This window comes from Gadus chalcogrammus, chromosome 16, assembly GCF_026213295.1.
Source record: "Gadus chalcogrammus isolate NIFS_2021 chromosome 16, NIFS_Gcha_1.0, whole genome shotgun sequence".
Classification (NCBI taxonomy): Eukaryota; Metazoa; Chordata; class Actinopteri; order Gadiformes; family Gadidae; genus Gadus; species Gadus chalcogrammus.
This window is the reverse complement of record NC_079427.1, coordinates 31653382-31724725: the sequence shown is the minus strand read 5'-3', so window position 1 is coordinate 31724725 and position 71344 is coordinate 31653382. Positions and strand designations below refer to the sequence as shown.

The following is a 71344-nucleotide window of genomic DNA, read 5'->3' as shown; positions in this document are numbered from 1 at the left end:
TGGTCAGTAGCGCAATGGTATTCAGAGACGACAAAATACCGTTTGCGCCAGAACACGCCTCCTCCTTCCGCCGAACCGCCCCTTGGGGCGCATGATCAATCCCTAATTTACCGGCGAGTGGCGCTGGTGGGAAAAGAACGCTCTGCGGCAGTTGTAAACTAGCAACGACACATGCGCCAGTGACTAAGTCACTTGCGCCGGATGCAAGATAGGGCCCCTTATGTGTTATGTTTGGAATAAGTGTGCCTTTTTGGCTTTTTCCCTTGAAATCGTGTGTCCTGTTTTGGAGGAGGCGGTTCGTTCACCATGCCATAAGATGTACAGTTCCCAGATGACTAGGATGTCTTCATCAGCTGATCAAGTCCAACTTGTTGGCAACAGTCCACCAATGAGTTAATGCAACCATGAGACGCCATGAGACACCTGACACTCGTGTCTTAGTACATCTCCTCCGTTGCCCTCGGAACATCATCACTTGGTTAGGTGTATACTGGAGACACGGCTGTGATTGTAATCCTTCTGAGTCACACTGATCACATCAAGGCTGTGAATGTGACTGCAGAAATCTGGATCTCCTTTAAGCTGGAAAGACAACCAGAATGATATCCCTCAACACAATCGCCACAAACCTCGGCATGACTACATGCAAAATCCTTGGCTGTATTCCATGCATTTGCTGGATCAGAGAGCACATCTTCCTTTAAGTTCAAGGCTGAGCAATCCTGCTGCAAGTTGATGCACAAAATTACATTCTTCATAAAGGAATTTGCAATCATCGTCTCCGCTCTATTCCAAACATCACCAGATGAAAAAGGTGGTGCCAGTATTCCAATGACTCAAATTAGATTGTTATTCTTCTCCGAATGAGGCCATTCTCACAGAAGACTAGGGATGTGGAGAGAATTCCCCTAACGAGTGATCATTTTGGATCAACATTACAAAACGAGTGGCTTCCAAGCAAGCATCTGGACGACAGCCCAACGGTATGTATCTGTATTTGTGTATTGTGTAAATATATTGTGTGAACATTTCTAATAAATTAATACATTATTAATCAATTAATTGCATTTTTAATTCAGGTCCCTGATCCCTGCTCCGAACCCCACTGATCATGGATGGAAGGAAGAGGACGGCAAGCTGCTTTCATTTGGACCGCGCTGCCCCTCGCCAAAGATGTATTGAATCCAGATGTGAAGTGCAGTTGTAAATGCATTTGTTCAATTAGGTCTACAAGCTATCGGTGCAAGTGCATGAAAGAAACGCTGAGGTATACACGTCTGTGCAAGTGTAAGTGTGTGAAATAACTGGAACAGAGTTATTATCTAGACTGTGTGTGTAACTGTTTATGATTGATTATTAAATAGAAACGCCTGCTTTACATCCCCAGGCCTATGATTTGCCTATTTTTGAAGTGATACTGGACAAAATATGGGTTACATTGGTCATATGATATATCAGAAATCAGGCGGTACTCCTGATCCTGGATCAATACATACTTAGTATGATCAAATCAGATAATCAGATTAAGTGTAATAACAGCTACCATATTATATCACGGCTGGTGGTGGGTTTGGAGCCATCAATCAATTCTTTTACCGGCCCGTCTGGCCCTCTGACCAAAATTGTTCTATAGACCCTTACAAGCAACTTTGAAGCGTCTTTTGACCGTGCGTAAGACGTGCATTATACCGTTTGAAGACGGGTATTTTATTTTGAAGACTTTCAAGTAAACATTTTAAAAATGTAGGAACATTGTCTTTTCGCTCGCGTTGCAAACACTGTTAGTTGACTCCAACAAGTGGTACAGAGGATTAAGAATGAGATGGATTGCCACTACATGTCAGGCGGGCTCTAGAAAGAGGACTCGGATGCAGAAAGGCGAACGGTCCAAACAATGGTTATTATGGTCTGCCTGTCCTCTCGTCAAAACAAGTGATCAAACCATTGCTATGAAACCCTCAAAAGGCAGGTGAGGAAAACTTAACAAAACACAAGAAACAAAAATCACACTTGCGTGGAAAAACAAGAAACTAAACTCTACTCTGATCCGTCAAATAAGGTGGGAGGAAAAGTACAACAGTAAATCGCTCACAAGGAGGAGAAAAAAAAGGGAAAAAAGGGAACAAAAAAGTGCTCCAAATGGAGGAAAAGGGCTAAGGAAAATAACTCTGGCGCTGCAAACAGGCTGACCAAAAAGACCACGAACAAAAGATCACTCTTTCTCAGAGGAAACAGAAAGTAAAAAATACAAACTTTAGTTCAGGACGTGGCAAAGACAAGGCTGTGAGTCAAGAGCTGGAGGGGGAGCGTGTCTATGTTCCCCGGGTCCTATGTTCCCCGGGTCCTATGTTCCCCTCTTTGTATGAGACTGGGGAACATAGGACCCTTTTTAAAAAAAAAGGGTCCTATGTTCCCCGCTTTTCCCAAAAAGGGTCCTATGTTCGCCGATATGTATGTGACCGGGGAACATAGGACCCTTTTTCAAAAAAAGGGTTCTATGTTCCCCCCCCTGTTACTTTTTCCACCATTACTGCCAAATTCCGGCCGAGATAACTACCATTGCTTGTCTTTACCTTTTGTGGAAGAGGGAGAGACGTCGGAGAACCTGACGCAGTCTATTCAAACGCCGGTAAACAAACCCCGAGAAGCCCAATCCCTATGAGAGCTCCCCGCGCTACGGCCATCCGGAGGCGCACAGAGCTTTTGGCCGTGATATTATTATACAATTATATTATATTATATACTATTATATAAAGAGCTCCGGGGGTCACAAACAGCAACAATCACTTTCCCCTCAATGCTGCAGTTCACCCCGGACTGCACTGAGTTGGCTGGTTGAACGCTGATTGGCTGTTACGTTACACATGTCACTCAGGGGCCACACCAATTGGATGTCATCACGCGAATGTCACGTCAAAGTTTAAATATTTTTGAAGATTGATAGATTGCGGGGAACATAGGACCCTTTTCCCAGAAAAGGGTCCTATGTTCCCCGCTTTTCCCAAAAAGGGTCCTATGCTCCCCGGTATGTATGGCTACAGGGGAACATAGGACCCTTTTTGGGAAAACGGGGAACATAGGACCTTTCTTTAACAAAAGGGTCCTATGTTCCCCGAGCGGGGAACATAGGACCCGGGGAACATAGGGATGACCCCGCTGGAGGTACTCGGACAGTGACGAACGAAATACTCTGGCGACAAGGACAAGGGAAGACAAAGACTATTGGTGCGTTTTAGTATTCTCTGCGAACCGACTCGGATCTCGGATCTGACGCCACGCCCACACTTCAAGCGTTTTATTATTTCGCTCGGTCGTTGGAGGAAAACATGGACGCCACCCGGAAAGCTGTTGTCGCGGTAGCATTGGCAGAGTACCAGGCGCTCCAAAATAGGTAGGCTATAGGCCATAGGCAGAGATACGGACGCAGTAAGGTATTGCAGTAATACGAGTGATTAGAATTGCCATTTAAACCACCGTTACTTTTTCCACCATTACTGCCAAATTCCGGCCGAGATAACTACCATTGCTTGTCTTTACCTTTTGTGGAAGAGGGAGAGACGTCGGAGAACCTGACGCAGTCTATTCAAATGCCGGTAAACAAACCCCGAGAAGCCCAATCCCTATGAGAGCTCCCCGCGCTACGGCCATCCGGAGGCGCACAGAGCTTTTGGCCGTGATATTATTATACAATTATATTATATTATATACTATTATATAAAGAGCTCCGGGGGTCACAAACAGCAACAATCACTTTCCCCTCAATGCTGCAGTTCACCCCGGACTGCACTGAGTTGGCTGGTTGAACGCTGATTGGCTGTTACGTTACACATGTCACTCAGGGGCCACACCAATTGGATGTCATCACGCGAATGTCACGTCAAAGTTTAAATATTTTTGAAGATTGATAGATTGCGGGGAACATAGGACCCTTTTCCCAGAAAAGGGTCCTATGTTCCCCGCTTTTCCCAAAAAGGGTCCTATGCTCCCCGGTATGTATGGCTACAGGGGAACATAGGACCCTTTTTGGGAAAACGGGGAACATAGGACCTTTCTTTAACAAAAGGGTCCTATGTTCCCCGAGCGGGGAACATAGGACCCGGGGAACATAGGACCCGGGGAACATAGGGATGACCCCGCTGGAGGTACTCGGACAGTGACGAACGAAATACTCTGGCGACAAGGACAAGGGAAGACAAAGACTATTGGTGCGTTTTAGTATTCTCTGCGAACCGACTCGGATCTCGGATCTGACGCCACGCCCACACTTCAAGCGTTTTATTATTTCGCTCGGTCGTTGGAGGAAAACATGGACGCCACCCGGAAAGCTGTTGTCGCGGTAGCATTGGCAGAGTACCAGGCGCTCCAAAATAGGTAGGCTATAGGCCATAGGCAGAGATACGGACGCAGTAAGGTATTGCAGTAATACGAGTGATTGGAATTGCCATTTAAACCACCAAAGCGGTCCAAGCACAATGAAAACAGTTCATGCTTCAAGTCACACTGGGCGCAGCCATCTTGAATTCTGTCTCGGAATTTTGCTCGGTCACCACTGTGTTCAACCGAGATGGCGAGTTCGCCGTCCGAGGAAAAGGGGCGTGTTTGTGCGTGTCGCTAGGCAACGTCCTCGGGCCTCCGAGATGGATGGATAATAAAACGCAGCATATATACACATGAGGAGGGGAGACACAGGTGGAAACAATCCGGGATTAGGGGAGACAACAGACCGGTGACACAGGAGGAAGGGCAAGTGACCTGTAACGAGAGGGAAGTTACTTTTCAAAAATAAAACCAGAAATTGACAAGACAAAAAACCCAAGACATGACATCCCTCACCGCGGTGTGACACTACACAGGTTATACCATCCATCTCCACAAATACTCAGGGCGATCTCCTGCAGTGCAAAATGGAGCACCATTTTCATGTTAATTTGCTGCAACTTTGACAATAAATCGGCTTCAAAACCACCACCCTGCGTCCTTGTCTGGAGGAGGCCAATCCAAGTCACCTAGGTGGGGTGTGGCAGACTCCAAGGTGGCTATATATGAATAAGACTACATTTAATCGGTTTGACTCATGGGAAATAGGATAGTGAATAACAGTTTGCGGATGAGGGGGATAATGATGGAATGATAATGATAGCTAGATGCTACTTAATTCTAAACACCAAACCTTTAATTGTTCATAATTTCAAAGGGTGCGGCTGGCACAAGCTAATGTGGCTGTGGAAAGTATTATCACTTATTAAATCATCTTTTGCGATCTTGCGATTTGCAACTTCAACGCAACATCAACCAATCACCGCAAATTGATGGCGGTGTCGCAAATTTAACCAACCACCGCAACTTTACCGCAAATTTGACCAATCAGTGGCTTTGTCTTGAACTGACGTCGACAAACTACCTTCCGCCTTACTTCCGTGTTTATTACTTCAAGCGATTCAAGCATTCATGCAGCATGTGCGCGTCCAACGTTTCACACTTGCCGACGAAATAACTGCGAAAGATTGCGAAAAGCAGTATCCTGGTATTCTACATGAAAGCGGGGGGAAATTATTATGCACTGCATGCAACATTGTGGTGGAACATAAGCGGAAATCTTCCACTGATAAGCATTTTGCCACCGCGAAACATAACTAAAGAACTGCAGAACTGCAGGCAGGACGTCAGTCGACGAGACAGTTAATGCTTAACTGTTATATGTTAAGCATTAATAACTTAAAATATAACAGGAAAATCAGAACTTTTATCGCAACTTTCACTTCCTCTCGCACTGTAATCACAACAAAAAAATACTTGATATGCGTGGAACCGTCGAGGGAGGCTGCCTGTTGCAGTAGCTCTTGCAGTTTTGCAACTTTTTCTTCTACTTGCTACTATTATTTCAACTTTTCATCTTTCTGGTATTCGCTAGAAGGTGCCTTTTATCTTTTAAACACATTTGATCATTAGTTTAAGTTTGTGTTAGTGTCGTTTTTAGCGTAGTTTGTGATACTTATGGACCAAACAATGATTACCTACACGAGGGGAGGGCTGATGATGTACCGGGCCGGTGGAGCCCCACCCGCGGGCATATCTGTGGAGCTAAGGAGACACCGGAGGGGAACGAGAGCCGGAACGAAGGCAAGGTTGAGACGGGAGACGCACAGGAGATTTAAACCTTGCCTTCCATCTATCGTGATGGGGAACGTGAGATCGTTGGTCAACAAAACAGACAAACTAACAGCCTTGGCGAGCGGTCAGTATGTGTACCGGGAGTGTATTTTGTTCTGCTTCACGGAGACATGGCTACATAGGAATATACCGGACTGTGCTATCGAGTTAGCTGGCTTCACGCTAGCGAGAGCGGACAGGGGACAACAGAGCGCTAAGAAGAAAGGAGGGGGTCTAGCCGTCTTTGTGAACACAAAATGGTGTAACCCTGGAAATGTTACCGTGAGGAGAGCATCTGTACTCCAGATATAGAACTGTTAGCTGTGGGAGTGAGGCCATACTATCTGCGCGCTTATGACGTCATCTACTCTACCGTTGCGAGACTACAGACTCGGCACCCCAAAGCTCTCATGATAATCAACGGAGACTTCAATCATGTCTCTCTCTCCAAAACTCTGACCAGCTTCACACATTATGTGAAATGTAAAACCAGAGGAAATAAAATCCTGGACTTGCTTTATGCCAATGTGAGGGAGGCATACAGCTCCTCTCCCCTCCCACCCCTCGGCCAGTCTGACCACAACCTGATACACCTTACACCTGTGTACAAGCCTGCAGTAAACAAGCAGCCGGCTACCACCAGGACTGTGAAGGTGTGGTCAAGAGAGGCTGAGGAGGCCCTGCAGAACTGCTTCCAGAGAACAGACTGGGATCTGTTCCTGGAAGACCACGCAGAGGATATTGAGGGACTCTCCCATTGCATTACAGATTACATCAGGTTTTGTGAGGACAGCGTCGTACCCATCAAGAAGGTCCGCTGTTTTCCTAACAACAAACCCTGGATTAATGAGAACATTAAGAACCTACTCAACAGGAAGAAGAGGGCTTTCATGGCAGGAGACAGAGAGGGGGTAAAATCGGTTCAGAAGGAGCTGAGAAGGGAACTAAGGGCGGCCAAAAAACGCTATAAGGAGAGGCTGGAGGGCAAGCTCAAAATGAACAGTGCCAAGGAGGTGTGGGATGGGATGAAGAAGATTACGGGACACAGACTGCCAGGTCCAGCTGTGGGGGGCGGGCACGAACGTGCTAATGAGCTGAACCTAATCTTCAACAGGTTCGACTCAACCCCTGCCCCAGTGAGCTCAGCGAGTCAGTCTGTGCCCCCCTCCTCCACCACCCCTACCCCCAATCCAGTCACCTCCCCTCCCTCCCCCCCCCCCTCCCTTTCCCCCTCCACTCCCCCTTGCTACCAGTCTTTTCATCACATCAAGCCAGGAGAGGCGGGAGCTATCTAAGCTCCAGAGGAATAAGGCAATGGTCCGGACAACATCAATCCCAAGGTGCATAAAGCGTGTGCCGGACAGCTTGCTGGAGTGTTCCTCCAACACCTCTTCAACCTCTCCCTGAGGCTGAAGAAGGTGCCCCAGTTGTGGAAGACCTCCTGCATTGTTCCGGTGCCTAAGATAGCTCGTTCCAGCTCTCCCAACGACTACAGGCCAGTTGTGCTGATCTCGCACATCATGACGACCTTCGAAAGACTGGTTCTACAGCACCTCAGGCCCCAGGTGTGTGACTCCATGGACCAGGCACGTGCAGAGGGGGGGGCTATGGGTGCCCGAGCCCCTGCCCTTTTCCCTCTGAAGGACCAAAGTGCCCTTTTGAGTGGTCATTTAAATGTTCAATGCTTTGTAAAATTACACATGAACAATTAAACATTAACATGTGAATAAATTATTCGAGAATAAAAATGTCTAAAAGTAATAATCGAGAAGTAAAGTTTGTACTTTGTAGCCTCGTTTACCGGCGCTCAGTGCGCAGCTGCCGCTGGGTGACGTCATAGGCTATCAACGTGACTTTTTCACCTTTGCCTGCCTGGGCGATGCGCTTGTTGTTTTAAGAGACGGTACAATGCAGGGTAAGATCACTACAGAGTCAGACACAGACAGTTGTTTCCAAAACCATTAAGTTGATAATGCTAAATAAACTGTAACAGTTATCTCGTTTTGTAGCGTCATTTTGAAGTATAGGCCTATGTTTGCCAGCAAAAGCTTTTCAACAAGCATCGTTTTAACTGACTGTGAAAGTGGCTACCACTCGGTTTATTTTCTATAGCCTACCAGCAAACCTATCTGGGAAACCTTTTGAAATTGCAAAGGGAAAGCATACATTGTTATATTGAATCTGTATAGGCTACTCTGTAGTAACTACGTGGCCACATGACATGGCCAGTGGCGGTGGGTCAATAGAGGGCGCCAGGGCGCTGTCACACCATATTTGTACCGGGTGCCAAATTTGTACCGGGCACGTCATCCCGGTACAGACCCCCCACAGTAACAGACCCCCAGTCTATTACTGTGCCAAACCAAAAATTTTGATCACCAGCCGCCACTGGACATGACAAATCCGTTTCATGTCTACTCTGTCTCAGTGTCTCTGACAATAGTGGTTTTTGCATGTGCCCTTTTTTGAATTTGAGCCCCTGCCCCTCAAAGGGTCGCTGCACGGCCCTGCCATGGACCCACTGCAGTTCACGTACTAGGCCCAACTCAGCGTGGACGACGCCATCATTTACCTGCTGCACAGGGCTTACTCACACCTGGAGAAGCCAGGAAGCTCAGTGAGAGTCATGTTCTTCGACTTCTCCAGTGCGTTCAATACAATCCAGCCTCCCCTGTTTGAGAAGAAGCTCTCAGCAATGCAGGTACACCCCGACATGGTGGCCTGGATTGGTGACTACCTTTCCAGCAGGCCACAATACGTGCGGCTGCAGAGCAGCCTGTCAGATGTGGTGATGAGCAACACTGGCGCACCCCAAGGAACAGTACTTTCACCCTTCCTCTTTACCATCTACACCTCTGACTTCAGCTTCAACTCTGGAGCCTGCCATCTCCAGAAATTCTCAGATGACTCCTCCATCGTGGGCTGCATCAGTGAGGACAGGGAGGACGAGTACTAGGTGTGGTGGAGGACTTCGTCAGATGGTCTGAGGAGAACCACCTCCAACTCAACATCGGCAAGACCAAGGAGCTGGTGGTGGTCTTCCGCCGGAAGAGGAATCCCCCAACCTCTATTACCATCCAGGGGGTTGAAATTGAGACGGTGGACTCGTATAAGTTCCTTGGTGGCGCGTCGTTAGACCTGGGCATTCGGGGCTATAGCCCCGGATCTTTTGGGATCAGCCCCGGATCTCTGCCGTAAAAAAAAAAAAAAAAAGTATATATATACATATATATATATATATATATATATAGCGGCTTTCATACACGTAAGTACTGGCTGCTCTTCTGAATATATGCTGCATCGTTGCAGCAACATTGAAGACGATCGCGTTGACTTCTGCGGTCTGTTCTGCCTCCATGCTGTCTGCTCAAACCAAAACAAACCTGAGTGACAGCCAGGCCCGGCGTCATGGGCGGGCCTTAGGGGGCCTGGCCCGCCCTCGGAGTCAGTTGGGCCAGCCCTGGACGGACGAGCCTGTCAGTCTCCCGCCAACCAAAAAAAAAAAAAAAAGATCGCAGGTCGCAATATTTCAGATTTGTACTAGTTTGAAAGAAATATGGATATACAGCGTTTTTTTAATCAAGGAGCACGGAGGGTCATAGACAGTGAAATTCATGGTGAAAGTCAGGAGTGTTCTGAGGAGTCACGGTCACCTGAGGTTGACACTCTGCTGAAGCCGAAGCTAACCGGGCTACAGACGTTGGGGTCATCCCTATGTTCCCCGGGTCCTATGTTCCCCGGGTTCTACGTTCCCCGTTTTTCCAAAAAAAGGGTCCTATGTTCCCCTGTAGCCATACATACCGGGGAGCATAGGACCCTTTTTGGGAAAAGCGGGGAACATAGGACCCTTTTCCCAGAAAAGGGTTCCCAGCAATCTATCAATCTTTAAAAATATTTAGACTTTTATGCGACATTCGCGTGATGACAGCCAATCGGCGTTCAACAGCGTGGCCACTGAGTGACATGTGTAACGTAACAGCCAATCAGCGTTCAACCGGCCAACTCAGTGCAGTGCAGTCCGGGGTGAGCTGCAGCATGGAGGAGAAAGTGCGCGGGGAGCTCTCGTAGGGATTGGGCTTCTCTGGGTTTGTTTACCGGCGTATGAATAGACTGCCTCAGGTTCTCCGACGTCTCTCCCTCTTCCACAAAAGGTAAAGACATGCAATGGTAGTTATCTCGGCCGGAATTTGGCAGTAATGGTGGAAAAAGTAACAGACCGGGGAACATAGGACCCTTTTTTTGAAAAAGGGACCCGGGGAACCTAGGACCCGGGGAACATAGACACGCTCCCTATATGTATATCACGGGGGAGAACCCCCCGATTAAATCGACCTATGACTTCACATTTCTGGCCTAAAAAAATTTGCCCCCCCGCAAATCTGTGTCTGGCGCCGGGTCTGGTGACAGCGGCCGCACTTATCCCGCCTCCTGCAAATGTACGTAATATCCCTCCCCTTGCAATGCCGGCGCTGGCACTGGGAGCAAGATGTTATTAAAAAAAAAATGCATCAATCATTGTTTTATTCTTTCATTACACAATTTCTTTCATTCTTATAAATAAAAAAATAATATAAATACATATATAAATCTAGCCAACTTGTCAATCAAAATTAGTCTTGTCTTGTCTCTCTAGTGGTTGTTCATTCTAAAACACCACAATCTTTTGAGAAGCAAATGGTTGCAGCCTCTATAGGCTTACTGTGGCGCTGATGTGAGTACTGTATGCATGCAATACTACTACTCATAGAGAGGGTTGAGAAACAGTGGGTTGACAATCCATTCTGGTACCTCATTTTGAAAATCCCCAAAAAAGAAACTTCACATAGGACTGTCTTTCAATTTTTAATACATTGCTTTGGAGGTTTTCAATCTAACATCCCACTGGTTTGATTTTACCTAAGAGAAAAATGTTTATTTTTTAAAGCATCCACAGCAGCCATAATAATGAGATTATGAGACAATGAGAATGAAGCGGCAACAGTGTGACCGTACAGAGTGAGAGAGATGGCTTCAATGGATGACCAGGGATTGGTGGTGGCGTTACCCAGGAAGGGCGGCTGTAGTTAACTGCAAGCAACAGAACATGAATAGTGAAGTGGAGGAAGGAGTCGAAATGAGACTTCATTAACAGATTCATGTACAGCTCAGATTTATATGGAGATAAGCTTCTTAAACAACTTGCATACAGCATAAGCAAGTAACAGAAACAGTCTGGGAAGATTATTTTTTCATTATTTAAATCGACATCCTGGTTACACGTCGCGCGATAGCGCATATCATTTCATGCAAGCGAGTGTTTACTTCCTGGTTACAGGTCGCGCGATAGCACATATCATCTCATGCGATCTTAAAGAGAACTTGACGTGAACAGTTTAGGAATGCATATTCCGGGAAAACATTAGAACTCTGAAATGCTGACTAAATATAAAGCATGTTTTTATCTGTAACATTAAACCTACACTGACAATAAGTAATAACTTAAAAATGAAACATAAAAGCAGACCACTACTTGCCGTTGCCTGGCTGGGGGAGAAAGGTCCGTCGGAGCAGCGATGGCTTCTTGACATCGGGTAGGTGCACGCAGGCTATATAGGCTATTCTAATGTCTTATTTTTGCCCTGGCGCTCGGCATAGGCGACCTATGTGTTGGGGACGTCCTTAATTAATTAATCGATACATTAATTAATTAATTATTACATTTATTAAGATACCGTAGCACGCAGGAGTCAGGACGGTGCTCCCCCCCGGGCTAAAGCCCCGGATGTTTTAAATTGCTAACGACGCGCCTGCACACACGTCAACAATAAACTGGACTGGTCTGACAACACAGAGGCCCTCTACCGGAAGAGTCAGAGCAGACTCTTCTTCCTCAGGAGGCTCAGGTCGTTTGATGTGTGTGGCAGGCTGCTAAGGACATTTTATCTGTCTGTGGTAGCCAGCACACGGTTCTTCGCTGGGGCATGCTGGGGAGGAGGCATCAAGGCTGGGGAGTCAAACAGACTCAAAAAGCTGTATGGGAAAGCCAGCTCTGTGGTGGAACTTGAGCTGGACAGTCTGGAGGTGGTGGTGGAGAGGAGGATGAGAGACAAATTCAAGTCCATCCTGGGCAACCCCTCCCACCCCTACCATGCTGAGCTGCTCCTTTGTGCCGGCAGCCATTAGGCTGTTCAACAGTGCCTGATGATTGTGTTTGTGTATGCCTATGTGTTTGCATATGCATGTGTGTGTGTTTAGGTATGCGTATATATGTGTATATGCATCACCCATCATGATGTTGGTTCTGTTTGTCTTGTTTTTTTGCCCTATTTTAACTATATGCGTCTACTTATGCATTAGCACTTTGTATTTATTGCATTGTCATTTTATCCTGTGTCCTTCCACTGCTGCTGGGCTGTTTTTGCAACAAACAAATTTCTCCTACGGGGGATTAATAAAGTTGTATCTTATCTTATCTTAAAAACCTAAAAAACACTGCAACTTTCATCGCAACTTTTTTGGAAAAGCACACGCAACATCAGGCATTTTAGGCCGCAAGAATCTCAAAAAAGGCCTGCGAAAACCTGGAGGGACTGATTAACTGCGCTAATCCCAAGAGCTAGGGATAGGAAGGGATGGGCAAAATGATTCTTTTCCGGGAACTAGTTCTTTCAGTTCAGTTCACTATAACGATTCGTTTATTTGATTCGGTCGTTTTGATTCGTTCGTTACGTCAGATTACATATTAAAAAAAAATAAAAAAAAAAAAACTTTTTTTCATAATTTCCTATTTTTTTTTAAATGGTCATGGGTCCGGATAGGACCGTCAAGACCGCAGTCCGCCGTTTGGAGATACCTGCTATACAATAAATCGAACGTCCCACCAATATTTATACCACTTGCTTACTCTCTATATTTACTTCATGGTTTTACATTTATCATTTTATTTTACTTTACATTTAATTCTTCATTGTTCAGGCATTACAGAACTTGCATGGTCATAAATAAAAAATACGAACTGCAGTTTAATTTCTTTGTTTGTTCTTAAATTGACGTAGAATGGAGCAAAGACTCCTGGGATTGGGAAATGCGTTTATCCAATAAACAGATGGAGGTCAAGTCTATTTTCGAAAAGATGTAGGGGGATATATGAGTGGCCCCACGTCGAATGGTATGACCCAAGATACGTCAGACAGAGAAAGCGCGCATATTCGACGGTACCGCCTTGTCATTGGTTTACTCAGGTGCCATTCCAACACCATTGCTACCTCTCATTGGCTGAATCTTTGAGGAAGTTGTAGACTCAATCAATATGAGTCGCGGGGAGACGGAGCTCTGTTCGTTTGTATATTTTATTTACGTGACCATATGTTTGGTTTATGTTAAATAAAAATAATCAAAGAACCAGTTCTTCTTGTTTTGGGGAACCAGTTCTTGTCGTTCACGTTCGGGATTCGTTCGTTGTAACGAATCAGTCGCGACCGACACATCCCTATTAGGAACACATTTACATCTTCTGTAATCGTAATCGTGTAGATGGACGCTTCCAATTTATGTGACGTCCCCTGCCAAATCGAGCAACATATCATCCACTCCCACTAGGGTCATTATCGTTAATTTAAGATTTAGTTATTATTTTGAGTTATTCAAATTGTTAAAAATATTGTTAAAACGATTTAACAATAAATTAAGTTGACAACTGGAACAACTGAAACATGAAAGAAAATAGCAAAGTTTGTAAATCCTAAAGGATTTCTTTTTACTAGAGAAATGACAAGTTTGCCAATTATGTAGTTTATTTAAGGCTTAAACATTCAAATTATATTCTTTGGGCTCAATGGGCTGTAACATTAGAATGACACTACAAACCAGAATGAGCTATTTCACATTAATATGCAAAGGAAAGACAAACAAACCCATTCACCGACCTCTGGAAATAGGGCTTGATTGTTACATCACCAGGCTTAAGGCTTAAGTGATGCAGTAAGACTCGTGTGGTCTCTAATGGGACCACACTACTTGTGTCAGAAAAAGGTTTTGTTGTCCACATTACCTTTTTAACACCACTCAATCCATGTACAACTGTAAGAATACGGGGAGCATATTTCGATACAGTATAAAGTCTTTATTGGAGATTCCAGGGGTACATTAGGGAGCAGAGATTGGCAGAACACCGGGTTGCCGAGGGGACCCGAGTCGAACCGGGTGGACCCGATCCGAGCCGAGGGGACCCGATTCGAGCCGAGAGGACCCGAGTCAAACCGAGGGGACCCGAGTCGAGCAAGGCCAGTATACGCAAAATAACAACGCAAAGGTTTGCGTGGATTTGATCCCTCCCACTCCAACCCCCCGGATGAAGCTTTCTGAACGTTCCAGCCAAGACCTCGTTACAGTACACGGAGCTGCAGCTATGCTTTGTTTTTTGTGAACTTAAATGTCAGGACGGTTTTTCGGGAATGGATGGGTAAAGGGTGAGTTCACAATTGAACAATCCTCTCTCCTTTCAGCATGGCGTTGGCCCAGAATCAAGTGCATTGAAAAGTTTGTTTTGCAGTGTATCATCTAAGTCAAATTGCGTCTTTTTAATATGGACCCCTCCTTGACTTATCTGTGTGATTTCCAAATATTCCGAACTGGTATTGGAAAGTAGTTGCAGAGATGGCGATGAGGTCCCCGGCGGCGGTGCCCCTTGGAGCAGGATGCGGGGCGCAGGGACCCTTAGGCTGGGTAGGGAGCTACGGGAGGACCCTACGCAGGGCTTTGATTAGGTGGAACTCTGTTTGGAAATAATATTGGGAAAAGAAGGGTCGAGCTATTATCAAATCACTGGATTAGGTTTTATGTTAAACAAAGATGTGTCCATGAGTGGCGGGTGGTTGTTTAGGATCAGAGGATGCGGCCTTGTGTTCAGCCATCCACTCAATGTACTCCGCTGCTCAGGGACTGTGGGAGCTTGATGTTGGCTTTTATCAAGAGAAGCTCTATATGGATCCTGTCCGTGTAACCTAGTGAACGGATGGTGTGGCCTTGGTTTAAAACACAGGTCAACATGCATGCGGCCAGCTGTTTCATGGTGGGCTGCTGTGACCAAACAGTGGGACCAGCAGATGCGGTGTGGCCTGTCATTGTATCCAGCCGTAGCCTGCACATGTATTTAGCTATTGAGGAATTGGCTTGAATCAATTTGGGTAACGTGGCGCTGCCGACGTGTCATATAAAAAATATGTAGGTATATATATATATATATATATGTAGGTATATATATATATATATATAAAAAAAAATAGGATTGTTTCAGGTATTGGAAAGTGACTGTAAAGTCAGGCATCCCACTAATGGGCGATTATTGTATTTAAGTTCTTCAGAAAAACCGATGTAAACATAAGTGCCTGTGGAATAATTTGAAAAGCATTCAGTGAACAATAACCAAAAAGAAATGGCGTTTTACAACGCCAAATGTCTTTCGATAAAGGGTTAGTAAACCCACAATATTCTTTTTTATTATAATGTTGGCTATATGTCTTATGATCGTCAACATGACCTATGCCTTTTTGCCACTGTTACTAATTTATATCTTTGCCTGTCTCTCAGCAGACCAGTTTTGAACGTCCCACTCTGAGCCCGGTGACGTCGGAGACCTCATGACGTTGAAGTTCTTTAAGAGTGTGCTCTTTAACGTCACAAGAAAGGGACATTGTAATGTGAAAAAATTATATTTTCACATTCTGTTTCTGCACCTGCCATTTGTTGATTTTGCCTTTTCGCTGACATCCGTGGGGTGGTCAAGGGTCAAAGGGTCCAACTGAGAAGTTGGACTATGAGACCCCACATGAAAATGGTCAATCAAATCAAATAATGTTTACCTGAGTAAAAAGGTTCCTGTATTCTCATCAAGGAGAAGAATGCATAAGGGGTCTCTGCTCCATCATGCCCGGTGTCTGTTCCTAGATAAATCTAGGAACAGGCAGAGTGGCTAGACAATTCAATAAATATAAGACGGCTTGCATGATGAAGGGGAAACAACATTATAGATTTTTCCATCACACATCATGTGTGAAGCAGAGCTGATCTTGGCATTTCTAAAACCTGTGCCACAGTATAATAAGTCCTCGCATTAGACAATGCGTCTGACTTAAGTTTGCGAAGCTCTTTCAGCGACACAGATTGATTTCCCATGCAAGGGACTTCTCCTTTGCCGACCTCTTGGAGAGACAGGGAACTCCCATCTTGGGGCGCCGATCATTGTTTATTTGTTTTATGGATTATTCTATTGTATGTTGTATGGTTATTGTTTGTATCATTGTTTGTATGTTATTGCACCGTTATTCCAGCGTTATTACTCAAATATATGACCATAATTGTTAGAAGTTCGGCTGACTTTTTATTCTAGCCAGTTTGGTCAGTTTATGATGGACATGGGCCCGGGAATTCCCACCACAACATCATCGTGACGTTTGCGTCCAAAGGAGTGCAAGGCTTCTCGGACACTTAAACTTTACACCACAGAGAGGGCAATTTTTCATAACATTGCTCATTTTAAAGCTCATACACAACGACTGTACCTAGAACTATTAGCCCAAAAGATTTTCTTTACTTCGTCATCTCAATGTTTGATTTAATCTGACTGGGGTTAATTTACACTTTAAGATTTAAATCAGTTCAGTTTCCGTTCTGATGCTGCGATAGCATGTGGGAAAAACCAGGGTTAACCATCCATGAGAACTACTGCATGAAATCAAACAGTTGTCATGGCCCCAGCCATCCTGGTCCTCTGTCCCTCTGTAACAGCAGAGTATCCTTCACATGTTCCCTTTCCCTGTCTGTTCAAGGCAGCTGTGCCTTCAGTGTCTGACTTTGTTCAGACCATGGCCGGGGGTTGTGTGTGGAGGCTGCTCAGGTGCAGCAACAGGCGACAGTGACCCATTCTCTTCTAGGTACCTTATATTAGTTGTTTAGCTTCTCTGGATTGAGGATCATCTTTTGCGTTCTCCCTGATCATTTCCAAGTCTGTTTTTCTACATTGATCCTTGCTGGCGTTAGTTACTTTGTTTTCCGTTGGCTCGTTGCTGTTGTTTACTTTTGACTTGCAACACTGGCGTGAAGCTGCCTGAAGTCTTTAATTATGTTCTTTAACTGAAGACAGTATAATCAGCCATATATATTGTACTAAGATTCAAAAGTTTGAGTTTATGCCATTTTCTCTTATCTGTTCAGCTCTAGCCGAGTAATTGTAATTATCTTTCACCTAGAAACATAATTTCAAATTTGAATTGCTTCAGTGAACCCTTCTGTCGTTTTAATATACAAGTTGTTTAAGGGTTTCATGCTTATCAAAGCTCTTCCATGTCTAATGAAATCCATTGGTGTCTCCCCTCACATACTTTTAAGAGTCCAACCAACAAATGGTTGTCTGCTTCCGTTAGCAGATGCTCACCAAAGCTCTTATCTTTTATACTGTCAAACAATGCAGGGCCCAAACGCGGCCTGTATGGCGGCGCCGGAGAGGTGGTGGGTTGGCTCACTTAAAGCTATGGACTATGAGTCAGCTGTAGCCCCCTGTGGCCCCCTGTTGCTCAGGTCACAACAATTCCGCCTTGAAGTCCCAATACATTATCTGTCAATTTTAAGATTACAATTCCATGGATGGACTGAATCTATGATAGGCGCTTTTAGCTTTATTCTTGCCCAAAATGAGTCAAGAATAAAATAACCCATTGTTATAGAAGGTGCTGAGAGTCGTTGAGTCTCTCAGGTATTAAGTGTCCCAACCATTCTGACCCTTTTGTTGGTCAAAATATATAAAATGTTAAAATATTAAATAATCAACATCAACTTTTGAATTTCTGAAACACAACTGATAAGAACAAACGCCATTGGAACCATGTGCCGTGGTGTCTAAATACATATTATTGTCCTACCTTTTGCTAACAGTTATCGTCTCTTTTCTCTTCCTCAGGTGTTGATCTGATGCAGCTATGAGGGCCAACAGTTTGGAATCATCTTTAAACAGCTCATTGTGAGAGCTGCCTTGGGATTAACCACACACAGAGGTTAACCAGCACAAAGAGTGGACATTTCTGTACGTGCTTGGATGGCAACGTGAATTGGATTCATTCAACCAACATATTGTGCTTCTTGAGATAGAAAAGCCATGTTTGATTAGTAAACTGATAGGATACCCGCAACTGCAAGGAAAATCCAGAAGAGTGGAACAGTCCAGTCAACGGTAGAGGAAGAGCTGCTGAGGACCCGGAAATGACCAGCTTGTTCAGACGCAACAGCAATGGAGGCTCCAGGAATGGAGGACCTGATGGAGGCGGCGGCCCGACCTCAGGACAGCTCAACAACAGCAGGCCCAACCGGCAAATCCGCCGGCTGGAATTCAACCAGGCCATGATGGATTTCAAGACCATGTTCCCTACCATGGAATACGAGGTCATTGAGTGTGTGCTACGTTCTAACAATGGGGCAGTGGATGCCACCATTGACCAGCTTCTCCAAATGAGCATTGATGGGAACTGTTCAGATGACAGCTCCGACTCAGAGGACAGCATTTCTCCTGAGGTCAGTGGAATATCTCCTGTCTTCCTCTCATACTGTACTGGAACCTAGGGCTGCACAATTATAACAACAATTATAATTGTGATTATTTGGCCTAATAATGCGATTGAAATCATTCATTGCGATTAACGGATGATGGATAATTTTTTTCTGGACCATCATAGAAACATTCCTTTGTGGCATGGACAGACAAGATCCTAGCACCCTTAACCCAATGCCTGTGATTCATTGGAGTGCTTTTTGAAGAGTTGTAGCGGTATCTAATTCGATTTGAACGTAATGGGTGCACAAAATCTGATTCGTGTCAAGCACTGAAGTTGCTAGGCACCTTTTGTTGTTGCCAGTTTCATCATTATTATTCCGCCACACAGTCCCCAACAGCCAAATCTGAGAGAGAAACCAATTAGCCCAATTCTCTTGTGCCACCAATGGGTCAAAGTTGCAACATCTCTATAATTAAAATAATCACCTATAATATGGTGTCAAATGATGCATCTTCTCAAGCACACAAAGACTTATCCAAGAACAGCTTTTCACATCTCCTCCCAGCCAATTGCATAATTAAAACCAGTACAACTCGAGTAGATTCCCAATCTCATCATGAATAAACGGTATCAAAACAGTTCTGAAACTCCAACTGTATGGCCTCAAGGACGGATTAACATGACCACGGGCCATGGACACAAACCAGCCATGGACAACACGCAAATACACACACTAGCACATCAAATTTGGTCGCGAGAGAGAGAGAGAGATCCCGCATAGTGCCAGCCGCTCGTCTTAACGACAGAACATGGAATCTGTCAGGTTAATATCATGACTTTAAAAGCAGACTTCCTTTAACGAGTTAAAAAATGGACAGTATTTGAAGAGCAAAAGCCTCTAAACGCCAACTCTGTTCCTGGTCTGAAATCTCCATTTGTAGGCATAACCCTCTAAACATCAGTTCCCTTTGTCAACAAAAGCCTCTACGTTCCGAGAACCAATCACAGCACAACATGGAATCATGTGACTTCAAAATGGCGGCGCGCTGAGGATTTTTTGACATCTGTCTATATCAACAACAAAGTACTTTTAAATATATATTCTTTAGCGATTAGATTTGGATTTTGATGGTCATGGATTTCGACGAAATGGACAAACCTGTCCTTGTGACAGCTAACGGCTGAAAAAAGCGACGTCTTCCCGTTAGTTCTGCTCGTTCTATGGCGAAGAAAAGCCGTTATAGTGGGGAGGGCTCCGTTGCCAGCATAGCTTGCAGCCATAAGAATGCGTCATGCGCTGCTGTAACATTGACCCCAACAGACTTGGCCCACATCAAGGGACAGCTGTATTCGACCGATGACAAAGTGACACAAGACTCCATAATTCTTTCGCATATGGATGCGACGCCGTGCAAACGGAGGAGACCTCAAGTCGAGGATGAACAGAAGAGAAGGCAGAGGGATGTTTCCATCAAGTTCTCGGTTTTGAAGGAAAATAAAACCAAAGTTCCCGTCTGCCAGGCTTCCTTCCTGAGCATTTTCTGTAAGTACAACGATTTTCTATTAAAATCGTTATAAGTATATAATAATAATAATTCTAGTAATAACTATGAAATCGTTATTACATTACATCGTTTAACATCGTTATTATTATTGAGTCAGTCCAGTTACTTCAGAGAATTACTCCAATGGGAATTTATCTTGTACTTCATCACAACATAACAATGTTCCAAGTGCATGGTATTTGTGCATGATTCTCATTTAAGATATTTTACTGCAGAGAGAGAGAGAGAGAGAGAGAGAGAGAATACATAATGTAAAGAATCATGCTTGGAATTAAAAATGTGTTATCTTTTTTTAATTCCAAGCATGATTCTTTCCCAGCTCTGTGTCAGACATTTACATTCTCCTTTTTATTTTCATTTCAGGTGTGAAGAAGGATAGAGTCCAGAATGTTGCCAAGTACTGGCTTGAGCACGGCAAAGCGCGCTCAGAGAATCGTGGTGGTTCCAGGGAAAAGAAGCAAGTGATAGGAGACCACATCCAATCATTCAGTTGCAGAGCCAGTCTCTATGCTCGACGTGGTGCACCTGGGAGGAAGTTCTTAGAACAGAATCACTGTGAATATCAAGTGTCTTATTCTCTGTACTATTCCATCTTCATGTACGATTTCAACCTGGCTTTTGGCCAGCCTGCCAAGGATGTCTGTTCGATCTGTGTGAAACACAGGATTGCCATCAACAACCCTGACTCCAGTCCAGAAGAGAAACGAGACAAGCTGTTCATGTACACACTCCACCATCGCCTTGCACGTCAAGTTTATCATTCTTTAAATGATGTGGCAGACTCGTTCACCATCTGTTTTGATGTGATGGAGAACCTGCTGCTTCCCAAGTCTGCCATCGGGCAGACATACTACTCCTGGCATCTATATTTGTATGTGTTCGGGGTAGTTTGTCACCGTGGCCGCGGAGAACCGCAGAGCCGGCATGATATCAATCTTTACACCTGGATGGAATCTGAGAATTCAAAAGACAGCAACACCTTCGCTTTAGCCTTGCAGCATTTCCTCACCAAAGTGGCCCAAGAAGATCTGTGCCAGTTTCAGAGCCTCCGACTTTTCTCTGAATCCTGCTATGTTAAGAACAAAAACATCAATGTTCTTGCAATATTGTTTGCGCTGAGATCCCAGCTTTACCCTCAGCTTGACATTCAATATTTTTTTCCGATAAGAGGGCACAGTTTTCTTCCAGCAGACCGGGTTTTTGGAAGAGTGGAGCAGGACATCAGAAAGCAACCAACTATTCTGTTGCCAGAGGAATATGTCAGCATTCTGCGGAAGCATGGCAATGTCCATCAATATGGAAAAGATTGGCAGTGCTACGATTAAAGAAAAAAAAGAAGCAGCCACATTTACAGCATCGCAGAGATCTTTCAAGATTAAGTGCTGAAAATCTGTGGTGACAAACTTGGATTCAAGCCTTTGTTTGCTGGAGAATTTTTTTCAGCACTCTGTCCTGAAGCGAGGTAAGAAGTGGTCTCAGTTCAAGCCGGCTCCTCTTCCTGATTTGAACTGCGTCAAGGAAGCCAAAAAGACTGATGTTTTGAAGCTGCTGCGTGAGTTGGGAGTGCCAAGAGCCGTTCAGGACTTCTATGACAATGTCCTGTCAAGTGCTGGTGAGAAGGACATAGAACAAGACCTTGAGGATGAATGAATGCCTTCTTAAAGGTCCCATGACATGCCACCAGGTGTGGTGTGATTAGCTGTTACAAGCTGTTTGGGAAATCTGACCCTTATGACATCAGAGGTGGGCATGTCCACCTAGATGTGTGCTGGATAGATCAGTTTACCAGCCTACACAGTGGACTGTAGCAAACATTGCTCATCTATCCGTCATACATCTAGGTGGACACGCCAGCTGTGATGTCATATGGGGCAGATTTCCAAAACGACTTTTAACGGCTTATAACACCACACCTAGTGCATGGCATGCAACCTTTTTATTGTATTTATCAGAAAATAAGTTTTCATCTGTTTTTATCAGAACATTTTGCACTGTTCTTACATACTTGATTTGTCACTATACTATTTTAATCTTGTATTGTTTTTGTACAAGAGTTTATAATATCAGAACAATTTGCACGTTCTCGCATACTTGATTTTACTACTATATTAATCTGATATTGTGTTTGCACAAGAGTTTATATCAGAACATTTTGCACTGTTCTTTCAATCTTTATTCTATAATATTTGAATCTAATGTGTGTTTTATACTTGAGTTTTTATCAGAAAATGTTGCACTGTTCACACACTACACTGAATCTAATGGTCATTTTATGACAGATGAGTTCCACGTTACATTACCTCTTGTCAGCCTCTTGTAACGTAATTAGCTTTTTTACAGTTTAATCTAATGCCCAAACATCAGAAATTAATCTATTTGACCACTTTTCACTTTTTTCCATTATTTTTTTTATATTGTTCGAATTTTTATTTTTTAAATTTAGCATTTATATTCATTTCTACCTCATATCATAATTTAGTATATTTTTGTGTACTGCAGATATTTTGAATGTATTTGACTTCTCTTATGTTAAAATAAATGTGTTGGCATTTTGTGCCATTGAAGTTATGCTTTGTGACTTTCGTTATTATTATTAGAAGAGGTAGTGGTAGTATTATATATTTGGGCCTTTTGCCTTTTTTAGTGTCTGCAGAGGAATGGGACTAGTACATGACTGCAGGTTTCATTCGAAAATTAGTCTGGAACATGGATATTTACCCCCCCCTCCCCATCTACACATCCCAAACCCCCTTAAGGCCTGATTCCACCGGCAGCGTTACGGCTGTGGCACGTCTTGGCCGCGGTCACCGCAGTAGATGGGTTCCACTCTAATCAATGAGACCATTTCCACCGGGCGCGGCTGCGGAACGTCTCAGCAGCGTCCCAGGAGCGGCTCGCGGTGACGCAGCGCTATCATTCCGTAGCATTTCTATTTTTGCCGCAAGCTGTTGCTGAACCGCGTCAATTTCAACAGAGCAGATCGAGCAGGGCAGGAAGTGAAAAAGTAAAAGCCATAGAGCATCCGGTCAATTTTCTAAATAAAACACAATACTCATGCTCATGTAGCCTATCACAACTTCACATCAACATTATTACGTCATGACCGGTGGCACCAGGTCAGCAGTCAATCAATCAAAGGGTCACAGAGGGTCGGCAACATGGACGATGAGAGACTCATTGTCGAAGTTCAGCAACATGAAGTCATTTATGTACCAAATCATCCTTTTTTTAAGGGCAATGGCCGGAAGGACAAAGCGTGGCATTTAATTGCAGTTGTTTTGGGAGTGGAAGTTCAGTACATTAGGTTTAGGATTATCGCGTGATCTCGTGATCTTGCGTGAACACGGCTGGCTCGCAAGGCAGCGTTGCGCTGCCGTAACGCACCTGGTGGAAATGCAAGCAGGGCAGAGTCAAAGCTGTAACGCGGTGGAATCCGGGCGTTAGAAATGTATAATTTATTATTGATTGTGTTAGCTTTCCCCTTTTTAAAAAAAGTGTCATTTCTGAAATTATTTTAATTTTATTCATTAAATAATAACCTTATGATTGCCTTTAAAATTAAATGACAGAACTTGAGCATAAAAGCCTGATAAAAAAGGTGGTTTAGAAAAAAAGTAGTCGGACAGACTTGGAGGCTTTTGCATCTAAACTCTTCATTTGTTGTACCAGGGCAGTACTTCAGTGTAGGGCTGGGCGATATATCGAATACATGTGATATATCGCGAGATGTTCTCCAGATGTTCTCTGTATAAAATGCCCCTGTCACGAACAAGATCTCATACAAAGTGAATGTAGGGACGCGTATCGGGCGAAATAAATGTATTCGCGCCACACTTTCGCCGTGCACAGGCGAGCGCGTTCACGAGGATTTGTGGCGCGACAAATTCGCTCAAGTTAAAATATTTCAACTTTGATGCGAATTTCGCGTGATGACAGGCAATCAGCGTTCAACAGCGTGGTCACTGAGTGACATGTGTAACGTTACAGCCAACCAGCGTTCAACCGTCAAACTCGGTGCAGTCCGGGGTGAACTGCAGCATGGAGGAGCGGCTTCAATGAACGACAGAAATAAACAAATGCTGAGTGTTGATCAAGAGTTTTGCGAGAGCAAAACGAACAGTCGAACAGGGTTCCCTGTTACCAGGGAACCCGTAGCAGGGAACTAAATGGCAGCTGCACGGCCGAATTAGCCCAATAAAAGTGTAGTAACCGAGAACCAGCTACAACATAGTTTTCATCCAAACGAGCCGTCTTTAGCGAACGGTGAATTGCATTGGCTTCTACGAGCAGTCGGCTTTCAGCCGCGAGCTTAGGGACCGTCTGCAAAGTGCAAAACTGAATTGCATTGGCTTCTACGAGCAGTCGGCTTTCAGCCGCGAGCTTAGGGACCGTCTGCAAAGTGCAAAACTGAAAACGTCAACAATAGTAACATTTCTATAGCGTCGCCATTATTGACTCTAGAGCCCCAAAACTTGTTCCATAGAGGCATGGCACAGGAGGTCTACCATGACTAACGCTACCCTGAACCACCTCCTCAGGATCAGTATTGAGGGGCCTGCAATTGATCAATTTGATTTTGACAAGGCAGTGAGCCGTTGGGGCAGTCTCAGGAACAGACGGCTGCTGTTGTGATTTGTCCTACTTAATAAAAGTTTAGCCAATATTTTTGAAATTTGTCGTGTTTATTTACAGGGTAAAGTTGTACAAGTCTACCAAAAGTTGATAGTATTTTAGTTTTTCAGGATGACCACAAGAGCTAGAATTTCTCTCTAAGATAGCCTCAGAATGTACCATTTAATCATTATTTTTTCAAAGGCTTCGCGCCGTGGAAGGGGGATACCCCCCTTCCATACCATCCCCCGCCTCGGTCGCGTTGCTCCCTCGGCTTTGCGCAGGGGTCTACTCCCTGCTACTTTTTTTTTCTAGAAAAAACCCTGTATATAATATAATATAATTGTTTACATAATATCACGGCCAAAAGCTTCCGGATGGCCGTAGCGTGGGGAGCTCATAGGGATTGGGCTTCTCGGGGTTTGTTTAACTTCTCTCGCTCTTACCTGTGGCTCTCTAAACACACTCACTCCCCCCGCCCATTGCGAGTCCACGAGATGGACTCATGGACGCGCATGTGTGACGTAGTCTGGAAGGCGCGCTGCTATAGGTGTGTGTACCTCCGACCGGTGAGTGAGAACAGCCAGAGAGAGAAAAAAGGATGGAAACGGAGGATTTGGTTTGGAAAAAGAATAGCACTGGATCCTTCGTCTGGCAGTGTATATATAATAATTATTATTCAAACTGTTAATAAATAATTAACGGTTTGAATAAATGCTGTGTTGGTAAATCTAACTTGCTGTGATTTTCCTTTTCTTATGTGCAAGTTCTAAATTGTTCCAATAGAAAGCACTAATGAGTTTAAACAATATGTTGTTTCATGTAATCTACATGCAGACTTATGTTTCAGTAATACTAGAATTATTACTGACGTAACATTATGCCAGACATGGTTGACTCGAGCATTTATGATGTGCTCTAGAGGAGATTCAAAATATATCGAGATATATATCGTGCATCGAGATATAGTAAAAAAAATATCGAGATATTCATTTTGGCCCATATCGCCCAGCCCTACTTCAGTGTATTTTTCTTTCTTTCGTTTACGCTATGCAGACCCGCTTAGCACACGTTTTTCCATTGTGACTGGGAAATTGAACGTTGACCAAGCACTACGACATTGACGTCACGTCCCGTTATTCATCTTTTTTAATGATGTATTTATTTTGCAAATCAAAGACATTCCAATCTTTTTATGACGAAAGTCTTGGCCATTGGATTTTTTTTTTTATAAAAAAAATAAATTAGAAAATAATTAAATATATATATCAAGGGCCCCCCACTTGGCCAGGGCCCTGAACATGTGCCCACTTTGCCCATGCGGTAATCCGTCATTGTAGAGCCTCCAGGGACGCAAACGCCACTTGGAAAGGAAAATAGGCATGTTAGCTTGAATAGGAAAAATGTATCAAGAGTTTCTAAACGGTCTGGCGGCTACAAAGATATTATGCCGCCGTGTTGGATGAAGAAGCCATATCTCCCAAACGCTCCTCCTAATTTGAACCCTTCTTTAGTCATGTTCTCCTGGCTCACTTCTTGCCAAAATGTCCAGCTTGATTGAGATCAGCCCAAAATGTAAAAATCTGAAAATGGGGACCAATCAAGCCGTCTCTAGTGCAACCAACGGGTCCAGGTTTTTAGTTTAAAAGGCTAATTCCCAGGTCCCGTTTAACGCATCCTCACACAACCTTAGTTTCAAATGATGCAGCTTCTCATGGCCTACCACCTCTCCATGGGGACCATTGTCCTCTTCCTCACTACATATTCCGCAGTTTTTATATAACTGAAGACATTTAAATGTTCATCTCCTCCCAGGCCAATAAACCAGTTCTAACCAAACTAAGTCTAATTGAACTAGTCCCTCTATTTTCCACACAATTCCATGAACCCTGTTTTCTACTTGGATTATGTGGCCCATTGGTCAGCATAATGTGTAAGTGCCAGGGACAACCTGAAACATGTCATATCCTACCATGCAGGTCTCAACTTTCTTTTGTGATTCTTTATTACATTGTTGCTTCAAACATTTATATTAGTTAGTGATGGTGAATGTTTTGGGATATTCTTCTAAAATATGTTTTCATCTCCCCTATTGAAAAAAGTCTCTCTGTACTCAAATGGTAGAGCGTTGCCTGAGGTTATGGAGGCAAATGGTTCAAATCCCCAATTAATAATAGATTTTTTTCCCAATGGTATTCCATGAAAGATTGTTTGATGCATTCTAGGATATATAGTGGATATTAAATTCTATGAAGATGTAGAACACACATGATGATGTATATGAGTTATTTTACTCAAAGGTTACAAGTGGACTAATGAGATAAGTTAACTCAACAGGGACGTTTAACTTGACCTTTTTTAGTTGGAGCCCTGAATACTGTTGGGGAATTTGAATTAACGTACTTGTGACAAATGTTAAGTATTGTAATGATGTGCTCTATCTAGATTCTGGAGAGAACTTTGGAGCCTGACAGTTCAGACGAGGAACCGCCCCCCGGCTACTCTCCTCCAACATACGACCTGCACGCACATGACAGGAAGTATCCACAGGCTCCTCCCCCAAGGTATACACTTTTGGAGTGGCATATAGCTTTTTTTTCCTTTTTTTTTTAATACAGCTTTTTAATGCTTTTTATTTACCGTTGTGTGTGAGCGTGAAAATGAAAATTATGTATTTTAGTTTGCATTAATTTGATTTTTGGTTCAACCTACCGGTTAACAGGATTGTATCCATAGCTTATAACCCGAATGGATGAGGTTTGACCTCCTGGGCCCAGCTACCCATGTCAATGACAGTGACATAGTAAATGTTCAGGACAGTTACATGGCACATGTAACATGTCACTGTCCTGAACTTGTACTGTGGTAGATTTTAACCGAGATATAAAACACTTCGACTAATTTAAGAGAGAGTAAAAGAAACCGAGGGGTCCGGAGCAAGTATTGACAATAGACTTTATCGTTTTTAAAAACAACAACAACGATAACAGCCGAGTGGGTTTGCAAAGTCACTGGCGGTTCACAAACTCCAGCGTCTTTTTTTACACACAAACAGAGCAGTTTCTCCTTGAGGTGTCCGCCTCCATTCAGTCATAAATCCGTCTTAACCTGAATGGTCAGCAAATGGTCAACAAAGATAGCCCAAGATACTAGGCTGAGGTCAGCACGCCTTAACCCCGACTCCCAGGCTCCAAGCTCTGGATCAGAATCCAGAGACACCTTAAATGTTTTCTACCATTAGATATACAGGCCTAATAATAATCATAGTTTACCATAGAATATAATCATTCATTTCTACCACAGTACCATGTCACTGTCCTGAAGGTGTACCATGTCACTGTCTTTAACGGGTACCATGTCACTGTCTTTAACGGGTACCATGTCACTGTCCTCCACGTGTACCATGTCACTGTCCTGAAGGTGTGCCATGTCACTGTCCTCCACGTGTAACATGTCACTGTCCTCCACGTGTACCATGTCACTGTCCTCAACGTGTACCAAGTCACTGTCCTCAACGTTTAACTTGTCACTGTCCTGAACGTGTACCATGTCACTGTGCTGAACGTGTACAATGTCACTCTCCTTGGCATGTACCATGTCACTGTCCTAAACATGTAACGTGCACCATATCCCTGTCCTGAACATGTAACGTGTACCATGTCACTGTCCTGAACGTGTAACATGTACCATCTCACTGTCCTGAGCATGTACCATGTCACAGTCCTTCCTCTGGCCATCTCATCATAAAATGAATGGATGGGGGTTTGGCTATTGGTTTCATTTATGGTATAGCTGTATCCCTTCTCCTCATGTGATTGTTGGGTTGTTTGGCTATTGGCTTCAAACATGATATGGCTGTATCCCTTCTCCTCGTATGATTTGTAGGTTTGAAGCCCAGCCGTCTACTCTTTGCCAGGTGGGAAGCTACCGGCACTGGAATCCTCCGCTTTTAGGGAACCTCCCAGAAGACTTCCTACGCATCTTGCCCCAACAACTAGAACACATTAAAGTAAGCAGGGATCTCTTTCCAGCTTGATCTTAAGTGAACAAGTTGTTAAAGAAATGTGATGGTACTCTGATGCGAGCCATGAGGTGTATTTCTATATTTCTCCATGACCGTTTAACCTCTGGCCATCCCAGCCGAACCCCGTCATCTCTGAGAGCCAACAGACGACCCGGGCCCGCTCCGCGCCGGCCACTGGGGGAACCGGCAGTGCCTCAGGGTCAAGAGGGGCAGCTACTGAACCGGAGGGGAAGCTGAAACAGTACCTGGAAGATGAGCGCATTGCCATGTTCCTGCAGAATGAGGAATTCATGAGGGAGTTGCAGCGAAACCACGATTTCCTTATTGCTCTGGAAAGAGGTATGTTTTCAACAGGGTGAATCTGGATTATTTTTCCTACTAGCCAGGCTAGTAGAGAAACAGTAAACCTAACTGACTTTACTATTGCCTCTACTGCTTTGGCCTTTTAACGTCCCTACCTCTGTTTTATAGAGTTAAAAACTACAGCTGAGTGGAAGCTAGTGGGGTGCACAGTTATCTAACATTTTTAAACTGCCAAATATGCCCGTCTATGCCGGCTTTTCCCCGGCATGGTCCGCGCGTTTGATTTCGCACCCCAATTTACCCCCTCGGACCCTACACATATTGGGGGGGGTTTAATTTTCATGTAAATCCGATTAGACGGCTTTGTGGTTCCAGGGCCGGGACTTGGATAGATGTGTTGCTGCCTTGTCTCTACAAAAGAAACAACGCAGCGATATCAACATGATTAGTTCTAACTGGAGAGACGGTAAAATCCGCAAACTGTGGACCATCATGGGAGAGAAGGTGATGCAGTCGTATTTAACAAACACGTTGAAAGCTGGTGTTATCTACGAGAAAGACGTAGAGGATCTTTCCTTACGAGGCTTTTGTCACGATAAACATGTGGCCAGCAAAATAAAGAATATGTTGGAGTTTTTGCACAAAATAGCCTACACTTAGATGTCGTCTACTGATTAGTGCATGTGAGTGGCTTGAATAAATAGAAAAACATTCAGAGTAAGCATATTATTCAAAAGAGGTCTACTCTCGGTGCGTAGTCCCACCTACTCCAATGAACCAAGAAAGCCAGCTCCTTGACGAAGGCGGATTTTCCTCGGTTGTACACAGGCAAGACAGTAAGATTTCAGGGTGTGCCAAGTTGCGACCGTACCTGCTTGGCAGTGTAAAAATGCCTATTGTTAATGACAATTTTAGATCCTGTTGGCCATCCCTTTGGTCTGTGAGTCCTCCTATTTAACTCAATTATACAAGAATCGAATAGCGCTACTATTGAAAAATATTGTATAACACTTATAATTAGAAATACACTTTGAATATCGGATCGGGTTCAGGATGTATCTGGAGCAGGTATCTCCATGAAGGTTTCCTTGAGTTGTATCTTCTGGCTCTGCGGTGAATCCCATGCCGTGGGGGTCGATGCTTTGCTGTGTTGGTTGTTGGTTAGTTAGTGTGTTGGTTAGGGGTCGGCTTAGCTCAGGAGGTAGAGCAGGTTAACTCCGTTTGTCGAGGTGTCCCTGAGCAAGACACTTAAGCCTAACTACTCCTGACGAGCTTGCTGTCCCCGTGCGTGGTTGACTCCACCGTCGGTGTGTCAATGTGTGTATTAACCGTTCGGTCCTTTAAGTCACTTTGGTTAACAGTGTCTGCTAAATGCCCTAAATGTAAATGTATTGTGTGACTTTCTCTCCTCACCACTGGTAAACAGTGTTCCTAACACCTCTTCTGTTTTTGTAGATCGCTTGAAGTATGAATCAAAGAAGTTGAAGTCCAATCATTCATCTAGCCTGGAGAATTCTGCAGGTAGATCTTAATCAAGCTTTCTGGGAAACCGTGAACCGTGACAGGTTGAGGGACTTCCTCACAACATGTTCATTCTTTTTACCCAGGGGAGCATTGTCCTTCCAACCCCGGGGAATCGGATGAGGCCCTGTTCCAGGACAAACTCAAACACATGGGCAAATGTAATGCGCCTCAACTTTTTATGATGACTTTGGACCGTTTACATTTTGAAATGTGCTGACCGTTGTCCTCTTTTCTCTTGTGTAGCCACAAGAAAGAAGCTGTTTGAAATTGCCAGAACCTTCTCAGAAAAGACTAAGCGGAAAAAGTCTAAACGGAGGACACTGCTGAAACACCATTCGTATCCTTCAAGTCGAATCATATGAACGTGTTTTATTATAATTAATAATATCAACATACAAGCCCAGCACCACTTGGGTCCCGGTGTCTGCAGGGGTCAGGGGGGTCTTGGTGTCCTTCCTGCATAAAGCTGGACATGACTCTTCTGGTTCTCATTTCTGTCTGTAAATATATTTACGCAATAATTATGTAGAGAATAAACTATTATTTATATCAAAAAACAATAGATAATCAAAACGTTTTCACCATTGGCCACTATACTGCTCCAAGCGCATTGGCTCTTACATATTAAACTATTTACGTAATCATTTTTGTAGTACAAATGTACTCCTAAACATTAATCCAAACAATAACGTGGAAGTTAAGCCTAGCGGCTCCTGCACTGAGACCATTATGTAAAATGGTTAATGCTGGAATGTAGTGACGACATAAATGCTTTAATTTACTTCCAATATTTGAAACATCACATGAGTGTTGTTAAATATGATGATTCCCATGTTAGTTAGAAAGCGTTGTCTTTCTTAGCATGTTTCCAGTCTTGTCACAGCGAACTCAACGGCCAATCTCCTGGATGCTGTGGAGGGAAACCCCTGTGGTAAGGTTCAGCGTTTACAAGATCTTCTATTTGTAATGAGAACACCACAAGAACAAGCACAACTATAGTAGACGAAGTGGAATAGCCCTTTGGCTTTTCTCAATCTAGTGGTTGGCAAAACATGATGGCGGAGGATATATCTTACAATTGTGAGGGTTAAGTCTACCGCTGGATGCCCTGCTCTCAGACCTGCCAGTCGGAGGCTGCCGTTGTCCTTGAAGGGGGTGTAGTTGATAATGCAATAAAGACAGGAAAGGTGCAAAATCAAGATTGTTTCAGAGTTGCTGTGGAGCCTTGTCTTTAAACCACAAGCACACATATAGTAATAAATAAAGGAATGCTCCTTTTAACAAAAATCTGATCAGCAATGTGCCAATTCTAGCATAATTATAGTCCAGAGAGGAGCTGACCCTGGACACACGCATGGTTGGGTAAAGACTATCAAACTGGTGCTTTGCAAGCCATTCCTTTCGTTTTTTTGTGGTTGGGGTGAAACAGAAAATACATCACAGTAGAGGGGTGCCGTTGTTAGGGCAGCGTTTCAGAACAACGTCCGGCTCACTAAGCCGGCTTATCGATGAAGCCACAGATTATTTTAATCAGAAATGGATGTGAAACATAACGTATATAAAGGTGCACTTTTGGATTGATTCAAAGAAAAGGATGTGTGCTGTTCTTCAGACTGGATATATCAGACTGTTATTGCTTAAAGAGCCCATGCCATTAAAATCACATTTTTCCTGTTGTTTGTTAAATAACATAGGTCTGAATAAGTTTGTGAGCTGTGGTAAGTTTGAAATCTATGCAGTTTGTCTGCTGAATGCAATAGGCAATGAAAGGAAAAAGGCAGAAGAAATGAGCCAATCTGGATAAGGTGACACTGTGACGTAGCGTTGTCAAACTATTATTCATGGCCCTGCCCACTTGGTTGGTTCGTAACCACCCACAAGAATTCTGAAGGAGTCGTGATTGAGCTAGTGCTAAATGCTAATACGTGTATTGTAGTTGCTTAGTTCGTAGTAACAGGCTAGTTACAGAATTTTGAATGCAATGGCAGAACGACATCGAAGTACATGAACTGCGACATGCTGCCTGCCGCCGGTTGCCGCGAGGCACCACCGCCGCAAAGCACCACCGCCCGGCAGCGGGCAGCCGGGCGGTGGTGCCTTGCGCCGGCAGCAGGCAGCAGGCAGCGCGCGGTTCTGTCTACTACAGATTGATGTGGAAGTCGAAGAACCAGAGACGTCGGAGAACCAGACGAAGTCCTTTGGGATTCATTATATCGTCTGGACGTGCACACAGCTTTTGGCCGTGATAATATGTATTATTTGATATAGATATCTATGTATTATATGATATTATTTAGATATAGAGCTCCAGGACTGTAACGCAAGTGTTGTACACTTCCTTGTTATTTGGATAACCGTTCCGCTGTTGGTGTGATGGCGCATAACGCGTCGGACTCTCGTCTCTGGTATTTCTACAACGAGACTCGTAGTGGGGGTTATCTCAGCCATGGTTGAGAATGAATTGGGGGGAAAGGAACTTTGGCTTTGACTCCCTGAAGTAGGCATGAACCACAACATGGAGGAGAAAGGGATTGTTGACCGCGGTCGTCTCCCGCCGGAGCCTCGCTGCCGATGGACCACCGCTTCAGGAGGCGGTGATTAGCGCTGACCGCTGCCGAGGCGGCGGGAAGCAGGGCTCAAGCGGGATACATTCGCGGCCAACAATCCCCTTCTCCTCCATGTCGTGGTTCATGAACTTCAGGGAGTCAAAGCCAAAGTTCCTTTCCCCCAATTCATTCTCAACCATGGCTGAGATAACCCCCACTACGAGTCTCGTTGTAGAAATACCAGAGACGAGAGTCCGACGTGTTATGCGCCATCACACCAACAGCAGAACAGTTATCCAAATAACAAGGAAGTGTACAACACTTGCGTTACAGTCCTGGGGCTCTACATCTAAATAATATCATATAATACATAGATATCTATATCAAATAATACATATTATCACGGCCAAAAGCTGTGTGCACCTCCAGACGATATAATGAATCGCAAAGGACTTCGTCGGGTTCTCCGACGTCTCTGGTTCTGGTTCTTCCACTTCCACATCAATCTGAAGAAGACGCGGTCGTTTGAGATTCATAATAGCCTATCGTCTGGAGGCTCACACAGCTTTTTGCCGTGATAATATATATTATGAGATATCTATGTATACAATGGGTTTCTAAGAGCCATTGCGATACATCCACCGTAAACAGAGCGCATGGTACCGTGGCTACAAGCTGCTCAGGGCCAGGTGATAATATATATTATAGATTACATGATATAGATATCTATGTATAATATGGGTTTTCTAAGAGCCATTGCGATACATCCACCGTAAACAGAGCGCATGGTACCGTGGGCTGCTCAGGGCCAGGTGATAATATACATTATATATTATATCATATTATATAGATATCTATGTATAATATGGGTTTCAACGAGCCATTGCGATACATCCACCGTAAACAGAGCGCATGGTACTGTGGCTACAAGCTGCTCAGGGCCACACCCCCACCCCCCTCCTTGACCTGCCTTGACACGCCCACCGAAACAGCGCGTTTGGGGGAAGCTCAATGTGCGACTGGTTCAGAGTGGCTGTAACTCTGCACCACGGCTGAATTTCGGGGACGTCATTGAATACTGTGTTTGTGGCCCACTAATACCTATATTAAAGCATCCATAAATAGCATGGCATGGGATCGTTAAGAAACAGATTCCTTCCAACTATTTACTAAAAATGCAATCAATAATTTATATACAAATAAATGGTAACATATCGATCAGCAATGTGGTTGGAGTACCCTACCCACATAAATAATTGTAATAAACCAACATTGTTAACTGCCATACACAGCTAAACAAGCAAATTAAAAATTAAATACTAACGCAACTGAAATGTTTATTAGGCTATTAACAATGTTATAAAAATGATACCGTAATGCACCCGTTCTTTGTCTTTGGATCTTTTGAATAAATGGATCCATAAATGGTGAATCGCAGTGATCTCAAGCAGAGGAACGTGAGAGTCATTGAGCAGCAGCTGAACCATCCCTTTATCACTAAAACACTTTTAGTGATAAAAAGTCACCACAATGCCTTAAAACCATCGACGTCATTCATGTTAAAACCTTGGACACGAGAAGTTAACGGAGCCGTGCACTAGGCCCTCTCGAATGCCGGGCCGAAACAACATTTGTTTGACTACGACTCCTTTCAGCTGCCAACCCCTCCTTCTCCAGCAAAAAATAATAACATAACGGCTAATAAAACGCTTGAGGTGGCGTTTTGAAAAGAGAAAACTAAAACAATTTTAGTACATGGCATGAAGTTAATTATGATCCTTTGATTGATATCCAGTCATTTTTTGCGGAGACACATTCCTGTTCCCCACTTGTATTGGAGTGAACAAAGATATCTACTTCTGGGCTCTATGAATCGAGGGACCCGTCCACAGGCCGCTTAAACAGCTGCAATACCAGGCTCGGCCGCTGAGCACTGGTGGATTGCGGAAGTATGCACTGTTCCTGGGGGATTGGTCTGTACCTCACCTAATTTAAAGGGGTGATATCATGCTTTTTTCGACTTTTCCCTTTGCTTTTAGACTGTTATGACGGTATGTCCGAGGCAAACTTTACTTCCATAACAGCGTGACATCAGACTTGCAGTTGCTGAAGTGCAGAAGTCACATTGTTTACAACTTCCCTGGAGTGTGAACTCGACACACGTGCAAAACTTTCAATCAATCGCAACAGAGGGCGTTAGCTGACAAATCACAACAGACTGGGCTACTCGGAAGGGGGGCCTTAATACGACATGATTCAAATCGGACCACTTTTGAAAGATGCTGAAATTGGTTTTGCAGAAATCTGTGAGGATAATAAAGGGTGTTTATAACGTACAAGCATGTAACCCTATTCAAGTAGTACCCCCAAATGCAATATTGACTCTTAAAAAAGCATGATGTGGGATCTTTAACGATCCCCACATGACCTTGGCTGAAGGGACTTCTAATAAGGAAGAGAGGCATCATAAAGGCAAAACTGTACAACCTGTGGTTCCTCTCTGCTCACACCTGTTCTCTGTTCCAGAGGAGGACGGCCAGTCTAGAAGAGTGGACATCCCGGAGGAGAGTGAACAACACAAGTCTTGATCTTTCTAAGTAATTACCTTTTTACTTTTGAAACTGCTTTTTATCTTGTTGTTTACAGTTTAATCTATTCTGCGTATAAGGAACATATGAATGTAGTCGATGCATTAAGCAGCTATTCCGGTCCTTGCATTCCTTCCTCTTTCTCTGAGTGCTCCTAACTACACATTGGCATAAATTCAGGAATACGAAGATGGAGAATACAGTCATTATTTTCTTTGAGTTTAGCGCGGCTTAATTTTCTGTGTGTGTTTCTGCTGCCATTTCAACCAAACTCTTTCCTTGATTCTTTGGTGTTGAATCCCAACAGGGATTCATGGCTGCTGCTGTTTGAACCTGTAGACTCCTGGCTCCTGGAGAACAACCTCCCATCCAGAGGAACATTCAGAACTGTCCGCAGATCTCTATTGCAACAAAGTGTTAACCAGCATTTTCTCTTTCATTGCTTATTCTTATGGAGTGAACCACACACAATAAATAATGAAGTAACTTTCAATGTACATTAGCTGTATTATTATAATTATTTCTGTATTTCTGTATTTTTCTTGTTTTTTTCTGTATGGATATATTTTATTCCCATATTTATTCCCCTAAACATTTATTTCCACATCTATGTATATATGAATATATTTATTTCTGTAATTGCTGTGATCTTAATGAGAGGTTTGGATGATGTTTGGACCAGCTCCTTAAGAACTATAACCTTTCAGCTGAGACAGACAAATAATTCTCTTTAGCAGTCTTTTTCAGTATTTTGATAGCTCAAAAACGAGGCCGCCGGCATTTCAATCAATGGTAATCACATGAAGATTGTACTTTCTATCAGATATATTCATTTCTGCAACACAATATCAGGGAATAAAGAAAACGGAAATAAAAGTGTTGGAAAATTGTTTGAATTGGATGTGGAGCTAAATAGAAATGAAAGTAGAAAAAAATTATTTAATTTGATTTCACACATTTCCTCTATTTTTTTCAAAGGTGAATTTTGGCCCTGCATATTTTGAGATGTAGTACCATTCCTGCCCTCTGAGCATTAAATAGTAGTCTGAGGGCTGAGGTGTCTTTTATGACTAGACCACATTCTTCTGCCTTTTCTTAAACATACTGTGGCATTTCATACCGTTTCCCTAGAACACATATCTGCCTGGCTACGAGAGGGACTACTGACGTGATATCAATAGTTGATACAAATACATAGCAAGACTGAAATGTCTAGTTTATCAGATTTTAATCAACTTGATATTTAGGCCTTTATTTGATGCCCTGCAACATGGTTCAGTCTGGGTCCTTCGTTCCCTCCCTGCCTGCCGGTTGGAGGCAGTTCAAGGCCCTTTGGCAGTCTTCATATGTTTAATGGACGAATTATATAAATGGGCCAACGGCGTATCTCCTCGCACAACATCTATTCCAACAGGCATCTACTTAGTTTGATTCTTTAGTTTGCTTGCTATGTGTGTCCACACATGGTGTGTCTGCGGGTCCGTGAAACCGGGTGGATGACTACATCACAGCCTCCGACCTACGTCCGCAATGCGCGTCCGTGGACTGCTGCGGATTGTCACGTCAGTCCGACTCCGGACCCTCAGAGTATCCACTTCAGTCTGCTCCCACTAATGCGTGTTTCCTGATCCTAACTTCTTCCAGGAGTACAACACCCCTTGTGTGTCCTTATATTCCTTAAAAAAAACTGAACATTTGGGTAAGGGCAGATCTCCTGGCACATGTTCACTTCAAAAGAAACATCTTTGTGTCCTGGAGCATGAGCAGTCTGCGCACTTGCTATGCGTACTGGACGGTAAAAGGCGGATCCTTGCGGACACGTGGAAGCGGAGGGAATCCAAGGGTACTCTTTCAAGCATTCGTGAGGTATCTCACATATGGGGTACGCCTCCCCGCGTATCCCTCAGAAGCACTTTGTCACTACGGCAGCCATGATTGGCTAGCCACGTCTGATGTAGGCTACTAAGGCCAGTCCACAGTCTAAGCAGTCCACCTAGCTCGCTGCCGGGAGAGGGTAAGCGTGTCTGCCAGATGCACGCTCCTCTTCCACAGCAAAGGGGTATGTCCGTCGCGGACGGCTTTTGACGGCCCACTGTCAAAGGCACAAACGTAATGTTTACACCAGCAATAAAAATGTGCCCCCTAGTCAAGTGCATCCATGCCGAGGGCACTGCTTTTGAAAAATTCTTGAAAGTTGCAAAACAAGAGAAAAATAATAATACAAACTCAGTGTCAGAGCAGTCTACAAACAGGTGGAAGCAACGCTCCCTGCCACAAGAGGGCACTGACACCGGCAGAAGGCTCACTCGCACAGCGAATGTAGCACTGGCGGTCAATTGTAAAATCTTTAGCAAACCAGCCCGAAAACAAACAACACAACTTTACATTGTATTGCACGCACAGCAGGCCCTTGCAATGCATAAATTGGTGACCAGAATAAAGAAGGAAAGATCATTGAAAATCTACAATAACATGACCAACGTGGTACAAATAAAACAAAAGAAAAATCTCTTCACGGGCGCAGTCATTTTGTTGAGAGCGTCATCACTGCTCTCGTTATACTCTCAGATTTCCAAAAGATGAAGACAAAAGGGGGCTTGCCTCCGAGAAATGCCGCAAGAGAGCTGGGAGATCTTCAACTTTCGACTCGGAAGTCTGGCGTCCGAGGATTGAGGAACACACCATAAAATACACATACTGTACACTGCAGGATTAATACATTGATCAACTATCCAAATGCTAAAAAGTTCAAATTCAATAACATAAGAACTAGAAAATGCATTTCCTGCAGAAAAGTGCTTTAGTGCAAAGTGAGTTTGAAATATGTTTTGATAAAGCCACATAGTCAAGGCCGGATTAACCATTAGGGCAACTGGGCACTTGCCCAGGGCCCGTGACATCAAAGGGGCCCTTGACAACGTTGTTGACAAATATCACGTTATGAACGCAGTCCTTACTTTCCTTGATGTGAGCACTTTATTGCAACTCGTTCGATCAAAATATAAAAAAAACTGTTTGTGTATTCTAGAAGCGGCAAAAACAGTGTTTGTGTAGTCTGAAAACATTGTTTGTGTAGTCTAGTCTGCCTGCACAAATGCCGCTGAGGCTGGAGATGAGCGTTGTATGGGGAGAAGCAGTGTAGCAAGATGGAGAAGCAGTTGAGCGGGAGTGCTAAAAGAAAATTGAAACGAAAAAAAGAATTGAAGTTTGCCGACAATTTGAAACACGTACCAAAGATAGCCAAATTTTTCTCTCCAAATCAGTGCCCTGTGAGAAAAGGCGATGAAAACGATAAAATCCCTCTTTCACCTGTGGTGGCTGTGGAAACGCCTACCGTTAACTTTAGTGGTGCTAGCACTAGCCGTCAGGCTCCCACCAGTGGTGGAAGCTAGCACCGAGCAATGGGACGACAGCCAGCTGAGCAAAGAACAAGAGGATGAACAGCCTCCACATCACAACAAACATGATGAAAGTCCAACTGAAGGAGCTGAGCCCCTGCACCACCTTCACACTACCCTCAGATCCGGCACTTTGGGGACCCCTGACAGAGACGCTGAGGGAGGAAGCCATCCACAGAGGACCCGCTGCCTTCCACAACCGGGCAAGCAGGTACCCAGCATCAGTGAGGGAGTCTGGGCTTGGGTGTCGAACCCGCTCTCTCACGAATGACTTATTTAATTGCCGTCTCCAGAACAATGAAGACGTCCCGAGGGAATGGCTACTTTATTCGCCATCTACTGGCTCTGTCTATTGTCATGCCTGCAAACTCCTGTCACCCCAAACCCAAAAACACGCCTTCATCAGTGGATTTAGCGATTGGAAACACTCTGAGAGGATCGGGGACCATGAAAGAAGTTTTGAACACAGACGGAATATGTTGTCTCTAATACAGAGATCCCAAGTCGGTTGCCGAGTGGATGCTGCACTTGTCCGACAATGTGAGGCAGAAAATCGGTACTGGACCGAGGTACTCAGGCGTGTGGTTACTGTCATCAAGTTTTTGGCAGCTAGGGGGTTAGCATTCAGAGGCGACAACAAACTGTTGGGCTCAGTGCATAATGGGAATTATCTTGGGACATTGGAAGTCATTGCACATTTCAACCCATTTTTAAAAGAACACCTTGCAAAACATGGCAACAAGGGGAAAGGTAAGCCATCATATATTTCTTCCACTGTGTGTGATGAATATATTGCGTTAATGGGTGACAAAGCAAAGCAAGTCATTGCAGATGAAATAAAGCAGGCGAAATATTTCTCTGTTATCGTCGATTCCACCCCAGATCTTTCGCATGTGGATCAGCTGACCTTTGTTTTCCGATTCGTTAACGCAAGTGGGAAAGTAGTGGAAAGGTTCATTGGATTTGAGCCCATCCACAGCCACACAGGCCTTAGTTTAGCGGAGACTGTAATTAGCATGGTGCGAAACCTTGGCCTGGACATGGCGAACTGTCGTGGTCAAAGTTATGATAATGCTAGCAACATGTCAGGCAAGTATAACGGACTCCAAGCTCACTTAAAAAAAGTTAACCCACTAATCCACTATACACCGTGTGCCGCCCACTCATTAAACCTTGTTGGTGTTAATACCATTGAAGACTGTAGTGCAGATGTCATCTCTTTTTTTGACCTTCTAGTCTCTTTATGCATTTTGCAGTGCTTCAACTCATCGCTGGAATACAGTTTTTAAAAACGACTTTAGCATTAGCCATACTTTAAAATCCCCTCTGCGGTACGAGGTGGAGCTGTAGAGCAGACTCTACGAAAGCTCTTTGCCGAAATTACAGGGCAATTCGAGATTCGTTGGCCAAAATATCATCTGACAGTGTCGAAAAAGAGCGATGCAAACGTGAAGCTTCTGCGCTGGTTGCGAAGCTTGATACACTTGAAAGTGTTCTGATGACCATGGTGTGGGACAGAATACTAGGCAGATTTAAAGCAACCAGTGACAAAATCCAAACGAGAGACCTAGATTTAGCAACTGCTGTGCGGCTTTTACCGTCACTGCTCTGCTATGTTGTCAAGTTACGAGACCAGTTTGCAGAGCTGGAAGAATCAGCACGATCTGTCAGTGCTACACAGGATTATCAATATGACATTTCACGTAGGCGAAAAAGGAAGAGATTTGCTGACGAGAGTGACAACGATGAGGAGGTTGTCTTTAGTAATGGCAGTCTAAAATTCAAAGTGGACACATATTATGTGATAATTGACAAACTCACTGCTTGCCTAACCAAACGGATCGGTGCCTACACAGATGTGTGTGAGCTCTTTGGCGTCTTATTTGACAGGGACTATGTTGAGCGTGATGTGTGCGACTGAGCTGCTAGGCTGACATCCACATATCCTACAGACCTAGATGCTTCCTTAGCAGACGAGCTCATGCAGTTCACACACTTTGTGCCGAGTGAGACTTCCCCTGTTAAAATATTGCAGATTCTTGAAACAAATGGCCTTAAAACAACATTCCCAAATATATATGTTGCACTTAAAATGTTTTTAACTCTGCCCGTCTCAAATTGTGAGGGTGAGAGGTCGTTTTCTGGTTTAAAACGAGTTAAAAATGCATTAAGAACCACTATGACACAGGCAAGACTTTCTGCCCTTTCTTTACTGTCCATAGAAAATGAAGTTGTTGAGGGAATTGATTTTGAAGATATTGTGCACCAGTTTGCATATTTGAAGTCTAGAAGGAAGGCCACTGAGTAATCTTCTATGGAGAACATAATTAACTGTATGTGTTGATGTGAGAAGTTTTAAAAGCTAAGATAGGTCATTAGGCCTAATCACTTAATTGTTTGTTTCTTCATGAGTTCAGTGTTGAAAAATGGACAGTTGTGAGGCATTACTTGTTTGAGTTAGTAATATGTGTTTTAATGTGAGTAAATAATTAGGCTAATATGTGTATATGAATTGATATGATATATATGTGTATATGAATTGATATAATGTATATGTATATGAATTGATATAATATATATATATGTATATGAATTGATATAATATGTGTGTATGAATTCTAGTGTTAATTGTTACTGCTGGAATTGGTTATTGGTTGGAATGGTTACTGGAATTAATAAGTGTGTGTTAATGAGAGAAGTTTTAAAAGTAAAGATAGGTCATTAGGCCTCATAATTGTTTGTGTAGTCATGAGTTCAGTCTTTAAGGGAGGCCAGTTGTAAGGTCCATTTGTTTAAATACAATTATAAGGATATATAGTAGTGAAGTAATCAACATCAAATGTTGCATTGTGATACAATAAACATGATCTTGACTTTGAAATCACATGCAACAGTGTAGCCAATGGTTTATTTTTACTAAAAACACACTAATTGCCTGCTTCATGGCTGGTGATAATTTCACATTTTTAAAATGTTCTACGGTTTTAAGTTTAGGCCTACCTAGCTGTTTGCTGTCAAGACAATTGAAACATTCAATAAGTACTCATCAAGCCACCAAGTTCTGATGATAGCGACTTTACGATTATTTGGCGGCGGCGGGGGGGGGGGCCCTTGAGCCTCGTTGCCCAGGGCACAGAAAATTGTTAATCCGGCCCTGCACATAGTTGAAAACGTAAAGAAATGTCAAATGGCTTAAATCAAGTTAAGGTATTTGAACAGTCTAAATGGAGTAAACAATGCAAACATGCACACCATTTAAAAAATGTAAAAAAAATTGAAACAAATAAAGAGAAGAGTTAAAGGGGACATATGAAAATAACACTTTTCCTGGGACTTTGGGTGTTATTTTGGGTCTCTGGTGCTCCCACACGCATAAAAACTTTGAAAAAAGTCTGTACATGATTTTTTGAGTGAGATATTCATTTCTGAAACTACCCCGCCTACAGTTACCAAACAAGCAAGTCAGTTTCAGCGCCCCCTCCTACGTAGGAAGAGAGTTGACTATTACCGCCCACTTCTCCTCACCCCTCCAATCAGAGCATAGCTAAGATTTTGTGGACCGGCAGACGAGCAGCTCCGGCGGGGGGAACTCGGCGGCAGACCGGCAGCTCAGATCCGAAAGTACAATGCCTTAACACACTGAAAAGCAGCAGAAAATTGGTCTTCAATGAGGTGACATTAATGGGAGGCCTGTCGAGTGCTCAAACGTAAGCACCACCCCATTTTTTAAGGCTTTAAGAGACACCGATATTGACCCAGTTAACCACATGGACGGTCAATATGCCGACGGCACTAACCCCTTCGCGGCTAGCAAGGGGTTGCCCCCCATGCCACCGCCATCAAGGTTGACCAACCCATTCCCAACGCCCGTGGAATATAAAGTAAATGGTGAGTCTGAGTACTTTAATCAGCAAACCTTTGACTGTCCCAAACATATGCTAGCCAACCCGGTTGCAGCTTTACCTTACGGTTCGGAAAATAGCCTGCTCAAACGTTTGCCCTGACAGAGGACATGGTCTCCCTTCAGCGTCAGCTTTTGGAGGAAGTTAAAATGCTGAGGCATACTCAGGAGCAACTTCTGCAGGTGGAGAGGGAAAAGCTGCTTGTCGAGAGGGAGAAGCTTCGCCTTGCCCAAGCCAAGTTTGATTTAAAAAAAAAAAGAATGTTGAACCTAGAATAAAATAGCAATCACTCAGAGGTTTTCATTTGTTGTTTATTGTGTTTTTTTTTATTGAGGTCTTGTCTCACTTGCACAAGTGTTACATGGGGCAGGGACTGGGACATCTCCCTCGGGGTCATCATCATCTGGGATGTCAGGGATTGGCAAGAGGTACATAATTCAGATGTTGTGGAGGATAAAAGCACAGGTAATAATTGTACATGCCCTCTCAGGAGTGTACTGGAGCACTCCACCAGAACGGTCGATACACCTAAACCTTGACTTCACTACCCCAATGAGCTGTTTTTCGTTGTGCCCGGCTGTAGCGCTCATCTGGCTCTGTTGCAGGGTGAAGGATGGGTGTCATCAACCATGGTCTTAAGGCATAGCCACTGTCTCCTGTCATAGAGGACATTAGTTAGGGCAATACAGTATGTTTTTGTTTTAACCTAAAAGTAGAATTCATGTGTAGTTCTCACCTAACAACCAACCACCGGGCATTTCTCCCTCATTCAATTTAATGCCTGTTCCTGAATTCATGAGAACAAAAGGAGCCGTGGGTGCTAACCGGCCACTTCGCAACAAGGTCTGTCACTCGGAGCGTTGCATCACATGTGACCTGTGTGTTTATCGAGTGGAAATTTTTCCTTCAACTAACGTTTCGGCAATCGCCCCCAACAATTTCTCCTCCAGTGGGTCCAGCTGGATTGTTGTCTACCCTCCTCCGTTTTTTTTCAACTCTCTTGCCCTCTCCGTTCCCTTCTTTTTTACAATAGATTTGATGTCCGCCCACTTTTTTTTTTACAGCGTTGACATCGCGAACGATTCCTATATCCGCCACTGCAGATACAGTCTGGGCAACTTTGGCCCACGCCCTCTTTTTGTTTTCCGATGTTATCATACTGTCTAGCTTGCCAAACAATAATCTATTTCTGATGATGATCTCATCGACCATCACCTCCAACTCCTGTTTGGACAAGTTTTTGCTTCGTTGACAGGCGATGTCTCAACTGTCTTTGGTTCAAAAACATCGCGAGCGTTCTTAAGATAAAGATAAAAATCTAAGAACATCCTAAGTGAGAAAACTAAGAAGTTCGTAAGTCAATCGACAATTCTTAAGAAGAAAATGGTGAATAGCGTTTAAGAAGATTCTTAGGAACTTCTTATATTTTTTCTTAAGAATCGTCTTAAGTTTTATATTAAGAACACTTTTGTGAATCCGGGCCCTGGTCGGGAGCAGCTTTTCAGCTTAGTCTACCCGGAGATCGGCTACTTATATCGGCGTGCGCAGCTTCCTAGCCCCTCCTCCCTAACCCTAACCCTGCGTCACCATTTGTGGGTCTTCCCGTGGACCTCGGCGCACTTATCGTACAGGCGTATCTCCAGAGACAGAGGGTTTTTCGGGACAGAACCGATCCCTTGGCATTGTCTGACGATATTCTTTATGAGAGATACAGATTCTCATCAGAGGGTATTCGTTATTTGATCTTCCTTGATGGACCGTATGTAGTCAATGCTACACAAAGAAGCCATGCACTTACTAGCCGCGTTTACATGGACACATCTGATCCGCATAGATTTCTATGCGGACTAGAAAATGATCATATATACGCCTCATTCGGAATACAATTATCTGTTCGGCATAGAATTCTATGCCGAATAGAAGAGGTGGTGTAGTCCGTTTTAATCGACATGTATACACTTATTCCGAACAGATTGGGGTTTAATTTAGAGCAGCTGCAGTAGTTCGCAATTGGTCCACTGAGCTCCGTTGGTACTTTTATGCACACTGAACTTGACCGCTGTCAAGGAAAGTGGATTTATTGCCTGATTCACGTCTTTGTTCGTAACGTAAGTAGTCCGGTAAGCGTGTCCGGTTGCTAAGTGACGGGACATGGGTGTTTATTAATGACGTGTTAGCGTATCGTAGTGTCCGCGCGCGTCCGAGATAACTGTAAATGAGTAGGCTAATACTAGTACTTTTGCAGGCTGAACGTTAAAATACTTCTTAATTTAGAGAGACCACTCTCTCCCACCAGTCTTGGCTGCGGACTCGCATCTAAATTCCTCTTGTTTGCGGCGGAGGTGGGGGTAAATATAAAGATCGGACGTAGCTGTGCTGTCCTCCTTCTTAATTGAAGGAGCAGGCAGAGAAAAGCTCTCTCCTGCTGTGCTTTCATTAAAATCAAATTCACAATGCCAAATAGCGATAGGACGTCCATTATGTCGCCGCCGGTCCAGAGATGTGTCAGGTGTGCGCGAGAGACATAACGGACACTTTTGTTACTGCCATGCATACAGTAGGGGATCACATTTTAGGAACAGATCTATTCCGCATAGAAATCTATGCGGATCAGATGTGCCATGTAAACGCGGCTAGTGTTGCGCAGTGTGTCAAGTTCGAAAGTGACCCCGCACGTTTAACGTAAATATGGTCAAGTGCCGTGTTGTCCATTATCCCTTATATAACCGCTATGTCAGTGACACAAATAGGCCGAGGCATTTTTTATTCTACAAATTCATATTATAGCTGTGAGAATTATTAAGAAAAATCACCTCCATAGTCGGAAAACCAAATCATAGGCTAGATTCACCTGAAATTATTCAAATGGGTGCTTACAACTTACCACATTGAATAATATTTTTATATTTATTTTTGACTTGGCCCCATGTTCATAGGAGCAAACATGGGGGGTAAAAGGGATGATGATACATAATCTTTTTTAGACAATATGCAGAATCTTTTCACTTACGAATTAACACGGTCGGCTATTTTTTGCCAGCACGCCACCCTAGCCATATTATGGGCGACCGTGTTCCCCGTGGCTGTGATTTGAACTTTGAATTTCTCGTAGGAGTTCATGATAATACACTGCTCGCCTTGGATGAAATACACCGCTCTCGCGCGATTTATTTAGCATAAGGGGGAGTCAAATGACGCGAGAAACGCCCCTTTTATGTGAACGCGCATTGAACCTAAAGCGGAAAACCTGGTTCAACTAATTGAATCTAAAGTGAGCGTCGTGGTACCATTTAACTCTGATTGCGAGTTGCGGCTCTGTCGAGCCAGGTTTTCCCAAGAAAGCCTGGGTATGTTCAGCAAAGTTCGTGGTATACCCCCCTGGTTGCCATCCAGTATATTTATTGTGTTTAGTGTCTACATTTATATTCTTGATTACATGGTCCCATTTCTGTTTCTTCATTGGACATAACCTGCATAGATAGTTTGAAAGGGAGTGCTGTTTGGTTTTCTAGCCAAGTGGTACAAATAATGAGCTTCAGCACCCCCTGTTGGTTACATAAATAAAGCCTTTTTTCATAAATACCCTCAATACATAATGGGGTGCAGTATTAAATGGCGTCTTCCAAGTAGAGTTATTAAGCAGTGAAGCACGTTAGCAACTAAACCAAACGAAACTCGTAATGGTAGATAAAAACAATGCTTTATTAAAGCATGCAATTGTGACGTAGAACAAAATAAAAATAAGTGCTTGCATGATATTTAAGCCTACAGCGATCTTTAGTTAACTTGTGTGGTGGTGCCTAATCATTGGTTTACCCATGGGCCATGGCAACTTGATTGCTACCTGCTCTCATTGGCTGAATCGATGAGAATGTTTTAGACTCAATCAATATAAGGTTGCGGGGAGAAAAAGCTCTGTTTGTATATTTTATTTACGTGACCTTTGGAAAAAATAAATAAATAAATAAATAAATAAAATCAGTTCTCTTGTTTTGGGAATCAGTTCTCGTCGTTCACCTTCTAGATTGGTTTGTTCTGACCGAATCGTTCGCGACCGACCCATCACTAGTGAATTATTTTATTCACATTCATTTGGAGTGAATTTTAATAACAAATGCTTAATTAGAGTTACAGCAATATATTTTCTATAATCCAATCGAGTGGTTAAAGGTCCCATAGCATGCTACTTATGGATGCTTTAATATAGATATTAGTGGGCCCCTAACACAGTATTTGAAGACGTTCCCGAAATTCAGCCGTGGTGCAGAATTACAGCCACTACGAGCCAGTCGCACATGGAGCTTTCCCCAAGTGCGCCGTTTCGGGTTCTGTAGCTTTAATATAAATGAGGAGGAGAGAGGCGGGTCAAGGAGGAGGGTGGGGGTGTGGCCCTGAGAAGCTTGCGGCCACAGTACCATGCGCTCTGTTTACAGTCGATGCATCGGCAAGGCCCACACAGCCTTTGGCCGTGTTCTGTGAATGTTCTAGAGCACTCCGGGTGCTCCGGTGGGAGTCCTGGAGCTCTCGTGTCCACCTAGATCTGTGCTGGATAGATCAGTCTACTAGCCTACCTAGTGGAAACGTTGCTCATCTATCCAGCACAGATCTGATGGACACGCCCGCTAGCGATTTCATATGGGGCAGATTTTCGAAATGGCTTGTAAGGCTAATCACACACACCTGGTGGTATAATATGTCTCCTTTAAAGATTCGTTCATTCGAACTGATTCGGTGGTGAACGACCCATGCTCTGTGTTGCTTCTGGATGTGGCAGGTGTATGAAAGGTTTCCGAGATTAGCTGTGATAATGTCAGGTCATCCCCGGGACTCTGTAACAGCTGTGAGTGGAACGATTGTAAATTAAACAGTATCAAAATGAATGGTTAGGTAAAACAGTTAGTGTCTGATACACTTATTAACTTACGTTTTGATGATTTGTGAGGGCTTGTGTTGGTTCAGCTGCATTGAATGTGTGGGATTGTTCTGCATCCTGGTTGACTGCTACTACGACCAAAGAATCTAAAGAAAAGAAACAGAAAGAAATGTGATGTTAGATGCAGCTGGCTAAAACAACTTACATTAGCAGGGTGAGTGCTTGCTCTGTAAGCTACACACAGTAGCCTACTTGATCAAGTTCTAATATTTAAACAATGAGTTACCTTGCCTCGGTTTATTAAATGGCATAAGGTTTAATCAGTTTATCAAACACTTTTCACAGGACACAATGTTGTTGACAGCTTACAACCCATGGGGCCAATAGCTGAACTAGCCTACTTGTAACCAATAAATAGATACATACTAAACACTGACAACAACTCAGCCACCGCCAGTCTAACAGCTCGTTTCTTTGACAACGACACAGCCAACGCCAGTCTAGTGGCAGCTTGTGTTGTGCTAGCAGCTAGTTCTACGTTTTGGTAGGCTGGAAACAAATTGTCACGGTCAAAGTAACCAAGCCTAGGTAAACTGCGATAATCTGAGACGTAACTCAATCAATAATGGTCTCTCTTCTCTATGGTTTCATGGTCGTCATAATAACTAGCAAACGCTAGACAACAGTTGACAGTCTTGATTGGCTTACCTCCTGCTTGCAGGCTATCGTCTTCTCCCGGTTCTCCGGTGTCCACTCCTCCAACTAACGTTTCGGCAATCGCCCCCAACAATTTCTCCTCCAGTGGGTCCAGCTGGATTGTGGTCTTCCCTCCTCCAGTTTTTTTCAACTCTCTTGCCCTCTCCGTTCCCTTCTTTTTTACAATAGATTTGATGTCCGCCCACTTTTTTTTTTACAGCGTTGACATCGCGAACGATTCCAATATCCGCCAGTGCAGATACAGTCTTGGCAACTTTGGCCCACGCCCTCTTCTTGTTTTCCGATGTTATCACACTGTCTAGCTTGCCAAACAATAATCTTTTTCTGATGATGATCTCATCGACCATCACCTCCAACTCCTGTTTGGAGAAGTTTTTGCTTCGTTTACAGGCGATGTCCTCCATTTTTCACAAATCAATTTCTCTCAACTGTCTTTGGTTCAAAAACCTCGCGAGCGTTCTTAAGATAAAAATCTAAGAACATCCTAAGTGAGAAAACTAAGAAGTTCGTAAGAAAATCGACAATTCTTAAGAAAAAATGGTGAATAGCGTTTAAGAAGATTCTTAGGAACTTCTTATATATTTTTTCTTAAGAATCTTCTTAAGTTTTATCTTAAAGTGTAATTCCGGCGCAAATTGAACCCAGGATCTTTGTTTTGGCATTAAAACCCATCAAATAAGCCTTCCAGATACCTTTTTAATTGAAAATCGAGTATTATAGTTTGCTGGGCGCAATGTTTGGCGTCCATGTTGTTGACTTGGGGCATAGTGTTTCGCTTCTAAATCCGCATTTTTGAACCACTAAATAGCACCAAACCTCTGCAGTAGCATGACTAGGGTCCCTACACATAAAACGAAGCACAAACAACTTAGTTTGCAAACCCGGAGTTTATTTAAAAAGACAGTTTAACAAGCATTACCGGTAGGTCCGTGTTTAGGAATTTTGGAATTTATAATTTATATAATACATATTTATAAATAATATTTAGCAAGTGTTGACACGTAAATTAAAGGAATTGCATATTGTGGCGAGCGGCGCGGGAAGGACGAGACGGGAGCCCAGGTTTAAATGGCGGTGCAACTCTCGTGCCTCAATACACCGCACGACCCCGAGAGCTGCCTTTATTCAAACACACAACAGAAAACACGGCACACCTGACCAACACACACAACACTCTCACTAATGGTCCCGATCACACTACACATCACAATTAACACACAAACAATAAAGAACCCCAAACCCGTTAACCCCACTTAACCTAATAACATAAACAAGTTATCTAAAGACAATAAAACCCCTTTTCCCCAAACAACATTATGAATATCCCATTACCCAGACTCCCCGGGGGGTAGGAGTCGCCACAATATGTAAGTTACAGTTACAAAATAATTGTTCGCTACAATCAAGCATGGCACGTTGTTGACGGAAGACGCACTGCACACGTGATTGACGCATAGAGTGAAGGACAGCTCAAGCACCGGAGAAGACGAACCATCCACAGCTTGAAGTCAAGAGAAAGATGGTTTGTGTTGGTGTTTTCCCCGGCTGCGGAAAAAAGAAAGAAAAGTTACACTCCAGAAACTTTCCATAGACTGCCATTGCGGTACAATGACCGATCTCTGGTAGACCAGTGGCTTATTGTTCTGAATATGGACATTGAGACGCCAATCAAGACGCTACAATCAAGTGGTTATTTAGTGGTTCAAAAATGCGGATTTAGAAGCGAAACACTATGCCCCAACACTATGCCCCCTAAGTCAACAACATGGATGCCAAACATTGCGCCCGGCAAACTATAATACTCGATTTTCAATGAAAAAGGTATCTGGAAGGCTTATTTGATGGGTTTTAATTAGAGCTGTCAAGCGATTAAAATATTTAATCGTGATTAATCGCATTAATGTCATAGTTAACTCACGATTAATCGCAATTAATCACAAATTATTTTTCTATGCTAAATATCCCTTGATTTTTTTGTCCCATAATTCTTCTCATTTTAATTCTCTTATCAACATGGTGAAGTGCATCGGCTTGCCATGTGCAAATTATTTTTTATTGATAACAACATTGGCATATACTGATCAAAACAGGACGATAAAAAAAGAGACTATAGTGCAATTAAACGACTGCTTTGAACAAATGACATTTGAACATAGCAAAAAAAATATTATTATTATTATTTTTTTTAAATATAATAATTGCTTTAATCGCGCGATAAAAATGTAACGCCGTTAAAATTGGTTTGCGTTAATGCCGTTAATAACGCGTTTAACTGACAGCTCTAGTTTTAATGCCAAAACAAAGATCCTGGGTTCAATTTGCGCCGGAATTACACTTTAAGAACACTTTTGGGCCGGATTCACTAAGCATTCTTAGGAAGGAAAAAGTTCTTAAAGGGGTAGTTCGGAATTTTGGACATAGGGCCTGATTCCGAAGTGAGCATTGGTATTCTATATCACTGGAGACAGTTTTCAACACATTTCATTCAGTCCTTCTAGTTGCAGAGTTCGCTCGTGCTAGGCTAGCGCAAGTCAACGGGCAATGCTAGCCTGCTATTAAAAACAGTCTTACCCACTCCACAGTACACCCGAGGTAAATCAATTATAACGACAGACTATAAATCTAAATGTCTGTTTATAGAATAATGTTAGAAATAAAACCAACCTTGCATTGCATTGCATTTTGAGGGTATTGCGGGGTCTCAGCAGCAGTGTTTATATTCCTGTACGTAGGCTACGGCAGCGGCGGACTGATACCTAGGTTACCTGCCGCTGTCATTGCTACAAACGCAGAGTACAGTGAACGAAGGAATTCTACAAGCGTATTAAATTAACAAGATATGGCCACGTTTGGAGGAGTTAGCGATGCATCTGCTTTTGAAGGCGATCATGAGGAATTTGTTGTATCCAACGAACCGCATGTACGAGCCGGTGTTTTGATGTCAAAGCCAGCAGCAACAAGCCACAGTTGAGTCCTTTCTGGATCTCACACTGGAAATTGGTGGAAACTTTGTGGTGCCCATCTGTACCGTTTATTTCTACAATTTCTAAAAGCACACTGAACCATCATGTTGCCTAGTCGTTCAATTGCGCTTCTGTCCCACGCTTCTCTGTTTACGTTCTTCTGTCGTGATTCGGTTACAAACCTAACCAGCGCATAGTAGAATTCCGCTTCTGCTGAGAAAGTAGTCCCTCGATGATTCATGCGATGCAAGGTTAGTTTTATTTCTAACATTATTCTATCAACACAGACATTTAAATCTATAGTCTGACGTTATATTTGATTTACCTCGGGTGTACTGTGGAGTGGGTAAGACTGTTTTTAATAGCAGGCTAGCATTGCCCGTTGACTTGCGCTAGCCTAGCACGAGCGAACTCTGCAACTAGAAGGACTGAATGAAATGTGTTGAAAACTGTCTCCAGTGATATAGAATACCAATGCTCACTTCGGAATCAGGCCCTATGTCCAAAATTCCGAACTACCCCTTTAAGTAGATCTTTTTTCATAACTATGTTCTTAAGACAAAAATTAGGAAGATTTGATATTCTTGAAGAATTTCTTAACTGTTTTCTCAACTTTCTTCTTAAGTTTTTTCCTAAATTCCTAAGTTTTTTCCTTAGAAAGTATTTTAAAACAAATGAGATTCTTGAAGACAAAGTTCTTGAATTTCTTCTCAAATTTCTTCACAACTTTAAGATAACCCTTCACCAGTCTTAAACCAGCTGCAGTGAAAAGGTAAGTCTTTCTTTAAACATATCTATATGACATTGATATGAATTCATTAATATATTGCTTAACCCAAGACTATAAGTCAAACAATGTTGTGAATTTGAGCTTGTCATGCTATTTTTATTATATCAAAAAAGCCAATTTTGACAATATTAAACGAAATGGGCCTAAACTCTGTGTCAGTTACTATTGATAATACCTGACAGTGTTGAGAAGAAATAGTTATCAAGGATGTTTGATTATACTTCAATTGTCTCTTAAGTATATCAAGAAGGCGGTTGTATTTATTTCGATTATTAGATCATTTCAGTAGGCCAAGTCACTGAAATCATATTACTCTTTTTTTTTTTAGATGGAAGTTCTTTGGGTGGCAGTTAGGGAGGAAAATCCACCAAGGCCATTGAGAGACAGAATGGATCCGCTTATACTCCCTGATCACATGTTGATTAGACAATATAGGCTCCCTAGGCCTGCAATTATTTATTCAGCAGATATGCTATCAAATGACCTGAAAAGGAAAACAAGGCGATCGTCACCCCTTCCAGTTGTAACACAAATTATGGCTGCCCTGAGATTTTTTGCCTCTGGGTCTTTTCAAATGGTGGTGGGGGGCACCCTGGGTGTGAGCCAATCATCCGTTAGCCGAGTGGTCAGAGATGTTACAAATGCACTCTGTAGAAGAGCACGGCAGTTCATCAAGTTTCCAGCAACAGACGCAGAATGCATTCGAACCAAACAGCAATTTTTTGAAATAGCAGGGTTTCCAAACGTATTGGGCGCAGTTGACGGGACACATATTGCAATCAAAGTATGATAATGTACAAATATCCTATTCTTGTATTCTTGTTATTTTGGATCCATTATGCTTTGTTATATGTTGTTTATAAAAATATTGACTTGAATATATATATATATATATGTGTGTGTGTGTGTGTTACGTGGGGATTAATGTGCTAACTAACTTATATTCATTTCATAGGCACCAAATGATGAGGAAGATGGCTTTGTCAATAGAAAGAACTTCCACTCCATTAACACTCAGGTGATCTGTGATGCAACACTAAGGGTTACTGACCTTGTGGCAAGGTGGCCAGGTAGTACCCACGACTCCTTCATATTGATGAATTCGGGAACAGGCATAAAATGTAATGAAGGAGAAATGCCAGATGGATGGTTGTTAGGTGAGTAACTAGTGATGAATTTTAATTTTAAATAATTAGACTACACAAAATCATTCACTGTATAATACTTCAATAATTGACCTACCTACTTTCCTAACCAATAAAAGGTGATAGTGGCTACGCTCTACGACCATGGCTGATAACTCCAATCCTCCACCCAGCAACAGAGCCTGAACAGCGCTACAGCCGTGCACAACGCAAAACAAGAAGTGTTGTGGAGAGGTGCATTGGGGTTGTCAAATCCAGATTTCGATGCATTGACTGCTCTGGTGGAGTGCTCCAATACACCCCTGAAAAGGGGTGTAAAATCATCACCTGTGCCTGCATCCTGCACAACATCTGCATGATGTACCGGCTGCCTCTTCCGGATGTTCCAGACCACCATGAACCAGAGGGAGATGGCCCCGTCCCCGCTCCATGTAATACCGGCATTCAAGTGAGACAAGAGCTTGTAAGGAGAAGATTCATGTAAATAAATAAATAATAAACGACACCTGAAAATCTATGAGCAATTTATTTTATTATTAATATTACTAATACTCATTATTAATACTAATATATAATATATTACTCTAATATACTCTATAATACTCTAATATATAATATATTACTCTAATATAATCTATAATACTATAATATAATACAATACTCAATATACATCTAATATAATACTCATCCTCATCGTCATCCGCTTATCCGGGGTCGGGTCGCGGGGGGAGCAACTCAAGCAGGGGGCCCCAGACTTCCCTTTCCCGGGCCACATTGACCAGCTCTGACGGGGGGATCCCGAGGCGTTCCCAGGCCAGTGTTGAGATATAATCTCTCCACCTAGTCCTGGGTCTTCCCTGAGGTCTCCTCCCCACTGGACGTGCCTGAAACACCTCCCAAGGGAGGCGCCCAGTGGGCATCCTTCCCAGATGCCCGAACCACCTCAGCTGACTCCTTTCTAAAGGAGCAGCGGCTCTAATCCGAGTTCCTCACGGTTGGCTGAGCTTCTCACCCTATCCCTAAGGGGGACGCCAGCCACCATTCTGAGAAAACTCATCTCGGCCGCGGGTAAAGTACAGGTAACATAGCAACGGGGCCTGCCCCCTCCGCTGCTCCAGCAAGAACAAGAGCGCACGAGGATGAACATTACATGCATTCCTCTACTACTTTAACAATTTAAGATCTTCTTAAGTGAGAAAACTAAGAAGTTCGTAAGACAAACGACAATTCTTAAAGGCACCCAGTGCAACTTTATGTAAACATTCAATGAAAAATAAACATTCAATTTCTAGTCTTTTTTACACGTAGTAAGTTTCAATAACTCCATACCATTACATATCGACATTCAAGGAGCAGAGATGAGACGTCGCTGTGTGGTGAGAACTGATAGAAAATCGTAAACAACAACAATCGCCGGTGGGGAGAAGCCATTTTTCCATTGACAAAATAAAGAAAATGGCGGCATTGTTGTTGTTATCGATTTTCTATCAGTTCTCACCACACAACGACGTCTCATCTTTGCTGCTTGAATGTCGGTATGTAATGGTATGGAGTTATTGAAACTTACTACGTGTAAAAAAGTCTAGAAATTGAATGTTTATTTTTAAGCCTGGAAAGTTGCACTGGGTGCCTTTAAGAAAAAAATGGTGAATAGCGTTTAAGAAGATTCTTAGGAACTTCTTATATTTTTTCTTAAGAATCTTCTTAAGTTTTATCTTAAGAACACTTTTGTGAATCCGGCCCCATGTTTGTTTGCGAGCGTAAGTCACCATGGTGATCGACTTTCGTGGTACAGCTAACCCAGGCTTTCAGCTCAACATACCTCGCTAACCCTCTAATCGAGCTTCGCAGTACAGGGCCCCGGAAGTTTTATTTTGAAAGGGTGTTACGTCACGATTTAACAGCCGATAGTATGGGCGGGAAATCTGGCCCAATCTGGCAACACTGGTCACATCCGCCCGTGAACCACCCCTATCCGGGTAAACGAACACCAGCGATAGTGAGAAGAAGGCGGCCATTAATGTTCTGAAGCCCGATCCCGACTTCAGTGGTCCAGTAAACACTCTTAGCTGAATATATTATATTATATTATTCTAGTGTCTGCAGTCCGAGATAAAGAAGGTATTTATTTAGATGGCAAGCTTCCCGGGCTCTCTAAACGAACAGGACATAGGTACGGTACAGTGTCAGGCCTCTGGTTACTTCCTCTTATGCTTGTGTGTATGTGTGCATTATTCGAACTTTTCTCACTATTTACTTCCTCTAGTGCTTGCGTGTATGTGTGCATTATTTGCACTATTCACACAATTTACTTTCTCTAGTGCTAGTGTGTATGTGCGCATTATTTGCACTTTATACTTCCTCTACTGCTTGTGTGTAGGTGTGCATTATTATTTGCACTATTCTCACAATTTAGTTCCTCCGTGGGACTTGGGGAGTCGCCCAGTAGGAGTTTGGTCTCCGTTGGGGTCCGGTGGGAAGCCAGTGTGTCCCGACTGGTATCAGGGCTGTTGTTGACTGTTGGAAAAATAACTTCATCACCAATGTCCCGAAATACTAATTTCAATGAGTGATTTCTCTTTATTTTTAATATTTTTTGGTCAGTTTGTCCAAAGGGCTCTACACATCGTGATCCCCAGCCCCACTGGGCTAGTTGGTTCTGTCGACTTTAGTGTGAGCCCAGAGGAGGGGGATGTGAGTGTTGTGGACAGGTCTGAGGCCCCTCAGACACGCAGATCCCGGCCTCTGCATGTGAGCCGTAGTCCAGTGTCCCGCTGTTCTATCTATGCTTCTTATCACATTGGGCTATTGGTTCTGCGCATGCCGACAATATTGATCCGTGGTGTAATAGTTGTCTAAGATACACATACTGTACCATATATATGCTACCAATCACATAAGGTAGCATTTATATCCTATATCTAGGTAAATTGCTTCTATCAAACGACGATGTAAACTTTAAGAATAGGGGGGGGATATTTTGATTTTGGGGTACTGTATATGTATTTTACACCACTACTACTCCACGGATCAATCTTGTCGAATTAAACCACTAGGTAGCACGATTTGATAGGTAGCATCGTTTGTCAGAACCACGGAAGTATCTTATGGTCAGCAATGTTAAGATATCTTTGTATGATCTAAATGCTAAGGAAAAGTGCTTCAATGCTTTCTTTCTCATCTCGTTTAGGATAGGGTAGACTGGACACTCCTTTAGGAAAGGAGACGATGCCGTCCCACACTTCCATGAGGCCGCAACGTTTAGAACCAATCAACAAACTTTACTCCTCATTATTTTCAGGCTGAGCCTCGACTCTGGGGAACAGCTGTCACCCATGTCAACCATATGCCCTTTAAACAGTAGCTACTTTGACGTTGCAAAGTCAATTAATAACATGCCCGTTCCATTTAGGTGGTGGTGAGGCATGCTGGCTCACTGGATCTTGGAGTCAGTTGCCCCTGTGTCCACCCTGATGTTGCATGTCAAAATGGCTCCTGTGAAAAGTCCAGTGTTTTCCATACATAGACCAATGTGTTGCGCAGCGCCACAGAATGAACACCGAGCGCCACAAATTGATTCTGCTTTTTTTTTTTTTAAATATAAATATCGTTGCGTTCATTCATCTCCGCACAGCACTCTTTCTCCTATTCAAAGGCAGAGTATTTCCACAGCCGGGCCCAATGGGCTGCAGATGTTTCTCCTCAACGTATTATGAAGGAATCCACTGCAGGCCGTTTATGACTTGTTTTCCCGTGTCACGCTGTACTATGGTCTAGGAGGTCACAATGGTGCATTATTTCCCCCATGTCCATACCGGTATCTGGTCATAAAAAGAAAATGGAAATTAATTAAAGGAAAATTTTAATTTGATGAGTTGCAACAGCAGTGAAGGCATGCATGCCTTCATTAGGACGAGATATATGGTTTAAACATGGTTTCCACGTGGGAAAAACGTGACAGAACAGACTTAGATTTCACTTGAAAGTGTCACAGATACCTGGGTTTCCTGAGGGGTGACAGGGTTGGGTCATTTGATTCAACATTGAAGGAGGGCATGTAGTTGTTCTGATCTATTGACCCCTATACATTAAGGCTAACAGTCGAGCCCCCTCAAGTTGAAGCCTCACTCTGATCATGCCCCATGTATTTGTTTCCCAGGTAAGGCCAAGTTCATCGGTGAGCTGTCAGTGCCTGTAGCTCCCTTTGACCAGAAGTCTGGACGGGAAACCTGGACTGTAGCCTTTGCACCGGATGGCTCCTACTTTGCCTGGTCTCAAGGGCATCGCATCGTGAGGCTTGTTCCCTGGTCCAAATGTCTCACAAAATTGTAAGTAGTTCCATGTTTTAATCCTGTTTTGTTAATTAGCTTTTAATTGTAAAATGAATAAGTGAACCGCACAGCCACATGTGCTTATGGATCATTCCCAAAGCATCATTATTTATCATTCTGTTTTATGTGACCGTCCATTTCTAGCTCCACGTCCCACTCTAGCGAAGGTACCAACCCAGCAGGAGGCCACCAGGATGGGGATGAATGCCGCGTCCCCCCGGCCGCAGACGAGCCCTGCAACCACACCATTGACTGCGGGGACATCGTCTGGGGGCTGGCCTTCGGGTCATCGGTGCCAGAGAAGCAGAGCCGCTGCGTGAACATCGAGTGGCACCGGTTCAAGTTCGGCCAGGACCAGCTACTGCTGGCAACAGGCCTAAACAATGGACGCATCAAGATCTGGGACGTCTACACGGGTGAGCACCAGCACACGTCTACTGGACTGGGAATAGGGTTCTATACCATGTGAGCACCAGCACATGTCTACTGGAATGGGGATGGGTTTCTATACACTGGTGAGTACCAGCACACGTCTACTGGACTGGGAATAGGGTTCCATACACTGGTGAGCACCAGCACACGTCTACTGGACTGGGAATAGGGTTCTATACACTGGCGAGCACCAACACACGTCTACTGGACTCGGAATAGGTTTCTATACACTGCTAAGCACCAACACATGTCCTACTGGACTGGGAATAGGTTACTATACCATGTGACCACCAGCACACGTCTACTGGATTGGGAATAGGGTTCAAACGGGTGCATTTAAGGTGCTCTACTGGTGAGATCTTTTTCCAAAAAGAGGTACATAATATGCACATTTGATTGCTTGAATAAAAATTATTGTACTACAGTCGTAACTGTGGGTGTGTGTGATGCACAATCTCTGACACCACATTAATTTCAGATAAAATTATATTGAAATAAAGAAATATTTGCACAGCTCAACATGGGGGTTTAACAGGGAAGGTATGATATAAAATCGACCCATTGCAACCACGCCCCGACTCAAGCGTTGTGTGGGGCCTGTCACGCCAGGACATCACGCTCGTCTTCAATTGGTTTAATGATAAAGCTTTTTTAATGTTGTTGACCCTTTTCATATCACAACGTTTATAAGGTTGTGTGTTCACTGTTTCTTTATCATGCTTTTCCAGGAAAGCTGTTGCTGAATCTGATGGACCACACTGACATAGTGCGAGACCTGACCTTTGCTCCTGACGGCAGCCTCATGCTAGTCTCTGCATCCCGGGATAAGACTTTACGCGTCTGGGATCTGAAGGATGACGGTATGGACAAGTGTTCTTAATGCAAGAGATGAAGGAATTGTGTGTGCCTGCAAAGTGACGATGTATCTGTTATCTGTGCTGTCCAATCTCTAAAGCGTGTCATCGACTGCAGCTGCTACAGTTGGACCAAAGATGTTGTTTGTCATGGATGGATAATTTCCCAACATGCACATGGAGCAGGGATCTATGATCTAGAAACACTCCATATTTTAAGCACTTTAAATTCACATGGGATGAATCAATAGACACCTCTGCTACGTACTTTCAAAATGCACTGCACCACAGATAATTCAGTTTCACGTAATTTTTTTCTATTTTTTTAGCTGCTTCCTCATGATGCATAAAATGGAGCAAAAGTGAAGCACTATTTTTTTAGGTATCGGTTGCAATAGATACATGCCTACAGTGCCTCAATCTGTTTTGAGCCTTGTGAATGCCATGCGCTAGTGCCATACATTATTACAAATCATTCTTTGTTTTTATGTAATGTAGATCACCACCTATTCCATTGATGCAGCGTTTAGCTCTACACGTTCAGACCAGGCAGCATCTTTAGAGAGAGAGAGAGAGAGAGAGAGAGAGAGAGACTACTGTAGTGCCTCCTGACTCTCCACGTGTCTCTAGGTAACATGGTGAAGGTTCTGCGGGGGCACCAGAGCTGGGTCTACTGTAGTGCCTTCTCTCCTGACTCATCTACCCTGTGTTCAGTTGGTGCTGGTAAAGCGGTAGGTTGGTTTTATACCCTTTTCCGATATTGTTTTGATTTCTTCACACTGCTATTTGTTTATTGTTTGTGCCCACTGGTAAAGAAGTACACGCTCAAATAAAACAGTTTATACACTTGTATGAGTGTGCTTAGTGTCGTAAGTTTGCATCACAGCCTTTGTTTTGGATGTTAATTGGATGAATTCTGGGGATAGTTTGACAGTTTGCATGCAGAATGTGACGGGTGGGTTGGTGACGGCACAAAGGATTGACCTCAGGAATCACCTGGGCAGGGGAACACCAATGTTTAGTTATACTGGATTAAGAAACAGTTCTATGTTGCACTATCATCAACTCTCCATCATATTGTCGCACAAGGGCGACTGAAAACAATGTTTTTTAAATGGCGCTGGCTGCCCTCAAACACTTTAAATCAGTTTTGAAGATGCGCCCGTTTACTTGAGTAGAAGTGGATTTCAAGAAAAGGTTTTGAAATCGATTTACATGTGCAGCACGTCATATATGACCATGGGTACAAACCCTGTGGACAGCTGTTGGTTACTCAGGCTATGTTGGGCTATGTGTGTCCCTACAAGTGTGTGTGTCTTGCTTCCCTGTCACAGGTCGTGGCAGAACTGTGTGTGATTGGTTTTGAAGGGAGCGCCGCGCTGGCATTTTGACAGCCGGTGCAGACCAGGGATGCACTGTGCCCTATGCCCCGGCACCTGACCTGCGAGGTCTCTCCGTACGTAGGTTCTGCTCCGTGTCCGTCTCCCTCTGCTGCTGCAGTTCCTCCTACATTCTCAGTTGAAAGCATTGATCAAAATCATGGGATCTCCTCTCCTTCACCTCCCTCCCAACCCTCCTCCCCACCTTTCCTCCAACTCCTTCCATCTTCTGTAGTAAAAGGATCAGGTCTCTATTGTTGACCCAAGGGCCTCCTCACATTCCAGCAGCTACCGGAAGCATAAAGCACGCTGCCGCAATTTGATAGATAATGCCGACTACGCTCTCAAATCCTGCTGGACAGACTGAATAGGCCCTTGGGTCCGAAATAATGCACACCTTTAAATTTCACGTCCTAATGTAAGCAAGCACTTTTATTTTGCTGCTTTATAGCAGAAAAGGCTTTCAAAGCTTGTCGAGTAATGTCTCAGAGGATGTAATTTTCACAAGAATAGGATGTGATTATATTTTAGATAGATTTAACTTGCCAAGTTCTCAAAACGCGGTAGTTTTTACCATGCGAGTTTCCCATATGCACCAAAATCCCTGTTTCACCAGAACTACAAAGAGAAGACTAATTACATCACAACATTCCCATCTCCTCAATGGCTATAGGTTTCGACCTTTTATTCCTCAAGACTTACAAATAACTATTCTAGTTTCTGTAACTATTTAAAGTTAATGTCAGATGAAAGCTATCCCCAGCCCATTAAGTACCAGCAACATTGACATTGTGACATCTATATGCATTGGAAATTGACTTCTAAATATTAATGAGGACCCAAACAATCCGCATTTAGGAGCACTTTGTCGAGGGTTTCAACAGGGTCTCTTGGGTCGTGCAGAGAGTGTATTCTGTGATGGCTATCAGTTCATCAATTCAAAGAGCCGGTGGACCTTAAACCCTTTTTTTTTGTCTGAAAAATGGTAGTGTGTCTGATACGATCGTCAACATAGTAATCTGTCCTTTTATTACCGTTACTGTAATAAGTCCCCAGTTTAGAGAAGATACCAGACGCAGTGTTGGGCATTTCATATGCAACATCATAAAGTTATAACTCTCATTCACTGGGTTCACTGGCTCTCTAATATCCAAAAGCTCATGTTATGGCCGGAATCTATTGAACTCATTTGTCATTGTGGTTCTAGAGCAGTCGCTCAAACATGGCTCTAACGGGTTGATCATTAAATTAATTTGATTATCAGGGTTTATATGTTACTATTGTAATAGTATCGAATAAAGTTAATAGCACTACTGAAATGGATACAAGACACTATTGGGAAAAGTAACTAAAGAACAAGCACTAGTATCTAATGAAAAGTTACTAGTACAACTGAAATGGATAGTAGCCACTATTGGAATAGTGTCTAGTAACTTGAGAACAAGCAATAGTATCGAATGAAATGGGTACTAGACACTATTGGAATAGTGACTGAAGAACAAGCACTAGTAACTAATGAAAATTTACCAGTAAGTCTTGAGGAATAAATGTTAAAGGTCTTACCATACTCCTCCTCTTTCAGGGATATGAACGGCCTTCTTTGTGCCTTCAAAGACAATTTACAAAATGTTCTTGGTTCAAAACACATGAAGCGATCTTACCATGGATAATATACAATAACATTAGTATAGTAATGAATTGGAATTAGTGCCATGAAAATTGGAATCAGGTATTTTCTTTGCTATGAATTGCCTTTTGTATTATTTAAATATTAGAACCATTTGCATATTTCTGAATACATTATAAGACTTGTATTAATTAGTCTTGATGGACAGCGTATAGCAGCTCTAATTAGCATGTCCAGTCATAGATAGTGAATCTAATGTACCTCAGTGGAGTGCTCAGGCGTTGATGAGCAGGAGAGGAGAACGTGATCAAATCACGTTAATGATGTAGATGTATTGTGATATAATCACATTTTGGTTGCTTAAATGCAATGTATTTTATGCTGTCATACGTTTATTTGATCTGAAAAATCTTCTAAAATTGTAAAGCATGTCTGAGTTGGAACATGAAGCAGTTAAACTAAGATCACAAATACCTTTGGTTTCTCTGTGGTGGAAAGATGCAGGTATGAGTGCCAAAGTCCATCCTTGGACATCGGATGTTATTTTCTCCTGAAGCATCTGTCTCTTGGTAGGCTTCTGCTGGAGGTGGGAACCGTTTACAAACACGGTGAACTAACACTCAATGGCGAACCAGTTGAGGAACTATTTATGTCACCTCAAGCTGCTGCTTGTTTTTCTCTTTATTTTTTGTTAACTTTTTTTGTTAGGCATGCATTTCAAAGTCGTACAATATAGCATAGTTTATAATATGTTGTCGGGTTAGATCAAATGTACAGAATAGTCAGTCTTGGTTTGACCTGCTGCTTGTGTACTGATATTGGTTTGGACTTGTTGCAGAGCCTTGGGTTGATGGTAATAATATTTTCATTGAATGTGCCTAGTATTAAAGATAGGACCTAAATCTGCCTACTGAACCACTGCCCCGGCTATAACACGCCTGTTCCCGGTGCAGGTTTTCCTCTGGAACATGGATGACTATTCGCTGGTCCGGAAGCTGGAGGGACACCACAACGACGTGGTGTCCTGTGAGTTCTCCCCCGACGGAGCTCTGCTGGTGACCGCCTCCTACGACACCCGGGTCATTGTGTGGGACCCCTACAAGGGCACCATTCTGCTAGAACAGGGGTGAGACGTGTCTATTTACTTTGAAGAGTATCAAAGCCTTGTTTGATCTGAACACCATTAGTGTGTCTCTTCTCTCATCCTCTTCCTTCCTCCTCTAGTCATCTCTTTCCCCCACCGTCGCCAATATTCGCTGGTGGTGCCAACGACCGCTGGGTGCGATCTGTCAGTTTCTGCCATGATGGACGACACATCGCCAGTATAGCTGATGACCGGTAGGTTTTCTGAATTGCCACAATAAGCCTCAAACTGTTTTGATTAGTGGTGCTTCAAAGTCTCAGATGTAGCACACATTCTGTACAACAGTAGTCCTTGGATTGGTCATAGATGGCAAGAAGGCTGGGCTCAGTGAATGGTCCCCACTTGCAGTGTTCAAACCCAGCACTAAACAAACCTGCAGGCCTCTATCGCTGTATGGCTGCCTGTTCACGGCTGCCTATTCACGGATGAGCACACAAATGTTTTTTAGGGAATTTGTTGTCATTTGTTGCCTTTTCAGCCTTCACAGGCTGTGTGCATCGTGATGGTACTATTGATGCAACGTGTTATTGTGACCTGATCCTAATTCCTCCTCCAGATTGCTGCGGTTCTGGAGCATTGAAGAGAAGGCTCCCCAGGCCATCGCAGGCCTGGCCAGCGGCCTCAGCTGTGCCTTCTCCACTGACGGGACGGTGCTTGCTGCAGGGTGAGGCTCGTCATTCTCCCATCTGTTTGATCTCTTTCTTTATTTTGCTCCGTGTTGTAATAACGGTCGTCTAAGGAGATCTATTTCTGCTAATGAACTCTTAGAGAAGAATCACTCCGTCCCTCTAAAGTGACTCCGTCATCAGTCCTGTGTTGTCAGCTACCTGCAGTGATCTGACCCGCTGTTCTTTGCTAGGACCCGCGACGGCAGCGTGCTCTTCTGGGCATGCCCTCGGAGCACGCCCCCCCTGCAGCACCTGTGCCGGATGGCGCTGCGTCGGCTGATGTCCACCCAGCAGGTGGAGGCGCTGGTCATCCCCACGCCACTCTGCGACTACCTTGCCTACAGAGTCCTCTGACTCAACGCACGTCCACAGAAAACGTCAAAGTACCGAGAAACGAGCTCACTATAGAGTCCTCTGACTCCACGCATGTCCACAGAAAACAAGATCAACTCATAAGTGCCGAGAAACAAGAGCTCACGCAAAACCACAATCGTATAATTCTTACTGTCTGAGGGCTGCTATGTATTTATTGCATTTTTTTGTGGTTTGAGGGAAAACGATGATGGCAGGAGGCATAGTTCAGTGGAACACAGGAACCGGTTAAAGTGACCTGAGGCGGTTATTGAGCTCCACGTGATCAGCTTTGTGTTTTGACTCCGTGCTGGATTGGGCAAGAGAGTCCTATTGTGACTCCTAGCCTGAGAGAGAATGCTGTGCTCCTGCTTGTATTGAGGTTTATCGTGCTAGAAGGCAGGGTACTGATGTGTGGGGCCCTCTCCACAGCAGAGTGCGTGGGTGCTCTGCAGGAACGTGCACCTGTGCTCTTATTGCCCCTCCAGCCCAGGGCTCTTTATCACGCTGGATATCAGATTCAAGAGGTCTCGTTGGTTTTCCTGTTTATAAAATCAGAGGCCATCGGTTTCTAAGCTCTGTACCAATATTGTAAACTGAATGTACAAGTTTAGATGGATCTTCGTGTTTTGTACAGGACTATTTTGCCAGGTTATGTATGCATCCTAATTCATTTTCTAGCCTTTGATATTAAAGCCAATTATTTAATTTTTTTGCTTCTTTTCTCTTCATGGGGAATTTTTATTACAAGAAACTATATAATTTTGCAAAAAAAACAGGATGTCTGCATATAGAGACCGAACTCTGACTGTGATAGTATGTATGGCCTTGTGTCCTATACCTTGCACACATGCTGTACACAAATAACTCCTTTCCAAGCCCCTCAATGTGTTGTTGGTTCTCCTGCAGGGGACCGGTTGCTTCAAAAGAATTTCTATCAGTTAGATCAATCCAAGTCCTTTTCACTGGGTTCTGTCATAAGCTCCAATCGTTTGAGTCCTTTCTGTGCATTTCTGAAATGTTGGTTCCAGTCCATATATACGTTTCTCCCTCTGAGGCTTTGTTATAAATACATAATTGATCTTTCATAAATAAAATTGGCGTGCAGGAATGTACAATTTTAATTTCCACATTTTGGTTTGCTTATGTCAAACATTCTTGGCAATAACTTAAATGGTAAGCTTAAAAAGGTTGATGCCTATTCCACTCTTAAGAGACTTTGTAGAGGTTGATGTATTGATGTATGTTGGTTGGTGAAGACCATATTTTAAGTGCGGTATATGCTTTCAAATTTGTACTGGCCTGACTGCCTGAGACAAATTATAATGCTGCCTAATTCAATATAAAACAAACATATCAGTATGTTTAATTTATGTCAATGCCCTGTGTGTGTGTGTGTGTATAGCTTTTACAGCTAAAATAAAGGCTTTTAAAGAAAAACAATGTTTTTAAGGGTATTGGGTATAAAGGCACGATGAACAATTTTGAATAGAAAAACAATTACAAATATGTATTGACTTTCATTAGTGATAGGGATTCAATTAAAAATCAAAAAAATAGTGATCCAGTTCTAGTGGAGTGATACAGAAGTCAAAGAAACTTCTGTCAGATTGGTTTAAAAATGTTGAAAAGTGCGACAGACGAAACCGAGATTATATACCTGCACATTAAGGGTTCTCAAACAGTTCAGAATAAATTCTTAACTTCAAAAATTTCAATACACAAATTGATCGGAAAAACTGAGTGGTTTTATGACGCTTTAATTAAAGTATTTAATCCAGTCATATTACCTTTTTTTGACCACCTAATCCATGCAATAAATTAATTATAGCTCCATACATATATATTCCATGTGCCAAAAAATGTGAAATACCTCAAAGTATACTATTTCTGTATTGCATTTCTAAAATGCCTTTTATAACCAGGACTTCTTAGTTCTTCCTAGTTTTGCCATGTTGGCTAATTTGAGCTTCACTTTGTCCCTCTCCTCTAAAGTCCTCTTGGAGGTGCATTCCACGGTGGAATCCGTCTCAAAGGAGATGGCCGGGGCGTGACTGAGCAGACCTCGAGCCTTCTCCTGGCTCCTGGGGGCAGGCGTCTGTAGGACCAGCCTCCCCCTGAGGGAGTGCTTCAGCTGCAGCAGCAAGGGGTTCTGGTGGGAGTACCGCCCCTTAGCATCCCTCTCATGAGTACAGCACGTAGAACAAGCTGAGCACAAGATGCGGAATATGTACACCCAGCCAAGATAGTGAAGCTCGGCGATGTTGAGAACAAAGCAGCCCAGGCTGATACTAAACATGAAATTCAGAAAAATTGTCTTCTCTGTGGCACGAGAAACAAAGCAGTCAGTGCGTGTTGGGCAGGGATAGGTCTCGCAGCGATACAGGTGAGGCACTTCAAAACCAAACAAGTAATACTGGCCCACCAAAAAGGTTATCTCCATAACAGAACGTAACAACACGTGAAGAATGTAAATGAGTAGGACTTGGCTCGATAGCTGGGTTGGATCTTCACCAAGTTCAGCATAATCCTCGTCAAGGAGACTTTGCTCCATTCCTTCTTGGTCTTTTGTGCCCCATTCCTCCATGTACTTGGGACTGTAGATGGGCTCCACCCTGGTGCCCTCCATACAACTGCTACCAAGCTCAACATAGTTATTTTTGGAGGGGGCTTGGATTATGAACTTTCCTTTCTGGACATCCAGCTTCTCATCCTTGGCAATTTTATGGAGAACAAAAACGATGTAGAAGATAGATGGAGTGGATACCAGCACAATCTGAAAAACCCAGAAACGCAGATGTGACACAGGTGCAAAGGTGTCGTAACAGACGTTGTTGCATCCGGGCTGCTGGGTGTTACAGGTGAACTTGGACTGCTCGTCACTGTAGACAGCGTCTCCCACCAGGGTCACCAGCAGGATGCGGAAGATGAGCAGCATGGTCAGCCAAATCTTCCCTATCACTGTGGAATGGTTTTGCACTTCGGACAGAAAACGTCCCAGTATTGACCAGTCCCCCATGGCTCTCCCTGAGGCAGAAAGAAAAGGCAGGATACTTGACCCTAAGGGTGAAAAGTCATGATTGTCATTATGTGAAATCAACATCTTTAAGAGAATATTAGCATATTATAAAATGAGGTGCCCGGCTTGAGCAAGTAATTAAAATGGAAAAGCAGAATATTTACTCCATACAAGGTTTCCATTCCGGAACAAGCCAATACAACTCACCTTCAGATTGTCCTGTTTTAGTCCTGTCAAACAAATTGGGAAGAATTGCTATGCAATTTGCATGCCTATTTTTTATGTGTTGGCAGATGATGGATGGAAATGAATGTTGCTGAGCATGTTGTGAGCAATAGGCTGACCTCACATATTCCAGCCAGTTTATCTGAAACTGGCATTGTTCAACGTCTGCACAAAGCAAGTACAGTGTGACAAAGATTTAAAAACACAAAGAGGGGGGGGGGGGCATTTTCTGAACAGCCTGGAATAGTCTGACAAAAAACAGTGGAAAAGGCTGGAAAAGGGTCACAAAACCATCCTGTGTTTGGCAGTATGTATAAGCGGGAAAACAACCAATACTCTTTTGTACGGTGACTTAACCCAAAGATAAAAAATATATAATTTACCAAAAGTAAAATAACAAGAGGCTGATCTGTGTGGATTGTAGCTGATTTTCTAAATCAACCTGGAACAACTAATACAGCAATAGTTGTAGTTACATAAGTTACATAAGCATAACATTATAGAAACATGATCTTATTCTTTCTCTCGTCATTCACAACTAGGATGGCAACACGAATTAAGCACAAAGATATTATTGGGCACAAATATATGAAAAATATCTACTTTGAATACTTAGAATATGTATTCAAAATGTAGCAGATGTAATGTCAGCAGCCCTATAGCAGCTCTCAACAGAGGGACTCGTACCAGCAGCTCTAAACAGAGGGACTCGTACCAGCAGCCCTAAACAGAGGGACTCGTACCAGCAGCTCTAAACAGAGGGACTCGTACCAGCAGCCCTAAACAGAGGGACTCGTACCAGCAGCTCTAAACAGAGGGACTCGTACCAGCAGCCCTAAACAGAGGGACTCGTACCAGCAGCTCTAAACAGAGGGACTCGTACCAGCAGCCCTAAACAGAGGGACTCGTACCAGCAGCTCTATAGCAGCTCTAAACAGGGGGCTCGTAACAGAAGTCCTATAGCAGCTGAGGGAACTTTAAACGTGGTAATATGTCTTATATGACCATCAACATAGTAACCAAAGATATTTTATTGATGTCACTGAAATAAGACCGTTATTTAGAGAAAACAGTAACATTAGATAATTTGAGTGGCCCGGCTATCTAAGTGCAACCGCATAAATAAGGACATAACTGGAAACTCACACACAACAGAAAATGAGATGGCAAATAAAACGAGGTACAGAATAGCCACAAACGGAAACTCAGTAAGCCATCACTGAAGGAATATTGTCCATCTCATTCTTTTTAATAAGTGCGTGGGGTTCAGGTTCTGATTCGATCCTGACAAGGCTCGTTGGGGGGCTGACTCTTCCTGAGTGAGTCACCTCGGGTGGGCGGCTACGCCTTGCGTGTTATGCCTTGCACTAGTGTGGATGACAGGCTGGAGTACACCATTGGTTACTGGTAGGATAGTTCTGGTCTGTCTAGGCGGAAGCGGCTGAGTTGAAGAGGGGTGCCATCACAGGGAATGTTGCGAGCATGGAGTAGGGCAGCATGGATGTCCGAGGCATCTCGGTCATCAATGATATCTGTATTCCCAGTAAGAAGGTTTCCGAAAACTTGGGACCAATTCGCCCAAAGGGGCGCTATCATTTGTGGTCAGCCCCGCCGCCCTCATGGGGAACACTTCTGAGACTGTTTACAGGCCTTACTTACCTACCAGACATTCGTCCAAGAGAAAATGCAGTTTATGTGGAACTTTGGGCCACTCTTGGCGGAACCCTGGGGCTCTCTGGGCGGAGCCTGGGGAACCTGGGGCCCTCTAGGCGGAACCTGGGCCCCTCTGGGTGGTACCTGGGGCCCTCTAGGCGGAACCTTGGCCCCTCTGGGTGGAACCTGGGGCCCTCTAGGCGGAACCTGGGGCCCTCTGGGTGGAGCCTGGGGCCCCTCTAGGCGGAACCTGGGCCCCTCTGGGTGGAACCTGGGGCCCCTCTGGGTGGGACCTGGGGCCCCTCTGGGCGGAACCTGGGCCCCTCTGGGTGGAACCTGGGGCCTTCTAGGCGGAACCTGGGCTCCTCTGGGTGGAGCCTGGGGAACCTGGGGCCCCTCTGGGTGGAACCTGGGGCCCCTCTGGGCGGAACCTGGGCCCCACTGGGCGGAACCTGGGACCCTCTGGGTGGAACCTGGGGCCCTCTAGGCGGAACCTGGGGCCCTCTAGGCGGAACCTGGGCCCCTCTGGGTGGAGCCTGGGGAACCTGGGGCCACTCTGGGTGGAACCTGGGGCCCCTCTGGGCGGAACCTGGGGCCCCTCTGGGGGGAACCTGGGGCCCCTCTGGGGGGAACCTGGGGCCCCTCTGGGTGGAACCTGGGGCCCCTCTGGGCGGAACCTGGGGCCCCTCTGGGCGGAACCTGGGGCCCTCTAGGCGGAACCTGGGCCTCTCTGGGTGAAGCCTGGGGAACCTGGGGCCTCTCTGGGTGGAACCTGGGGCCCCTCTGGGTGGAACCTGGGCCCCTCTGGGGGGAACCTGAGGCCCCTCTGGGTGGAACCTGGGGCCCCTCTGGGCGGAACCTGGGCCCCTCTGGGGGGAACCTGGCTCCTCTAGGTCGGAGACTGGGGCCCTCTGGGGCCCCTCTCAATCAAGCAAGAAAGAAAGTTAGTTTGATGAGAAACCTTTGTAATTGCATTAGCATAAAAGCATCGTAATAAACCACAGTATGCATAGTGACGCACTGAAAGAATGTAACCCTTAGTAATTACAGAATGAAGAATATATTGCCAAAAGGATTTCCGCCCTCAACATTAATAAGTATAATAACTAACGTTAGCTAAAACACACGTCATCTTTTTCAATGTAGCCATATAAATACTGTGTGAACTGATCATGTCCTTTCTGTATCTCAAGATTTTTGTAAGTGCTTCTGTTGACATGTGAATACTGTTGCACAAAATTTGATATCTCCTCGTTAGGGAGGAGATGTCAACTGTTGATGAGACCTCACCTGGAATCCCCCTTATAGCAGGGGGCAAGACCCATCACAGGGAAACATGAGAGGGACAGCCAACAAGCCAACTTCACATTGTTTGCTAACACACTCAATCCAAGAGTAGCTTGAGGTAGTAGTTTATGTTAGCCTGGTCCTACCAGACTCTCGTGCTTCATTTCATTTGTAGAGACTCTGGACCACCCTAGGTATACCCATGATGCCTTGCGCAATTTCATTTCGCGCTGCTAGGCAGCCTGGATTCCATGGATCCGAATGGGGGATTATCACGCTTCCTTGTTCCATGGCAGGATTTGTCTTCGTTGTGCATGAAAACTTCCGGCGCAGTTCAACAATGGCTGAAACAAAGGTTAGATGTCACTGCTCTATTCCACTTGGTACATCTAGCAAACAACGCCAACCCCACTTAAGTTTTCATAGATTCCCGACTGAATTGAGTCTAAGGCAGAAGTGGATTCAAGCGGTTCGCCGGGATGAAGGGCCAAACTTTAAAATGAAACAAGGTAGCACGTTTGTTTGTAGCCGGTATTACACCGAATTCGGCGAGCCACCGGAAAGTGTGACCCCAGGGGGCGGGCGCTGTTGCATATTTTCTGCCAGGGACGTGCACAGGAATTTTGAGGGGCAGTTGCTCTGACCTGAAAAAAGGGCACCCCCCCCCCCCCAAAAAAAAAGAACTCACAGGCTATATGAAGGACTGAGAATAACAGGGTCTTCATTAATATATAATTACAAATAAGTAAAACAC

General features: G+C 43.7%; 4 protein-coding genes and 1 long non-coding RNA gene across 7 annotated transcripts; 3 read left to right on the top strand and 2 right to left on the bottom strand.

Moving 5' to 3' along the window:
• The first annotated feature begins 14410 nt into the window (after positions 1–14410).
• On the top strand, positions 14411–37778 carry cuedc1b (CUE domain containing 1b). Of its 2 annotated transcripts, none has more exons than XM_056610605.1 (11): positions 14411–14597; positions 18083–18690; positions 27293–27411; positions 28733–28856; positions 29009–29210; positions 30630–30695; positions 30782–30856; positions 30942–31035; positions 31571–31629; positions 35771–35841; positions 36140–37778. In XM_056610605.1, exons 2-10 carry the CDS (start codon positions 18382–18384, stop codon positions 35830–35832), a joined length of 1110 nt encoding a protein of 369 aa, XP_056466580.1. In that variant the 5' UTR covers positions 14411–14597; positions 18083–18381; the 3' UTR covers positions 35833–35841; positions 36140–37778. The 2 variants fall into 2 exon arrangements, with proteins under 2 accessions (XP_056466580.1, XP_056466579.1); XM_056610604.1 differs by having other exon boundaries at positions 14432–14597; positions 28988–29210; positions 36140–37770.
• LOC130405500 (uncharacterized) lies at positions 18697–27278 on the top strand. The gene is made up of 2 exons (XM_056610603.1): positions 18697–20214; positions 20600–27278. The coding sequence occupies exons 1-2, from the start codon at positions 19893–19895 to the stop codon at positions 21559–21561; spliced, it is 1284 nt and encodes a 427-aa protein (XP_056466578.1). The 5' UTR covers positions 18697–19892; the 3' UTR covers positions 21562–27278.
• Positions 37779–43047: 5269 nt separating the features above from the next.
• LOC130406538 (uncharacterized) lies at positions 43048–48976 on the bottom strand. 2 transcript variants are annotated; one of them, XR_008904467.1, is made up of 4 exons: positions 48714–48976; positions 48057–48151; positions 47813–47970; positions 43048–43788 (listed from the first exon to the last, which is right to left on the bottom strand). It is a non-coding gene; the product is annotated as an uncharacterized LOC130406538 (long non-coding RNA). The 2 variants fall into 2 exon arrangements; XR_008904466.1 differs by lacking the exon at positions 47813–47970 and having other exon boundaries at positions 43055–43788; positions 48714–48965.
• A 6571-nt stretch (positions 48977–55547) lies between these two features.
• On the top strand, positions 55548–65894 carry wsb1 (WD repeat and SOCS box containing 1). The gene is made up of 9 exons (XM_056611201.1): positions 55548–55793; positions 57780–57948; positions 58096–58367; positions 59112–59243; positions 59868–59968; positions 63197–63369; positions 63468–63581; positions 63944–64051; positions 64247–65894. The coding sequence occupies exons 1-9, from the start codon at positions 55754–55756 to the stop codon at positions 64407–64409; spliced, it is 1272 nt and encodes a 423-aa protein (XP_056467176.1). The 5' UTR covers positions 55548–55753; the 3' UTR covers positions 64410–65894.
• A 249-nt stretch (positions 65895–66143) lies between these two features.
• Positions 66144–67425, bottom strand: LOC130405901 (gap junction delta-2 protein). Its single transcript, XM_056611202.1, has one exon. The coding sequence runs from the start codon at positions 67423–67425 to the stop codon at positions 66322–66324; it is 1104 nt and encodes a 367-aa protein (XP_056467177.1). The 3' UTR covers positions 66144–66321.
• Between the last annotated feature and the right edge of the window lie 3919 nt (positions 67426–71344).

Excerpts from the sequence above, each read along its gene's own strand:
- LOC130405901 (XM_056611202.1), bottom strand. The coding sequence starts at position 67,425 with ATGGGGGACTGGTCAATACTGGGACGTTTTCTGTCCGAAGTGCAAAAC.
- LOC130405500 (XM_056610603.1), top strand. The coding sequence starts at position 19,893 with ATGGCGAAGAAAAGCCGTTATAGTGGGGAGGGCTCCGTTGCCAGCATA. Across the intron at positions 20,215-20,599 it reads TTCCTTCCTGAGCATTTTCT|GTGTGAAGAAGGATAGAGTC; the intron begins GTAAGTACAACG and ends TTTTCATTTCAG.
- wsb1 (XM_056611201.1), top strand. The coding sequence starts at position 55,754 with ATGGCAAGCTTCCCGGGCTCTCTAAACGAACAGGACATAG. Across the intron at positions 57,949-58,095 it reads TCCAAATGTCTCACAAAATT|CTCCACGTCCCACTCTAGCG; the intron begins GTAAGTAGTTCC and ends GTCCATTTCTAG. Across the intron at positions 59,969-63,196 it reads CAGTTGGTGCTGGTAAAGCG|GTTTTCCTCTGGAACATGGA; the intron begins GTAGGTTGGTTT and ends TTCCCGGTGCAG.
- cuedc1b (XM_056610604.1), top strand. The coding sequence starts at position 18,382 with ATGACCAGCTTGTTCAGACGCAACAGCAATGGAGGCTCCAGGAATGGA. Across the intron at positions 30,857-30,941 it reads ACTCAAACACATGGGCAAAT|CCACAAGAAAGAAGCTGTTT; the intron begins GTAATGCGCCTC and ends TCTCTTGTGTAG. Across the intron at positions 31,630-35,770 it reads TGTGGAGGGAAACCCCTGTG|AGGAGGACGGCCAGTCTAGA; the intron begins GTAAGGTTCAGC and ends TCTCTGTTCCAG.